We start from the raw sequence: 71,276 nt of genomic DNA, 5'->3' as shown, positions 1-71,276 counted from the left end.
CCTTAACCATTACTCTGATACCACTTCAGACTAGGATGTCACGCCTCGATCCTCGGGCACGCGCCCATCCCTTACTTGGTCGATTTATTTGCGACGTCCCAGGAAGGTCGTCAACCCATTCATACGCATGCGGAAGCTTAATAAAATCCCCAGACAATCAAGCAATGGGATATATAAGTAGGACTAGAAAACTGAACCTGAAAACCAACACTCTTATGTACATCTATAATGACTCAGTCATACATGTACATATACAACCCGTGCTAAAAAGGTTGGTTTATACTCAATTAGATTCTACAACAACAATCATCACGATCCTACTCCGGATCATCCTCGGGGTTCTCCTTCAGATACTCCTCTTCGAGTTCTTTCTCCTCAAGTTCTTCATCAGGGTCCTGAAATGTTTTTCCCCAAACCGGGATGAGACTATGTCTCAGCAAGTTCTACCCCACTAAGACCCAATTAGGAAGCCAATACGCCATAAGGGCTACCTAAGCACAACACAGGTCAAAAGGCTTACCTTGACATCAGTTCCTTCCTGCACATCAGTTCAATTAATAATATTTATAACTACAGCAAACAATCACATTATACCAATCAGATCGACTCAGCGATCAATCGACTTAATTGATTACATGTCCACGACCTATCCCTGGTCAGTACATTCAATACTATCTATAAAGTCCGACCATAGTCTAGGACTGCTCACCCAAAGCTGATAATATATAGCATAGCTCGCCCAAAGCTGATAGATATAGTATATTATGTATATGCTCGTCCAAAGCTGATAGATTAGGGCTCCCAGGCCAATTTAGTATACTATATATGCTCGCCCAAAGCTGATAGATTAGGGCCCCCAGGCCAATTTTGTATACTTTATATGCTTGCCTAAAGCTGATAATAAGATATACTGTTCACCCAAAGCTGACATATCGCTCGTAGGTCAATATAGTATACCGGTATACTGCTCACCCAAAACTGACATATCGCCCGAAGGCCGATATAGTATACCACTCCAACCATATAGTCAATTCATCATTTTTATCATTCACGATAAATAGCCGTGTGTGGGTACACGGTTGGCCTTAGCCAAAATATAATAATTTTACTTAAAAATATCCCACCAATTTCATCAGCCCATTACATTTTTTTTTTGGCGCCGTAAACCGACGCCCGGTTATTTTTCCATTAATAACCAAAATCAGATAATTTAGGAATAAATCCTAAATTCACAATTAATTCAATTCAGCACAAATTAACGCTCAAATAAATAAAAGGACTGCACCACAATAATCAGCATGGAATTTCGGTCGTTGGCCATCTCAATCTTAATTTCCAAAATTTAATTAATTAATTAATTAATTTCGATAATTAATAATTAATTACAATAATTTCAATTTAGCTCAAATTGGAGCTCAATTAAGTAAACGGACTTCACCACGATCATTGGCATAAAATTCCGGTCACTAGCCATCTCAATTAAATTTTCGGAAAATAATTAATTAATTAATTAATTCCAAAAAATTATATTTAAATACCAAAAATTCCACTTAGGCCCGAAAAGCCTAATTGAAGCCCACTAAGGGTCGGGAAAATCCCGATATGCTTTCAATAAATAGTAGACTACGTCTACTTGCTAATTGCATAATCAATTTGTCTAATTTACATCACAATTGACTAATAAACACTAATCCATACTAATCTAACCACCTAAACCTAACTAATTAAAACTAAGCAACCCTTAAACGTGATTAACCTACTAAGCAGGGATTAGTGAGTTAAACTCACCCGATTAACGATCCGAGCGGCTCAAATCGACGAGGACGACGCGAGGATCGATTCACTCCAAGGCGAGCCTAGCTTCCGGGGTCGGGAAGCCGGCCAAAACGAGCCACGAAGCTGCTGCCATACCCATTTTCCGACTGCTGTCCGCTGTTGGTTGAGGCCGAGAAAGGGGTAGATCCGAGTTGGGTTGGGGCATGCAAGGGCCGAGAGGACTAGGCGGAGCTCCGGCGGCTAAGGCGGGGGTGCACGGCTGTTGGAGGGAGCTTCGACGGTGGCTCACGGTGCTGAACAGCAGCTCTAGTTGCTGGCCAAGCCAGGGACAACGTGGCTGGAGGCGGAGACGCGCGGGACAGCACGCGCGAAGAGAGGCGGCACACGGCGGTCCGGCGCGACGGCGAGGGGGGGTCTACTCCGGCTCCTTCCCTGCGGTTTCTGGGTTTGAAAGGCACAACCAGGAGGAAGAAAAGAGCTGGTCGGCCGGCAGCAGGAGGGAAGAGAGGGAGGCGGAGGTGCGGCTAGACGTGCGACGGCCTCCGGTGGGCTTACGGCGGCGTTCCGGCGGCTGCTGGCTCCTGCTTTGCAGCTTCTTCGGCTAGCTGGGTTTTCAAAGAAGAAGAAGATGAAGAAGATGGAGAGGGGCCAAAGGAGTCGCACGGTAGGGAGAGGGAGGAGAGAGAACATGGGGGGGCATTCCTTTTCTTTTTTTCTCTTTATTTAATCCCCCAAAATTGGCCCACCATGACATCACTTGATGTCATGTTCCACTATCTCCAATTTCTCACAATCTTAGTCCAATGGGTCCAATTTCTTTTTCCGTCGTGGCATAAAATCTCGTACACTTAATTCAATCAATTCTCAATCAATTCCATCCAATTGAAGCCCAATTAAATTAACCCATGTGTCCTCAACCTTCTTACGACTTTTCCCCATCAAATGATCCAACTTGCATCTCCAAGATTCAATTAAAAGTGGTCTTCCGACAATCCCGAACATAAACGGCCTTACTTTGCTTTTCCGCCAAAAATCTCGGTTGTAGAAAAATCTTCTGAGGATGAGTCGACATTCTTAAAATGAATTGTGACTTGACAGAACTCTCAATTTCTAAATTCAAGTTCGATTTCATGGTTAATTTCACTCCGACACGTTTTTAGCGTGACCTAGGTTACCAGGTAGTTTTCAGAACTTTTTACGACAAATAACTCGTGGTCGATTTTCTTCGAGCCACAATGAACCCACTCGACACAATGGCGACTCTTGATTGTCGTGAAAATTTCGAGGATTCAAATACGAACATAGGGTACCAAAACGACAGTAAAATCAAACTAGTGCCGGTCGACGAGAGTTTTCCAATTTAGTGGAGTCACCCACGATCGGTCACTCATCTCAGTCAAACCGACCTATCTCTGATCTTAATTCGATTTTATACTGTGTCGCAATGGCCTCTAAAAATAGTCATGGTCAAGAGCTTGGTCATTGGTCGAATTCTCAAGTCTATCTACCTTAAAGTCCTTGATAGCTTATCCGGCTAGTCTAGTTATCTCGTGAGTGGCCAACTGAGAGAAAAACACTATAGTCGCGTCGATGAAATGCCCAATTTATTTAATCGAAATCAAGACCCGAAAATCTGGATGTCACAAGAAGGCTGTACGAAGTTCTCTATGGCCACCACTACTGCTGCAAAGAAGAACCACTACTGCTCTCGTGTTTGATCACTCAAGACTCCTTTCAAACACTTTTTTTTTCTGTTGTGGCTCTGATACCACTGTTGAAATTTACTCAAATAAACTCAGAGAAGAAAACACACAAGAGAGTTGCACACACACAAGAGAGTTGCTGCAATAACTCTCGTCACAATATTCAACAAAACAAAGCCTATAAAATAGGTAGAACATACAAACCACTTTGCAGGAAAATAGCTGTAGAACAACAACAGCAACAAAGACCCACTAACATACCCCACTAACCAGAACATGTGCAGAAACTAACTCCTAAAAACAAGCCACTTCCTATTGACTAGGACTCCACTATTGACACATAAAAAACTGAAAGTTAACTACTTCAACAATCAATCTCCTTGGCCTATAAGGATCACTTCATCCTTCTAATTTACCCAATCATCAGGAGTCATTCTAAGCATCATTTTGTCCAGTGTTTTCTTCCTAATCTCTGTGTTCAACAAACTTTTAGGGGCGATATTATGAAAGTCAATTCCTTTATGTAGAAAGATTCAACTGATCGATGCATCATGCCGTCCAATACATGGAGGGAGAAAACTTCGAATTTGGTGAGAATAGCCCAAATGACTCTAGTCTCATAACAGGATACATCGTTGCTGAAAGAAGATTTCGGATGAAAGCAGAGGGTTAAAATCTTTTGGATGAGTCACTTTGAGAGGTAGCTGGCTCAAAGGGCTCAAAGGAACAATTCTTTAAAATTTCAAGGGAAATTTGGAATTTCTAGAGCGAAGTTGTAACCTTCATCTGGTTTAACAGGGATCTTTTCAAAGACACCGTAATTAGATTTGATAATTTCTGACAGTAAACTTTTTCTTTTCAAAAGCGAAGACGAATGAATCGTGGCTTGGAAAGTGAAGATTTGAATAAAAAATATCACAAAAATCGAGATGAACTTTTTTCAGGGAGTAGAATAATTTTAGCTTGAGATCCTCATAGAGCTTAGAGATGAAGATATCGTGAGCATCGAGGTAGTCAAAATCAACATAGTGATGGGGGATAGGACCACGTTTGTCAAAAGACTGAAAAGCTTGTTCATGATCTTTGCTTAAAAACATTTGAGAATCGAAGAGGGATTAATTTCAAAGCTTTCAGTGGGCTCGAAGTGTTGAAATTCCCGTTCATCGTCATTTCTCTTCGCTTGTCGCCTGATGTTTCCTCAATTTCTGTTTGAGGCTCACTTCGTTCGGTAGTAGTCTCTGGTTGTTCAACAGTTGGAGCAGGGACTTCTTGATGGATGGCATTGTGGGTTGATCCATAGTCGGTTGTTCAATAGACTCACTGTTCCCTTCTATGTCAACAACAGCATCCTTTTCGTCTTTGTCTGTGGAAGATTGTTTAGGAGATGTTTGTTCAACAAGACGGTGCAGTAGGCGGGGTTAGTGGTTGAGTTTCAACAATGCTGGATTCAGGAGCATGGTTGTGAACCATTTCCTGAAGCTCTACTACTTTCTCCGGTGGACGATTCTTCATCTGAATTGGCGTAGGCAGTTGCAGCAGGGGAACAGTAGGTGCGATGGCCATTTCTTGTTGAAGTTGCAGCCAAGACTTAGGCGTTTTGGCAATGGGTGTTACTGCTTCTGTTGAGGATGGCATAGCCATGCTAGCTGTTGCGATGCTCCATGTTCTCCGACCTGTTGAGACGTTTGAACACTTTGGCTTAAAGATACCTCAGTGGATGCAATTTGTTGCTTAGTTAAACCAATCTCTGAAGGTCCTCCTTTTGGTGCTCTTAAGAGAATAGTGGAGAGACGAGATGATATTCTAGAGAGCATCTAAGGAAAACAAGACTTGGGAGCCATCTTAAGAGAGAAATTAAGATATTTGTTTGGAGAGAAGACTGTGCCCCATTTGGTTCAACTTTAAGGAAATAGCTTTGCATTTCCCCAAGTATCTTTAGAGAAATGGGCATTTGATGAAGGCAAATGTTTTTGGATACTCTCATTTTGGTGTATTTTGCAAAGTAACTTTGAGGTGAAAAGAAAAAGGAAAAAAAGAAAAGGAAAAAGGAGGAGGAGATGCTGAAGTAGAGGGGAACGATCGAGAGGCAGCTGGAGCTAGTGGTTGTGGTGGGGGAGGTGGCTAGTGGCAGTGGTGGTGGTGGTGGGGTGGCGGTGGGTCACACAACCTAGGCGACAGTGGTGCCTAAGGTCGATGCCTGAGGTCACCTGACCTCAAGTGACCCTTCTCAGTGACCAAATCTGGCCGGCTGAGCTCCGCTGGCTGAGCTTCACCAGTGGAGTAACAAGTTCAAGAGGAAGGCGATGAACAGTAATTTTTTAGGGTAAAAGAGGAAAACGCAATTATCAATGAGGGTAATATTGGAAGAAAAAAATCATTAAACCTCTTTTTAGCATTCCGAAAATGCTGAAAACCCAAAGCATGTCATTTCAAATGCAAGCATTTGGCCAAGAAGACCTCCAAATGCTGAACCAAACGCCTAAACTTTTTCCCAATGAGCTTTGGGGGCTCAAAGCTCCTTGGGAATGCTGAATCAAATGAGGCCTGAGTGTTGAATGTAGAGAGCGAAGATGGCCGAATATAAGAAGAGAATAGGAGCATTTTAGATGAGTGGTTTCTGTGAGAAATGATGTGCACCATCTCCTTATAATTAGATGAAGTTAAGCCACGTTCAGAATGTTGTCCTTTACTCACAATAAAAGCAACTTTCTTATTCAATTTTTCGTATTTTTCAAGTGATTATCAACAATTGCAGAGAAATTAATCTGGAAAAAAAAAACGATAACAAATCAATTAAGACAATTTTTGTGTCAAAATGGTGATGAAGAGGAGAGAGAAATAGTACTGTAAAATAATAGTGCCTTTCTTATTCAATTTTTCGTATTTTTCAAGTGATTATCAACAATTACAGAGAAATTAATCTGGAAAAAAAAAACAATAGCAAATCAATTAAGACGATTTTTGTGTCAAAATGGTGACAAAGAGGAGAGATAAATATTGTTAGGCTACTATTAAGTATTACTTGGATGGTAGATGAAGCCATCCAAGTGGATTGCATATTCCCAATTCACTTCTAATGAACTCGAATGCTTGCTTGTCGAGTGGCTTAGTGAAAATGTCAGCGAGCTAATGTTTTGAATCAAAAAACTATATGCAAATGTCACTATTGTTCATATGATCTCTAATGAAATGATTTCTTAGTTCAATGTGCTTGGCCCATGAGTGCATTATAGAGTTCTTCGTTAGGTTAATAGCATTTGTATTATCACATAAGATGGGAATATTTGGATTTTCTTTTACAAAATCACTTAGTTGTCGTTTCATCCAAATGAGTTGAGCATAGCAACTTCTCGGAGCAAGTACTCAGCTTCAATGGTTGAAAAAGCAATTGAATTTGTTTCTTTGAGAACCAAGAAATTAGCATACATCTGACAAGTACCAAATGTGCTCTTTCTATTGATCTTGCACACTACGAAATTAGCGTCCGAATATCCTAACAACATAAAATCTAAATTTTTGGGATACTAAATACCTAACTTTGGAAATGATCCAATGTATCTAATTACTTGCTTTATAGCTAATAAATGAGATTCTTTTGGATCAGACTGAAAACATGCATAGAGGCAGGTTCTGAGTAAAATATCAAGTCTAGATATTGTCTAGTATAGCAACAAGCCAATCATGCTTTTATATAACTTGGGATCAACGAACTTACCTTTTTCCATCTTTATCAAACTTCACAGTGGAAGACATTGGTGTTTCCATTTTCTTGCAATCTTCCAATCCAAAATTTCTTCGCTAATTATTTGGCTTATTTTTCTTGATGAATGAATGTGCTAACTTTTGCTTGATTGATTTGCAGTCCAAGAAAGAAATTGAGTTCTCCTATTAAGGTCATTTTTCGAGCTTAGTTTTCATGATATCAGCAAAATCCTTGCACAAATTCTCATTGGTAGATCCAAATATTATATATTCAACATAAACTTAAATATGCAGCTGATCATTACCCTCCTTTTTGATAAAAAGGGTCATATCCACTTTACTCTTCTCAAAATGTGCTCAAGCTCTCACTCCAAGCTCTTGATGCTTGTTTGAGTTCATAGAGTGCCTTCTTTAATCAATATTTATCTTGGGGTCTACTTAGCTCTTCAAAACCTAGAGGTTGTTTCATAAAAACTTTTTCTTTGATATAGTCATTTAAAAATGCACTTTTCACATCCATATAATATAATTTGAAATTATTAAACCAGACATATGCTAATAGAAGTCGTATAGCCTCTAATCTTGCAATAGGAACATGTCTCTCATCATAATCAATACCTTCTATATCTCAAATTGGACAAAACTATGCACTTAATCACACTAAATTGACAAGTCTTAAGGATTTAGTTGTATTATGACTCGATTGCATTTTTGCAACAAATTTTTGGTGCAATTCCAATAACAAGCCATTGTGAACTTTTATCTTCAAAATCCCCAAAGGCCATGAAAAGAACATAAATTACCCACCGGGTTGACTTAGTAAAACTAGGGAAAAGTACCAAAAAAGTCCTACATTTGTACCAATTCAGTCCTAAACTTTTCAATTCGACCAATTCAGTCCTAAACCTTTTTACATCAATACCAATTCAGTTCATCCAGCCAATTTTGGCCTGCCGGCACTGACGTGGATATTGGCCGGTGACCGGATGCTAACGTGGCAATTTTTTTGAATTTTTTTTAATTTGTTCCTTTTTCTTTTCTTTTTTTCTTTTTCTTTTCTTTTTTTTTCTTTTCTTTTTCCTTTTCTTTTCTTCATTCTTCTTGGACTATTCCGACGAGCCTCCAGTGAGGCTCGCCAGCCATCAGGCGAGGTCCTTGAAGCCCTCACCTACCGCCAGCGAGGGTCGCGGCCCTCACTCGGCCTCTGCCAAGGCTGCTGGTGAGGCGGCTCTGCTCGAATCTAGGCGATTCCAACCTCGCCTTGGCCTCACCCAAATCCGGGCGAAGGTGGCCTCGCTCGCGGCCCTAGGCAAGGCCGAGCGAGGGCCGCGAAGCCCTCGTCGGTAGCCGGCCATTAGGCGAGGGCCTCAAAGACCTCATCCTCTCATTGATTCATCTGTTTCCCTTTAGCTCCGCCAGTCAATCTCACTCGCCGCTCGCTGTCCTCTCTCCGCCGCCGCACCCCTCCCTGGATCGATCTCTGCCGCCTCCTCCGTGGCTGAAGCCATCGATCATGAAGTTAGCTTCGTCTCTTGTCTCCCTCTCCTTGGCAGCGATCGTGAATGAGCTCCTCCGAGGTAGCCTTCTGTCCGTAATTCGGCCGAGCGAGGGCCACGACCCTCGCCGGCAGCAGGAGAGGGCTTCGAGGCCCTCACCTAATGGCCAGCAAGCCTCACCAGAGGCTCGCCGGAACAATCCAAGAAAAAGTGTCACGCCCGAACCTCGAGCACGCCAACATCCCGCCATGGTCATGCAAATGTGACATTCCCAAGTAGTGTCGCCGACCCCATTCATTTATTATTGCGCAAGTGGAACGTATTATAAAACCCCTAACAAAAAATCACGGGATAGGAAAGTAGGAAACCAACTCTTTCATAAACTAACATGCTTTCAAAGGTAACCACACTAGGGTTTACACATATACCAAAAAGGGGCAGTCTACAAAAGGGATCAATCCTATGACCACTAGTCGGACTCATTCTTTGATCCCACGTCTGATTGATCAGCCTCTAGTAGTTCCACCATCTACGGTCCTGAAATTTTGGCCCACAGTGAGGTGAGACATTATCTCAGCAAGTTCAACCCCCTAAACCCCTATTAGAAAGAAAATACGCCCAAGGGTGGCCTAGCCACACCACATAGAGAACTTACCTCGCCTCAATTCCTTTCTACAGGTTAGCACAATCCAAATCACTCAATCATAAATAATAATAGGAACTTAAACCACTCGAACGCCAACAATATCATTTCGAACAACCACATGAGTCCAGATTATAAGACCAAATCGTTATAACACGTCCCATACCATGCCACACGATTCCGTCCCATAATCCGACCCGTCAATAACACTCAGCATGCGATCCAATTGTTATTCACTGCCACACAAGGGCATAGCCTACTCGCAGTTCGGCTATCTACTGACATTAACGCCAAGCATCGCCTCCTCCCTTAGAGGACGGCTTTGTCACTATGTCGACGGCATTCCCAAAGGAGCATGGGTCCAGTTAGCCTAGACTCTACTGCGACCCGCATCCATTATAAGGGGCATCCCATATAGGGGCAAGTCCAGCTCAACAGCCCTGGACAACTTCCTCTTAATTATCACACAACAAAATCATACTCGACCTCAGGACACTTTGATTTCACTCAATGCTTTCACTTAAAATAGTGATCCCGACCATTTTTCTTCATATTAAAAACATCTGAGAAAGTAGTTATGTGTGTGGGTACACAATCAAATTCGAATCAGAAAAACTAACACCATTCTTTTTCAAACCCCACTACTTAATATAATACTTAAAATCCATTTTCGTGTCAAACTTGACACTCGCGATTTTTTGAAGAAATTATTTACTTTTCACAATCATCACTCAGTTTCACAATTCAGCAATCGGTTGCAAAAATCATCACTCAATTTGCAATATCTACTCATCAAATTAATAATCTGAATACACAGCAGCAATCAGCACGAAATTCTAAGAAAATAAGGTCCCCACGAAATTTTCGAAATTTAATAAATAATTAAATTTATTTCGAAAATTAATTAAATAATATTATTTTAATAATTTAAATAATATATTTATTATTTAATTTTCAAATAATTTCGAAATATTCTAATTAAATCAAAATTCCGTCATTTAAGTCAACTCACCATTAAACTAATATAAATAACAATTTGGCCTTAATTAAACCTACTTTAACTTAATCATACTCTTAATCTAATTAACATTTAAATAAACTAAACTAACCACCTAATCTTAATTAACTTAAGCTAAGCACACATAAAGCATAATTAACCCTCTAATTGAGGTTTAGTGAATTAAACTCACCCGATTAACTAACCGATTGGACCAAAACAACGGGGAAGCCACGGGGAGCAACTTTCATCAAAGTGGGCCAAGCATCCAAGGTCGGGAAGTCGGTCAAAACGGGCCAAAACTCCACTGCAATACCCATTTTTCTCCTCTCCGCCCGTTGTTGGTTGAGGTCAGAAAAGGGCCGATCCAGGGCTGGTTGGGGTTGGGAATGGGTGGAGGAGCTGAACCGGACCTAGGTGGGGCTTCACGGTGGCCGGAGGTGGGCTGGACGGCTCCGGCAGAGCTCCACCAGATCTGAAATGGCCGTTGGAACAGAGGAGCCAACGAGATGGAGACAAAAACGGAGCAACGGTGAGGTGACGGCATGCAGCGGTAGCGACTCTGGCTGTGGCGTGCGGTGGCGAGGCCTCAATGGCGAGCTGGCTTCGTCAGTCTTCAGCTTGCAGGGGCGTCAAACAGCAAGGGAATGGAGGAGAGAGGGAGGCGGTGGCACTGGTGGTGGCACGAGCAGGTGGCGAGCAGCTTGGCGGTACGAATGGCAGCGACCACCGGCGACGACAACGGCTCCGAAGGCGTGCAGGCATGCGTCGAGCAAAGGGGAGGCTAGTCGGTTGTTGCTGCCGAGCTTCTCTCTCCAAGTCCAAGGAAGAAGATGAAGATTGAAGTGAGAGGTGCTTTTTGGGGACCAATGGGCATCCGACACTTGTCAACACCCCATTTGCTTTGGCCCCAACCATGACATAAGGTGACATCACATTCCACTAACTTCAAATCTCCCACACCAATTCTCCAATGGGTCCAATTTCATTTTTTGCCGTGGCACACGAATTTTTAAACTTTGTACATCATATTCTTCAATTCTCTTCTAATTGAACCAAATTGAAGTCCATAAAATTAATCCAATGCCACCACACTTCAATTCACATAATCACTTAACCAGAGAACCATCTTAACCTCAAAAATACGACCAAAAGCGGGCCTACCAATTTTCCGAACCATATTAGCCATAATTTGATTAACTTGTTGAAAAACTCTGACTACATGAAAAATCTTCTAAAAATGAGTCAATGTTCCTAAAATGATTTGTGACACACCAGGACTTCCAATTTCTGAATTCGATCTCAATTTCACGGTTGATTTTACTTTGGCACGATATTAGCGCGTCCTAATCTACCGGGTAGCTTTTAGAAATTTTCGTGCATTTGACCTGTGGTTGATCAAGCCACAATGTACATCTTTGACATATTGGCAACTCTCGGTTGTTAGGGTAATCTCAAGGTTTCAAATACGAACACAGGGTACCCAATCGACAGAAAAGTCGGCCCAGTGCCGATCGACAAGAATTGTGTGATCTGGTGGAATCACCCACATTTGATCACATGCCTTTGTCGACTCAACCTATCTCTGGTCTCTAATCGATTTTTAATTGTGTTGTAATGACCCTTGCATATTAGCTCGGTCGAAAGGTCACTTCCTAGTCAAATTCTCGAGTCTGATGCATTAGAATCTCTTAACGGCTTTACCTGATAGACTAGTTTTCACATGAGCGGCCGACTCAAGGAAAAGAACTATATGCGTGCCAATGAAATGCCCATCTCAATTTATTGAAAATAGAATTGGAAAATCGGGATGTCACAAGAAGGAAGAAAAGAAAAAGGAAAAAAATTCAAAAAAATTTAAAAAAATTGCCACGTCAGCGTCCGGTCACCGGCCGATGTCCACGTCAACGTCGGCAGGCCAAAATTGAATGGACTGAATTGGTACCAATGTAAAAAGGTTTAGAATTGAATTGGTCCAATTGAAAAGTTTAGGACTGAATTGATACCAATGTAATAGATTTCAGACTTTTTTTATACTTTTCCCATAAAACTAAGAGGTCACCAGATTTTCACAAGATCACAGGTTCGATATATATCGTGACCAAACATAATAGATTAAGATAAAATAGCCAATTGTAAATTGTTGATGAGACAATTTAGTTGAGAGTATATAGTTCTGTTTTGATTGATGAAAACTCAAAATTTGAGGTTGGTACATTTTATCGGTTTTCTTAATTGAACAGGCAAGTTCACGTTATGCATGAGCTAAAAGCTAATCCTTCCTCGGAGCGTTGGAGGCAATTGATAATTTTTTGAAAATTTCAAATAGCCTCTTGAAACAGGAGTGTTTTCTTGAAAAAAATTTCTGTGTTGACGGATTTAGTATCACCCCTAGCTTACCGGCCGATCAATTTTTCATTGGCCGGCGAACACATGTTTATAAATAATTAAAAAAGTGGTTATCTTTACGAAAAACCAGCTAACAGTAGTTTAATCTTTCGTAAAATGATTTGCGTATTTCAGAAACAAAATTTAACTTGATCTCCATCATCCTCTTTACCTTAACTTGATGCACGACCCTACATCGATTTTACCATTTTACATCCTCAAATTTTACAACCCTGCACTTTAATCAATCCTAAAGTAATGAAAAACCTTTGTTCAACGAGAAAAACTCAGGAGAAGGTTAGGAAATTGGCGAGAGCTTTTTCAAAGAGCGGCAATTTTATAGTCCAAATCAGAAGTTTCGCGACAAAAACTAAAATACAAAATGGAAATTTCAAAAGTAAGGAGTACAAAGTGGTATGTATATGGGCACGTTTGGGAGAGTTTTGTGGAGAATGATTGTGCATCTAGATAAAAGGCTTTGACTCCAAGATCTTTCGCTCAATGTGATTGTTGGTTAATATGCTTTATTTTAAGGTGGATTTTAACACAAAGCCCAACCATCATAACCTAGGCTCGTTGGCCGCTGTCGCCCCTGCCACCTCCTTGACCTCTTATCACCCAAGGAGAGACAGATCTCACTTCGAGGAAGCTTGCCAATGTCGACCGACCTCAACGAAGCTTGTCGGAATTGTCTCTAGAGTCTGGCGAGCTAGATTTAGCGCCACAATCGACTCTGTTGGAGAGAGACGTGGAACAATGTAGAAAAACAGCAGGATAAAAACAGGCACATGGAAATATTAGTATGGGCAAAATTGAAAAGAAAAAATTCATTAAATCTTTGAGATAGCATTTTTGGAATGTTGGAAGCCAAAACTATTGTCAAGTTGTGAGTCTCTCCTTCATTGCTAAGGTCGAAAGTTCGGAACCCGCGTTTGCTAATGCATTGTAAGTGGGGGGCCATGGTTTGGGGTCCTGTGCTAGTCTCCCCCGAAGTATTGACGTTGGTCCGAATGCACCACTAGGCGCTACTAGGGCTTTGTGACCCCATAAGGGGCTCGAGACGGATCCTTGGTTACCAAAAAAAAAAGTAATGTCAAGCTGTCATAGCTCAACTTTTGCATTAAAGGTCCTTCGAATTGTATTACCAAATATCAAACCTTTGGCTCGAGGACCTTCAGAAAACTCATCGAAAACGCTTCGCGAAATGCAGCCAAAAGCGGGGAAGTTTCCTGAGCTATAATGAGATAGACCAAATTATCAAGAATGTTGTTGGAGCCCGGCGTGTCCTAAAATAATATAAATGGGATTATTCACATTTTTACATATGTATTGGTTTTTTTGGGGATTGTCTTTAAAAGCAATAGATTGAAATCGAACAGTAACCATATAAAGATTTTACACAATTTGAATTTGGATTCGAATTTTCAAAAGAGTTAATGTGAGATTAAATTTTATTCATTTCGGTGCTTTTCTAGTAATTAGCGATTGTTATTTTTCAATAACTTTCATCTTTGAAATACTCAGAGACCATAGAAAGAATATGAATTTACTGCCAAAGTGGTTAACCTAATTGTGAATGGATTACCCGTATTCTACAAGATCACAAGTTCCCAACATAGAATTGTAATTTGCATGCAATTGACCGTTAGTCAATCTCCCGGTGAATGATCCAAACATAGAATGGTTTGCATTTGGTGGTGTAGGAAATCAAACTCGCGTCATCTTCCTCATCCGCATACGTATAAGGTTCTTCTTCCTTAAACGCTGAACTAATCATTAGGGTTTTGAAGATTGAAGTTCTCCTCAAGCGGTCGGACGAAATATAAGCTCTTCAAAAAGGAGTCGCCGTATAATTAACGACGCCATCGGCCATTCCTCAAGATCACATATATCACGATAAAGCTCCTCTTCAATGAGTAATGGGGTTCTTGTTTAGGTAATTCAACGAGACAAACTACGATACACTTGTACAAGAATCCAAACGAACTTCACGAGTACTGTCCCAAGGAAGCAACGTACTCCCCCAGCTTCACAAAGCGCAAGCCTCAAGCTGCATCTTTTCCCTCTCTTCAGAAGGGTGTAAACACGAAATGAAAAGGCCAAGCTCGCGTACGAGCATATCAGTCCGAGCTTGAAGGCTCTCGGATTGGAAATGAAAGCCAAACCCTTCTCCGAAGCTCCCCTCTTTTGTGTTACGTAGAAGCAACCGGCCCTTTTCCCTCCCTCTTCCAGTTGCTATTAAGTAAACCCCCCAACACCAAGGAAGCTTCGTATCGCACCACAAACGCTTGAATCTTTCAGTCCCTGTTCGCTCCATCGTCGCACGTTCTGCAAGATCATGCTTTTCACAAGCTCTCCGAAACCCAAGAGCGATGCGTCCGAGTTCAAGGGCTTTAGGGACGGCGCGTTTGCTTCTCTAGGGATCCTCATCAAGCTCCACCTGACGGGGACGTTCCAGTTCCTCAATCCCTTGCTAACCAACAATGGCCACTGCGACACCCCCAAGGAGTTCCTCAGCCGCCTCCTCATCGGCGCATACACCTTCTTGTACGCAATCTTGGTCTTCACCGACAGCTACACCGGCTCTGACAGCCTGGTGCCCTACGGCATCGCCATGGCTAAAGGGCTGTGGCCTTCGCCGGCTTCTGAATTGATCAACTTGTCCAAGTACAAGCTCCGGGCCAGCGACTTCAGGCACGCGTTGCTCTCGATGGTGGTCTTCGCAGTGACAGGCCTGCTGGACCCAAACACAGTGGAGTGCCTGTACTCCTCGTCGTAAAATAAGGACCATAAGGTGTTGCTCAAGGCTGTGCTTGCAGCGATCGGCACAATCTCTAGCGCCGTTTTCGTGGCATTCCCTAGCAAGAGGCATGGGATCGGGTATCCTTTTTCTAGTGACGAGTCCGATGATCGAAGTGCTTCCAAGGAGTTGGAATGATTTACAAGGGGAAGCTTCCATATGTGTGTGATTTAGAAAGGGAAGCTTTCTCTCTTTATAAATCCACCATTTCCCAAGGTCCTTCAGCTCCATTCTAGCAATCTCTCTCTAGCGATTATTGTTTTGTGCAGTCGATTTCGTTGGTTAGGTTGGAATCGAGGCCATGGCGACGGAGATCTTGCTGCCTCAGGACTGCTTGGCCAGGCGGACGGGAGCCACCTCCCTGGTGGCTTACCCCCACCGGAGGAGCTGCAGCTACGGGAGCTCCTACGCTAATCTGGCCCGTCGTCCCCGGCCAGTCGGAGCTGGCACGATTTAGTTGACAGGATATCGTTCTCTTTTGATTGAGGGAAAACCCATATTCGGAGGTTCGAAGCTACTCTTCAAAGCACCCTCTCCGATCCAAGCCGAATCGAACCCAACATAAACAATAGTTGCACGTGCTCGCCCTCATTAGGTCAGGCTCGAGCTACATGACTAGATGCGCGCTTGCACAAACTCGTGTCAGCCCTAACGAGCTTATGAGCCGTCTGATCTATGATTAAGTCTAACCTTCATGGTAACTTCCCTAAGATGGAGAAGAAATCGTTGATGGAAGTCGATGATTGGCAACTTCAAAGTGGTGGAACGTTCTCGCTTTACCTTGCATTTGTCTATGTAGGTTTCACACTAGATTGATTACCAATTAGATGAAGGAAAGTGTTTCGTTCCGATGAAATAGATGAATGATTCGGTGAAATCTATGTTGTTGAGATCTTGGGCCATCTGATTCTCATGCAATAATGCTGATTGTCGGATCATTTTTTTTTCGCTAAAAAGTTGACCGGATAAATTGGTAATTATATAATTTTTTTTTTCCAAATTTGACTTATGATAAGGAAAGCTGCTTAACAAATGAAAAAAATCAATATAAATAAGAACACAGGGTTTATCACATACTTATTGATAAATGGGACGTGTGCCAAAAGTTTTAAAACGTTCAACAAGTTTGATCAAGGTAATAAAACCTGTCAAATTGGTGTAATTATGTATTTTCGTTAGCTTCATTTAATTTTCTTTAAAAAAAGGCCAGGAGTACTCTTGAGACTAAACTCACAGGTTTGAAGGACATGGGTAATAATTATATAAAAGCCCAACATATGCCAAGAATGTCATTGGTAATACCATATCGCTTGTGCAAGCCCCAGTCATAGGGTTAGTTTCGTCCTATTTGAACTTCAAAAAATGCTGATATGTCATTTTAATTTTTTTTCGAGGATATGGGGCACGTATTGCAAAAAAAAAAAAAAAATGAAACATTTTTTAAAAGAGAAAAAAGGGCTGAAAAATATTTTTTTTAAAAAACAAAACAAAACTATTGGAGAGAGAGATTAGGGTTGTCGACCCAACAAGAACCCTTTCAAGTTTTACTATTTCACCTCAAGCGCGGAAGGCTATTATACCTGCCTACCTAGTAGTAGCCCTCTCTAAAGAGAAGATAGGGAGTCTACCTTTCCCCTGATGGCCCCCTCTTCTTGGGTGAATATTTTTCTTCTCCACCCAAGTGGAATACCCTCAAATTTTACGTTGCATAATTCAAATGAAGCAATCTAAGGACATACTCAAGTACAAGACTACCCTTGTGACGACCCAAACCCGGGGTAGTACGGAGGGATGGACTGAGATCGCCTTGGCAGTACGCGGGTGAGGCTAAGGGCATGTCTCCCGTCCCACATTACTTAGGGGGGGAGTCCTAGGGTAGTTTATAAAGACTTGGGTCCCTTTAATCTGTATAATGCTTTTTAAAGCCGTGAGGACTCGGTGTCCAAAGCGGACAATATTATACAGTGGGACTCGAGTCATTACAAATGGTATCAGAGCCGACTCCCGACCGAGTGTGGGGACCACAGCGAGGACGCTGTGCCTTAAGGGGGAGAGAATGTGACGACCCAGACCCGGAGCAGTACGGAGGGATGGACTGAGATCACCTTAGCAGTACGCGGGTGAAGCCAAGGACATGTCTCCCGTCCCACATCGCTTGGGGGGGAGTCTGGGCTAGTTTATAAAGGATTGGGTCCCTTTAATCAGTATAACGCGTTTTACATACACTTCCGCTGCGCTGAAAACAAAGCCGTGAGGGAGGAGATTGATGCATGCATGCCTCCAAAGCGGACAATATTATGGCTTGGTAGAGGGCGGGCCAGTGGGCCGCGCCTCTGCCCCTGCATAACGCGTTTTAAAGCCGTGAGGACTCAGTGTCCAAAGCAAACAGTATTATACAGTAGAGCCCGGGTCGTTACAACCCTAGACACTGATCACTCGCTTTGTGTGACGGTCTTTTGCTTTGGATTGTCTGCTTTTTTTTCTTATTTTCTATCGCTCAAATTGAACAAAATCATGCACTCAATTGCACTAAATTGACAAGGTTCAAAATTTAATTGTACTTTAACTCAATTACACCTTGGCAACAAGTTTTCAATATTTTTTTTAATAATAACCTTGGTGAACTTTTTATCTTTGAAATCTCTAGAGACCATTAAAAGAATATAAATTACCCACCAAGTCGACTTAGTAGGGAAAAGGGATCACTCATTTTTCACAAGATCAGAGTTCAAGTCATGTGGTGAGTGAACATAAAGGAAAAGGATAAAAATTAGAGATTATGAATTGTTGACGAGACGATTTAGCTGAGAGTGTATAGTTTGGTTTCGATTGACGGGAACTCAAAATCTGAGGTTTGATAGTGCATTTTATTAGTTTTCTTAGTTGAACAGGCAAGTTCGTATTATGCTTCAATTAAAAGCTAATACTTCATTGGAGGCAATGGACAATCTCTTGAGAATTTCAAGCAGGCTCTTAGAATGGGAGGGTTTTCTTGGAAATTTTTGAAGTAAACTCATTTAGTATCTTACCAAAAAAAAAAAAAAAACTGATTTAGTATCACTCCTAGCTCACCAGCCGATCAATTCTTCACCGGCTGGCAGCATGTGGTTATTAAAAATTTTAAAAGTTGGTTGTCTTCACGATAATCCAAATCAAAAGTTTCGTAACAAACCTAAAATACAAAATGGAAATTTCAAAAGCAAGGAATACAAAGTGGTATGTATACGAGCACGTTTGGAAGAGTTTTGTGGAGAATGATTTTGCATCTGGACAAAGGGCTTTAACTCCAAGATCTTTCACTAAATGTGATTATTGGTTGATACAATTTACTCTAAAGTGGATTTTAACATAGAGCCCCACCATCATAACTTAGGCTTGTCCGCCGCTATTGCCCTTACCACCTCCTCGACCATCTTGTTGCACGACCTTTGGCCCAAGGCAAGAGAGATCTCATTTTGATGAAGCTTGCCGACATTGACTGACCTCAACAAAGCTTGTTGGAGTCGCTTGACCACCCTTGACAAATGTCAACTAGAGGCTAGCGAGATAGATTTAATGCCACGATTGTCCCTGTTTGAGAGAGACGTGGAACATTGTTAAAAAATAGTAGTAGGCCCATCAAGAAAGAAGAAAAATATTGAGAGAAAGCAAAGGAAATATTGATGGGTTTAGTGAAATAGTCTTGTGAATGTTTTTTGGCTTGTCGATGATGGGTTAGTTCAATGGGGTAGTGTTGTGGTTTGGTGGAGTACGTGAAATGATGTTGTGGCTCTTTTTTTGTTGTTGTCACTTATGGGTTTAGCAAAATAGTGTTGTGGATTTTATTTTATTTTTTGATGATGTGTTTGGCTTAGTGAAGTAGTATTATGATATGGTGCAGTATGTGAAGTGGTGTTGTGGTTCTTTTTTTTTTTTTTTTCACTTATGGGTTTAGTGAAATAGTTTTGTGGATGTTTTTTAGTTTGTCAATGATAGTTTGGTTCAATGAAGTAGTGTTATGGTTTAGTGGAGTACAGTGCATGTAAACTTCTTTATTGCAATTTGATTGCTTCTTCATTCTCAGTGAAAAATGCTAGCATTTACTATACCTAGCCTTTTTATCTTGTTTAGCTTTATTGTTTGTTGTAGTTAAAAAAAAAAAATTATTGTTTGTTTCAGAATGTTTCTCATGAATGATACTATAGGTCAGATTTACTTATGTATCTTCTCTAGTTGACTCTACTACTAGGGGTGAGCGGTTCCAGGTTCCGGTTCGGTTCCGTATGGAACCTGGAACCTACCCTCGGGTACAGGTTCCTCATTTTTTGGAACCTGGAACCTACCCGTCAGAACCGAGAACCTGGAACCTACCCTGTCACAGGTTCCAAGGTCGGTCCCAGGTTCCAACGGGTTCTTTTTTTTTTTCTTCTTCTTTTTTTTTTTAATTTTTAGATTTGAACTATAACGTACGCGCATACTCTACGGTCAATTCCCAATAACCTAATTAAGACCCAGCAAATGACAAGAAAGCAGCGGATGGCAACTCCGACTAGCATAATTAAGAACCAGCAACTAACAAGAAAGCAATATCCCATCTAGAAGGAAGCGCCAATATCGTACAATAAATGGCAAAATGAAACCTGACAATGCTCCTCAGACAATACTCGGTTGGAACGACTAATTTGATGCAGATCAGTGTCCATAAGCTCATATGCAATATAAACATCATTGAAAACCTCTCTCTGTGGCGGTGGAATAATATCTCTAATTGCCACAACCTGCATTAACATAATATGACCTCACATAAGCATACAAGAATCATAATAACCGAAAAGCAAGTTCTATTAAAATTGCCATGCAATACCAGTTCTGCATTGATTAAAGAGCTTATTTTGTATCTGGCATAGCCACGCCATAAATAAATGTAGCTTCATTAAGGACCGCATGCATGTGGATTCCCATCAATCATAGTTCAAAACTTGTTCTTTATACCAACAAGAACCACTTTCATACCATTACAAATTGCATCCAGTCAGGATATAACCATCTATTCCATCTCTAAGAATGATGAGTATCAGTGCCCTTCTATATCAGTATAATAGAAATTAAACTTCTGAAAAGTTCAAAGAAGGGACGTTCAACTCTGTAAGTAGCAAAGTGACAATAAGACTTTCTATATCTTGATGAGTGATGACAATACTCTGACTGGTGTTTCTGTATGTTCTCTGTCTCATTAACAATTGATGCAGAGAAATGGTAACACAGAACAACATGGAGACTAGATTATCTTAAGCAATCGATATCCCTTCTAGTGAAATAGAAGATTCAAAGCTCTACTATTTGCTGCACTAACTCTTAATTTGTTGTCCACAGCAGGAAATGCTAATTCACCTGTACTGCACATTCGTTAGACTTAGAACCAAGATGGAGAGCAACGTAAATGCACCATTGCATAATATCGATGGCACTACCAACACCCATAAGCCAACCATAAAAAAAACAACACACTTCAAACAACCCAGAAAGCCATTCTCAATCACGTAATAGAAAAACTGTAACGCAAGGGATTCACTGACGTTTTCATGGTCCATGTGCCGGAGGAGCTTGATCTCATGGAGGGTCCTCTTCGCATCGATCTTGTTATAGAAAGCATTAGCAATCTTCTTTATGGCCACGTGCTCATTCGTCTCCGAATTCAAAGCCAAGCTGAAACCCAAAAAAAGAAGCACAACTCAATCAAAAACGAATAATAAAAAGAAAACTTTACGCATCGCTTCTAATAAGGAGTTAAAACAGAGCAAATCCAAGAATCACCGAATCAATCACTCACTCCCTACGCTGGTATTACCCCGAGATCGTACAAATGAAATTCACAGCATTTGATGGTATTACCTCGAATCGTACCCTTGGAGAGAAGGTCCAGAAATCCAATTTTACCGGGCGAGCGGCGTCCGGCACTGAGCAGCGAGCAGGGACGTCGGTCGCTGGTCTTCGGGGCAACGGCATCAGGCGTCGCGACTGCTGGCGTCGGGTCGTCGGAGCAGAGGCGGAGACAGCAGCAGCGGCGTTGTGGGTCAGAATCGGAGACCTAGTGACCAGAGGCGGTGGGTCGCGAGTGGAGACAGCAGAATCGGCGTCGTCGGGGCTTCTGCTCGTCGGGGCTTCTGGCGCGAGCAAAGGCGGTGGGTCGCGAGCGGAGATGAGCTCGGCTTAGATCTGCCTGCATCGGGTAGTTGGCGACGGGCATCGAGGTAGAGCACGGCAGCGACGGGCGTCGAGCGGCGAGGGTTCGCGCGAGCGACGTCGATGATTGGCGTCTAGCGGTGGTGGCCTTGAGGGCGAGCGGCGTCCGGCGGCGAGACTCAGAGCGGCGTCCGGCGAGACTCTGAAAAATGGAAAGTGAGGGGGTCGGGAGTCTCGGGGGAGTGGGGTTCCTTTTGGAACCCTAACCGGTTCCAAAACCGGTTCCACGACCGGTTCCGGTTCCGGTTCCGGTTCCAATTCCGCTTGGAACCGGAACTCCCGGTTCCCAGAAAAAAGGAACCGGAACCGGAACCGGTCCCCCTTGGAACCGGGAACCGAACCGGACCCTCCTCCGGTTCGGTTCCGGTTCTCGGTTTACCCGGGAACCGTGCTCAGCCCTATCTACTACTAGAGAAAAGGAAGAAGTTGATGGTCTCACCCATCAGATTTCAAACTATTAAAAACTTTCACTTTATTCTCACAAACAAAATGCATATGCATGTACAAAACATGTCAACAAATACAAAACATGTTGAAGATAACACCCTACGGCAAACTTATGACATCCTTCACCTTCAAACTCATGACAATAGTGTTTGTGGGCTAAAGCAAAACAAACTATATTTGTTTTTCACACGGTTGAAGGACATTAATCTTTTGCTTAAGACAATGTAAACTATTTTGATCTTCATTGGATTGCTATGCCACTAGTCTTCATCACTTGTGGTTTTACTATTGCCTTATTCAAATTCTTTGTGAATGGCAAAGTACATCCTATTCTGGACAAAGTAATGACTCTAGAGACCACATGACTTCATATGAAGCTCGGATTTTACATCAACTTGGCATTGACAATGAACTCAAAAAGTTTCTCCCGGATTCCTTGGAGTTTAGTTCGTTCCCTTGAAGACTCAAAAGAGCAAGCCACTCCTATTTCAATGATCAAACCAAATACTCTAAAGTACTAAACAAGCTTTTCTTCTTGCCATCCAAAGCGACGGTTTGTCTTTTCTCCGACTCTTGGTTTTCCTACAGTAGAATAGGATCAATTACCTTTTCCACTTGGTTTGCTAGAGTTGCCTTTGCAAAGCGATGAAGGTTCAGCCCATTTTCAAACATGTCATCAATCGGCCTCTTGCCTGTGAACATCTCTAAAATGAGGACTCCAAAGCTATACACATCTCCTTCTATGGATACAACACTTCCCAAGCCATACTCTACAATAGCCAACAAAGCATAGTCATGTATAGTAAAAAATTGAGATTGAAATATAGTCCATTGATGTTTCATATATTTGCCTTTTTGTTTAAGGATTGGTCTCCAATTACATGTTCGATATGAGGAAATAAATTGAAAGGCCAAACTTTGGTGTCATTACTTGGAGCTACGTAGCTAAAAGATCCTTTTGCTTTGATAGAGCTTGATTGATCGACCAATAACTTATGCGTTGCTTCTAGGAGGAACCTAGTAAGCCTGAAATTACATACATATCCAATCATTTCTTCATCAAGAAAGACACTATTTGACTTTAGATCACAATGAGCCATTGGTGATTCACAGTGATGATGGAGATAATTTACTGCACAAGCAACATCAATGACAAGATTCACTTTCCCAAGTAGACTCAACTTGCTTCTTGTTGCACACTGCAATGTAGTTGGGTGCAACCATTCATCCAAGCTCCCATTGACATGAATTCATAGACCAATGACTTGAAATCATTTCCATTAAAATCAAACCCAGAACATGTGGTGAGTACCTTCACGAGATTACGGTGTCAGATTCTTCTCAAGGCCCCACACTCGGCTATGAAGCTCTTGGAAGCTTCGTGATGTGTAAGGTCAAGAATCTTGATGGCCACGATCAACTGAGTCTGATCAAGAAGCCTTCTTTACACGGACCCAAAACTGCCCATGTTGAGCAAATTGGTGCAAGAGAATCTACTCCTTACTTTCAATATATTGTGATAAGAAACATGCAAAAGCCCATTTTCAAAAGAGCTTGGCGCTCATGCATTCTTATTGTGTCTAAACCAAAAGAAGTATAACAAAGAGAGTACGCAGGCTACTCCTACAAGAGCAAAGACAGTGGATATCGGGATTTTTGCTGTTCTACTTACTCTTCTACGACTGGACTCTTCGTAGTAGGATTTTGGTAGTTGAAAATCTGGCAGACCCCCATAAAGCTTCTTGTTTCCAACAACTGAACTTAAATGACACTTTTGAAACTCCTCTCGTAGGCAATGCACCTCAAAATCGTTGTAAGATAGGCTCAAATTTGTCATATTCAATAACTCTAGAATTTCTGGGATATGGTCAGACAATTGGTTGTTGGAAACATTCAAAACATGAAGGCCTTTCATGGAACTCATAGACAACAGCAGGGGCCCTTCAAAGAAATTGTCCTCTGCATAAAGGCCTTCCATGCTTATACAACTATCAATATTGCTTGGAATCTATCGAGATAATTTGTTCCCATTAAAAACTAATTTGCCTAGATGTTTCAATTTTCCAACCTCTATGGGAAGGGAGCCAGTCAAACTATTTTGAGACAAGTCAAGATGAATTGACAAAGATGAGGGGCCCATAATTTCTAGGGGACTGTTACCGCTGAGGTCATTGCTTGAAAGGTCTAAGATAAGTATGTTCTAGCAGTTTCCTAGAGACGATGGTATCGAGCCCCAAAGATTATTGCTATGCATGCTCAATATGGTTAACATCCTTAAATTCCCAATAGATTCTGGTATTTCCTCGAAAATTTATTTTGATCAAGATCTATTAGCCCCAATTTGTCCAAGCTTCCAATCTTAGAAGGAATGTTTCCTGAGATGTTGTTGCCCCCTATGGCCAGGGTTTCCAAATTGATGAGATTTCCAATTCCAGAAGGTAAGGTTCCAAAAATACGGTTCCTAGCTAACACAAAATGCATAAGGGTGATAGAGAGGTTACTAATATAGTCGAGTATTGGTCCTCCGAAAGCATTTTTCCCCATACCTAATACTTCCAGGTTTGTGGAATTGGTTAAGGAGTAGAGGAAATCCAAATCAACAGATTCCCCACTTCTAAGTTGTTAATGCCAATTTCAAACCAATGGAGTCATCTCATCTTTGAGAAAGAAGGAACTTTCCTAGTATAGTTGTTCGACAGGATCATGAATTCTTCAAGATTAGAGTTGTTGACTATTGACTTAGAAATGGGTTCGGTGAGGTGGTTTTCACTCAAACCGATTTCCTTGAGATTTGGAAGAGTGAAGCCTAAGTCACTAGGTAAGCCCCCTCTAATTGATTTCCATCTACAAGAAGGAATAACATAGTGGATATATTAAAAATTGGGATAGGAATTGTATCGACAAATTTATTGAACTGAAATCAAGGATGCACAGATTTCTCAGCCAGCTGAGAGTCTCTAGGATGGTATTGCTGAGATAATTTTCCTGTATTCCAAAGAGCTGAAGAGAGGATAAGTTTCCAAACAACAGTGGAATGTTTCCTGTCAAGCTGTTGGCTTGGGGTGAAAGTCTATGGAGCATGGGCAAGGACTTGAGTTCTATAGGCAAATTTGCTTTGATCCTATTGACACCTAATTTAAGAACGAGCAAATAAGAGCAATAGGAAAGATTCGAAGGGATTTGTCCACTGAACAAGTTGTTATTAAGGAATAACTCGTGCAACCAAGATAGGCTGCCAAATTGCTGGGGAATTTCGGAGTGTTAATTGTTGTTATGTAGATAGACTTTCCTCAAAAAGCTTAGGTTACCAATATGGGGCAGTATGACCCCGGCTAGGTTCTTGAAGTGGAGGTCTAGTATGGTGACTCTTTGGTGTCTACGACCGCGTGTGATGCCATACCACTCGCAGAAGTGGCTAGAATCATTCCATGAGCTCAAAACCCTACCATGATCAATTATTCGAGCCTTAAATTCCAGCAAAGCGAGCCGATCGGTCTTGTTCCCACTAAGATAGGACACTCCCCAATAAAAGAATGATGGTAATTAAGTATGAGAATGACCTGGATTAAACTCTATCTCTATAGTGAAGGTCCATGAGGATTTATAGCAAAGCGCACTCAGCTCAAGTCTCTTTCAGTTTTCTTGCAATGTTGTTTTGAAACAATTCGCGAATATATAATAGCAGGAAACATGGTCTCTCATACTAAAGCATGCTGAATTCATCCATTCAAGAATAGTCATGACAGATTTTTTCATGGTACTCTCAAGTTAAAAAAATTAGAAGGTCGTGACATGCAACGTAACTATTGATGATCAAGTTAGTCAATGAAAGCTGGAAACACCACGGCCATTTAGTAGGCCGTTTAGTAGGCCGTGACATGCAAGCTAACTTTTTTTCTTTGTCAATTGTGTCTTTCCATTCCCTGAATTTACGGGCCGTTTAATAGGGATGACGACTTGAGCCTTTTCCGCGCATATAAAATCTTAACTTTCCATTACTCAAAAGAAATTAGAAGGCCATGACATGCAAGGCAACTCTTTTTCATTGTCAATTGTGTCTTTTCATTCCCTTAATTTACAGGCCGTTTAGTAGGGGTGACAACTTGAGCCTTTTCCGTGCATATCAAATCTTAACTTTCCATTATTTAAAAGAAAATTAGAAGGCCGTGACATGCAAGCTAACTTTTTTTCTTTGTCAATTGTGTCTTTCCATTCCTTGAATTTACGGGCCGTTTAGTAGGGATGACGACTTGATCCTTTTCTGCGCATATCTTAACTTTCCATTACTCAGAAGAAAATTAGAAGGCTGTGACGTGCAAGGTAACTTTTTTTCTTTGTCAATTGTGTCTTTACACTCCCTGAATTTGCGGGCCGCTTAGTAGGGTGACGACTTGAGCCTTTTCCACACATATAAAATCTTAACTTTCCATTACTCAAAAGAAAATTAGAAGGCCGTGACATGCAAGGTAACTTTTTTTTCATTATCAATTGTGTCTTTCCATTCCCTTAATTTGCGGGCCGTTTAGTAGGGGTGACAACTTGAGCCTTTTCTGCACATATAAAATATTAATTTTCCATTACTCAAAAGAGAATTACAAGGCCGTGACATGCAAGGTAATTTTTTGTCTTTGTCAATTGTGTCTTTCCATTCCCTGAATTTGCGGGCCATTTAGTAGGGGTGACGACTTGAGGTTTTTCTGCGCATTTAAAATCTTAATTTTCCATTACTCAAAAGCATAACAATATTAATTGTACATGTAAGTAGATTTATATCACAATTTAAAATCAACTTTACTGTCATTTTCCAATTATAATATATATCTTTTCTATAAATTATACATTTTGGATTTATTATTAAAATAAAAAGTAGCGCTTATACAGAAAAAAAAGAGCAAAATCTCTACAATGGTGAAGCAGAATTTATTTCAAAATAGTACCGCTGATATTAATGCTGTGCCCGCGTGTAACCTGTCACATTGATATACAAATTGGATTTTGCTTCTTGAGTACTTATAGACGAATTATTAATTGATAGTAACAAAGCGCACCGCTATTATATTATTATCTTTAAATTTTGAATATAGTCATATTGTTATTTAAAAAATTATTGGAATTATAGAAAACTTCGTATGTATTTAATCCCAAAGGCATATAAATAGTCAAAAGAGTAAACAAGTTGTAATTGGCATATGATATTTAATTGAAAAAGTGCAATAGTTCAAGTCAAGTAAACGATCCTTCTTCTTTTGACAAGTTGTAGTCGAGACAGTTCTCAGGGGAAAAGTCGTGGGAACATCAATCTGTTTCGTCCATTCAACCTTTCTTTTGCTTTTAATTCCCTAGAATCAAGGAATTATATACAAAGACCCAATTAGGGAAAGTCATAATACCAGATTTTACCTTATGGATGAAGATGATCCTTTGGTATCAAAAATCCAGAGGAGAGTGTTCGGTTTTATACTTAACAAAACCACGCAGGTGCATCGCCTCAAAGTGCATGGCAAGCCAACTTTGCCTCCCATGTTGACCAAATTTCCTCTGTGCATAGGCTGATTCGATTGCAATTGGATTTACTTCCTTTAATTAACTGCAAATGATCTTTTAATTAGTTGTGACAACTACGAGAAAAAAAAAATGAAAAATAATTTTAGGTTGTCAAATCTTTCTGGTGCGATGTGACTAAAAAGAATTTATGTTTATTTTTTTTAGCAATCACCTAAGACCAATTAGAACTAGAAAAAAAATGAACATTAACCCTCTTAGGAATAATACTGTAATTAGGAAATAATTAAGATTCTTGCCACAAGACATGATCATCATCCAAGGCGAATCAAACAAGAATGACATGAAAAGGCAAGGTGATTAGATGATGTGGGCAACAAAGAGGAACCCGTGGAATTACTTTGTGACCCGCGGAATTACTTTGTGTCCTCTGCACTAACTATGCATTCTTTAAGCAAAGTCTTGGTCAAAAAATTTAAATATTATATTGGATTAGATTCCTGTGACTCTTTATATAGAGTTAGTACACATCACCCCTAGACCATATACTTTGTAAGAAGAGAAATACTAAGTGTAATATGCTAAAATTTTGTTGTTGTGTTCGTAGTAATTAAATAGTATGCCATAAAATTTGAGGATAGAAAGAATAAGAAGGTGATGAAATTAGAATAGTGCAAAATACAAAAGTTCTCGAATAAGGTATGTCAACTCCAATTAATTATATTTGGAGCTAAAGGGATTTAATTAGAAAAGGCTATGCAAATTCAATAATTTGATGAAACAGACTAAATGTTAAGAGGATTTGACCAAACAAAAATGCTCAAATTTAGGGATCAATAGTATAGTTTTGAAATTTTAATGAAGCATACGGGGAATATGAAACAAGTTGACTTACTATTCAAATAAGGACACATCATGCAAAAAATAAAAGTGTGTGTTGGTATGATTACGGGAACAAACTGAGTTAATCAAAGGAAGGATCGCACTACTTTGCCAATAACCTGCCTGAGCATGAACGAGAGAGAGAGAGAGAGAGAGAGAGAGAGAGAGAGAGAGAGAGAGAGAGAGAGTTTATCAACATTCTCTTTTTCTTTGTGCATGTTATATACTAGTTCATGTCTTAGGTTGCCATCTTTGATGCACAAAGAGAGAGTTAATGTTATATACCCTTTAAAGCGCCAAAGAAGAAATATAATTGACCTGGCTTGGGAAGTTGTTATGTGGAGTTAATCGAATAGACTAATGTCAACCACATATCAAAAGATAATGATTCATATTAGATCCAACTGAAAACATGAATTTTTGTGTAATTATTGTATATTATAATTGACTTTGTTCAAGAGGATATTCGGTATTTTTTCCATTGAATCCCAAACCTCCACTATTTCCTACAAATATGAGCAGTTCCTAATGGAGTTTATAAGCCAACCTCCCTTCCTCCCTTCTCTCACAGACAAGCGCACAGAGCCCAAAACATAGATGGAATTCCCCGAGCATTTCAGCCATCCACACAACTTGATCCCTTATCAACCCTTCACCCAAGGGGTCGACCAACGGATTCAGTGCTTCGGATGTGAATGCCTGATCGCAGCGTCCGTGGACGTCTTCGCCTGCATCCAGTGCAGCTACTTCCTCTACCCGCGCTGCTTCCATGTGAAGCGCTTCATCCACCACCCTTCCTATTATAATATAACGCAAAAACACTAATGGATCTTGTAATTAAATCAATGCGAAATCATTAGAGTAATGAACAAGAAGCAATGAATGAGCAACAATAAGGAACACCAAAGATTAACATGGTTTGGTTCAAGTGTCGTTACCTATCTCATGGAAAGAATCAGCAGCAAATAATCTATTAATCAATCGAAGAATTACCCTGACAAAAAAAAAAAACGGAGAATTATAGAGTTACAATTACTCAAACATTTGAACATTTTCCATCCTTAAGGTACATCCAAACCCACAGAATTTACCTTCATGTAATTGCTCGACGCTCGCAGCCACTTCTTGAATTAACAGCCCGCACGCATCAACAATAGAAGACCTACTCACGATGGTTCTCTGTTTTTGACCAATAACACTATATCAGAAATGTGGTTCTCTCTTAATATTATAATGAAGAAAAGTAATCCCCCAAATCAGGCAATTGGCTGAACCGAAAGGAAAGCTTACTTTTGTTGTTTCTCTGCAGATTCGGTTTTGACCGGGTGCATCTTCAGGATACTTATTTCTTATTTTTCACGCACCAAAAGAAATAACGTAAGAACAACCATCCAAAGTCTGGCAATTAACACCGGGTCGGCTAGTTCAAAGTAAAGACATAATTAACAATTCTTTACTTTGGTTCGACATTTAAGCCAAGTTATAGTATTCATCATCCATACTAGCTCTCTCAATGCCCAAATGGATGCCTATCCGTCATAGACGTCTACCAAGTCTAAGCAAAGTTTGAACTTCTCTAGAGGAATGAAGTTTGGCCACATGTTAGATGTCCCATGCCACCATCATTCACCAAGTCATTAGACCACGCCACCTCTTCAGCTCCTATCATGCTCACAATGTCTCTCAACAATATCATCCAAAACATAGCACGACTAACTGAAGCAATGGCATAACTACTCAACAATTAACCATCTTTTATGTTCCATATTGACACGGGGTTCACAAATCTAGTTACTGCCACACTATCTGAATTGCCTTCTCCAAAACATACATCATTGTATGTTGTGCCTAACAAAACCAAGAGGATCCACTTCATAGCATTGCAATGTATACATTCTCCTGATTGCATGTGATAGATCAAGCCTGGCACTATTCACAACATAATTGAAGCAAGCAACAATATTGGCATGTAAAGCATGGGATAATTGCTCCACCCCCCCCAAAATACAAGGTAACAATCTAGACAATTTATGATGTGTAGCAAGTAAGGTACTTACACAATTTTTCAACTACATGTTGAAAGGCCTTGACACTTTTCTGTTGTAACTCCTTTGAGTCACTCACAACATTCCAACCGCCTCTCTCTACATTTCCATACCTGAAGCTATCTCTATTGCACCCAAATTATCTATTTCAATATTTGCATATAATTATCGCTTTATTTCATACACATCTGTTAACCACCCCAAAGTTTCATCAAATGTGACCTTAGAACAACTGTCAACTGCTATGGAATCTAGCGACTCCACAAACCCTGTCATATTGACTTCACTCTGAATATCTCTAGGCTCTTTCTAAAGCTCCACCTATTTCTGAACACCTATTGGGGCTAACAATAGAACCTAGAGGTGGGTGGATAGGTTGTTTTTTTTTTAAAGACTTTGGCAGTTTTGCAGAAATTGGCAACTATTATGTCAAGATCAAGTCAAGTAGATATTTCAAATATCGTGAACAAGTTGAGTGTCGTTTCAAGTAAGAGTGAGAAAAATACAAGCACACAATTATATATAGTGGTTCAGTTTTATCCCTAAGCCTACGTCTACTGTCCACACCGATAGCCATAGGTCAAGCTAGATTGCACTAGTAATATATTAAACAAGTTACAGCCAGCAAACATCAATCCTATCAGATGATAGATCACACTATCAAGAATCAAGTGTTGCTATCACTCGTGTACACTGATCATTCACTCAATTAAAAGCCGATAAGAACACTATAGTGAATATCTGAAGAGACTGAAACATTTTTGTATTTTTTAAGAACACAACTTTCAGCAAATTTCTAGATTTTATTGCGTGTCTAATATTTGGCCTTCAAGATCTTCTCTTATGTAGAAGTGTCTTTAATCTTCTTGTTGGAGATGTCTTAGAAAAGCAAAGAGTCATTAGAGATCCATTAGTGCTGCTGTCTAGATATAAAACTACCCATACGGTCCTTTTTCCTCAACATTTGCAAACTAGCCCAAAATAGCTTATGCTGCTGTATTGTCGCTGACGGCTTTGACAAGTCTAACAAAAAAGTCTATTTCTAGTACTCTGGCGTCTTCTTGTTCTAATGGTGTGCATCTTCAAGTGACAACAACTATACTGGACTTATGTAACAATCATTTAAAATGGTCCTTGCTACAGCATCACCAATGACATGATATCTCCTGCATTGACATGAACATTATAATCAGCTGATCTTTTAGTCTGTTGGTGCTATTTACCAACAGAACATATGTGATCTTTTTTCCTTCTCTAATATCACTTATGTGTTTGATATAATATCACAAACATCTGCAAATATCACAGTAAACATTATACTAAGAAAAGTTTTGGAATCATCAAAATTCTTTGAAATGTTTCTCGAACAATCTTTCCATGCTCTATCCTACAAACTAAGAAGCACCAACATTCTCTGGAAGTCTTCATGTCGTGTCCGACACTCCGACACATGTCCGTCACGCTCCGACACACTCCGACACGTTCCGACACGCATTCAACAAGTGTCGGGAAATCTGACACGTGGTCAACTCTTCCCGACACGCGAGTCCAAAATTCCAACACGCAATTCCGACACGCACAGGGTCAATTTTAAAAAATTTCAATACTTGAGGGGTCAAAATATAAATATATGAAAAAATAATGAAAATAACAAAAATAAAGGAGAAAGAAGAAAATTATCACTCTCAAGTTTCTCACTTATAAGTTTTGACCTTCCCGTGAGTGACGATGGAACACCCATTTTCTTGCCAGGTCGCTCCATCGCCCCCGCAGACTTAAAAGTGGTGATTTTTTTTTTTTTGCTTCTTTCTGCCTTTCACAAGCGTCGCTTGCAAGTTATCTCTTTTGGTCTATGTCATTGGCTTGTGAGTTATCTTTCATATTTTCCATGGCCAATTTAGTTATTTCCTTTTCTTTGAGTTCTTGTCCTAGATTTTCATTTTTCTCAAACCTTGTTTTTCAGAGGAGCTCCAAGCCAGTCTATATCATGAATTCCAAATAATGTCTGGGACTAAGAAATCTCACTAATTTTCGACAAGTGTCAAAAAATAGGACATGTTCCTTCAAATTTACTCTTTTGTGTTTGCAATTTTTTTATTTCTCATTCAATCTCTGTCAAATTAAAACAATGAATGATACTAACAAATGTTAGACTAATATTTTTAGTATAAATTAATTCTATGCTCATTTTATTATTATTTATTTATTTTTGCATTTATATATAAAAATATATATTTCATATATAACGTGTCGGCGTGTCGTGTCATATTGTGTCGCATGTCACATGTCCATGTCGGTGCTACATAGCCTACAGATATGTTTGAATCAAGGTTTGGGTATTCTTCGGCAATGGGTACTCTTTGTCGATTCTATTTCCGTCTATTGGTGAGTCTCATGTGGTGAACTTTTATAATTGAAGAATTTACAGAAAAGATAAAGATCCGCATTAGTGTTGATCTATCAAAGAAGATACACTTTGCAAACATTAGAAACTCCATAAGATTTTCATGGAATGAGAAGACTAAATCTAAAGGGTCTTTGAAGATAAGAATGAATTACTGGGATCCACAATCTTATGATGATTGAGAATGCATAAGATAAGTAAGAAATCATCAAAAGACAGGCATTAAGGGACAACATAATATATTTTAGAAAACATTATCAACGATGCGTATAACTCCCCCCATCTTGATGCTAAAGATTTTTTAGCATATTTTATAAAATCATCAAATTTCACATCAAGAATCTATGTCTCTCCCCTTATTTGTCATCAACAAAAAAAAAGATAATTGTTAAAAAATTGGCAATGTGCAAAAGATAATGTCATTAACTCAAAAGCTTGGGAGTAAATCTAACATCATCAGAAAGAAAAACAAGAGCACAAAAGATAGCAACGTCTAAGAGGTGTGAGTGTGCTTTCTTTACTGGGAGGAGGTAGGTGTCACGCTCCGAACCCTCGAGCGGGAGAAAATCCCACAACAGTCATATAGTTGCGACATCCCACGACGCGTCACTAACCTATTCTTTTTATATTTCAATTAAATGCAAGCGGAAGCATTTAATACATCAACCACCACCTAGTCAAATATAAATATAGCGATAGTAAAGTAGTACAGCAGTAACACTTCCAAAATGCTACTTTGTTTTATGTATTACCAGGAATTTTCATATTTACGAACCATTATAAAAACCAGCAGGAGTCTAGGGTTGTTTGAGTCCATAGAGTGCCTTCTTTAATCAATATACATCTCGGGGTCTACTTAGGTCTTTAAAAGAAGGAGGTTGCAACATAAAAACTTTTTCTTTGATGTAGTCATTTAGAAATGCACTTTTCATATCCATATGATATAATTCAAAATTATGAAAATAGACATGTGGTAATAGAAGTCGTATAGCCTCTAATCTTGCAATAGAAACATATGTCTCATCATAATCAATACCTTCTATAGCTCAAATTGGATGAAACTAGGAACTTTAATCGGACTAAATTGACAAGTTTTAAGGATACAGTTTACCATGACTCTATTGTACTTTTGCGACAAAATTTTGGTGCTTTTCCAATAATAAGCCATTGTGAACTTTTATCTTTGAAATCCCCAAAGACCGTGAAAAGAACATAAATTACCCACCGGGTTGACTTATTAAAAAAGCGTCACCGGACTTTCACGAGACCATAAGTTCAATTTATATTGTGACCAAACATAATATATTACAATAAAATAGCCAATTATAAATTGTTGATGAGACGATTTAGTTGAAAGGAGATGGGTACATTTTTATCGGTTTTCTTAATTGAACAGGCAAGTTCACGTTATGCATGAGTTAAAAGCTAATCCTTCCTTCGAGCTTTGGAGGCAATTGATAATTTTTCGAAAATTTTAAATAGCCTCTTGAAACAGGAGCGTTTTCTTGAAAGAAATTTTCTGTGTACACGGATTTAGTATCACCACTAGCTTAACGGCCGATCAATTCTTCACCGAACGGCTAACAAGTGTTTATAAATAATTAAAAAAGCTGGTTATCTTCACGCAAAACCAGCTAACAGTAGTTTAAACTTCCGTAAAATGATTTGCGTATTTTAGAAACAAAATTTAACTTGGTCTTCATCATCCTCTTTACCTTAACTTGATGCACGACCCTACATCGATTTTATAATTTTACATCCTCAAATTTTACAACCCTGCATTTTAATCAATCCTAAAGTAATGAAAAACCTTTGTTCAACGAGCAAAACTCAGAAGAAGGTTAGGAAATTGGCGAGAGGTTTTTCGAAGAAGAGCGGCAATTTTATATTCCAAATAAGAAGTTTCGCGACAAAACTAAAATATAAAATGGAAATTTAAAAAGCAAGGAATACAATATACAGGCGCATTTGGGAGAGTTTTGTGGGGAATGATTTTGCATCTAGATAAAGGGTTTCGACTCCGAGATCTTTCTCTCAATGTGATTGTTGGTGGATACGCTTTATTTTAAAATGGATTTTAACTCAAAGCCCCTCTATCGTAACTTAGGCTCGCCCGCCACAGTCGCCCCTACCACGTCCTTGACTCTCCCATCACCTGAGGCGAGACACATCTCACTCGGACGAAGCCTGCTGGTGTCGACCGACCTGGACGAAGCTTGTCAGAGTCACATGACCACCCCGGCAAATGTCGACTAGAGGCCAGCAACCTAGATTTAGCGCCACGACCGTCTCCGTTTGAGAGAGAGGTGGAACAATGTAGAAAAATAGCCGGATGAAAACAGGAACATCGAAATAGTAGTACGGGCAAAATTGAAAAGAAAAAAATCATTAAATCTCTGAGGTAGCATTTTTGGAATGTTGGAAGCCGAAAGTAATCTCAAGTTGTCATAGCTCAACTTTTGCATTAAAGGTCCATAGAATTGTATTACCGAATATCAAACCTTTGGCTCGAGGACCTTCGGAAAACTTATCGAAAACGCTTCGCGAAATGCAGCCAAAAGCAGGGAAGTTTCCTGGGCTATAATGAGATAGACCAAATTCACAAGAATGGTGTTGGAGCCTAGTGTGTCCTAAAATAATATAAATGGGATTGCTTACATTTATACATATGTATATTTTTTTTTTTTTTTTTTTTTTGGGAGGGGGGATTGTCTTTAAAAGCAATAGATCGAAATCCAACAGTAACTATATTAAGATTTTATCCAATTTGAATTTGGATTTGATTTTCCAATAGGGTTAACGTGAGATTAAATTCGATCCATTTTGGGGCTTTAATTAGCCATTGTTATTTTTCCAGGAGCTTTCATCTTTGGAATACCCGAGACCGTAGAAAGAATATGAATTAACCGCCAAGGTGGTTGAGCTAATTATGAATGGGTCATCTATATTTCACGAAATCATGAATTCGATTCACGTCGGGAGCGAGCCTGGCATAGAACTGTAATTTGCATGTAGTTGACCATGAGTCAAAATCTAGGTGAATGGTCCAAACATGATATCATAAGCATTTGGTGGTGTTTAAGGTTCTTTTTCCTTAACCGCTAAACCAATCATTACGGTTTTGAAGATTGAAGTTTTCCTTTAGTGGTCGAATGAAAGAAAAGCTCTTCAAAAAGGAGTTGCCGTATAATAACAGCGCCATGACCATTCCTTAATTTCGTGTATATCATGATGAAACTCCACTTCAATGAGGAATGAGATGCTTGTTTAGGTAATTCAACGAGACAAGCTACGATACATTTGTGCAAGAATCCAAACGAAATGCACCAGTACTGTCCCGAGGAAGCAACGTACTCCCCCAGCTTCACAAAGCGCAAGCCTCAAGCTGCCTCTTTACCCCTCCCTTCGAAAGGGTGTAATGTGAAGTGAAAAGGCCAAGCTCACGTACGAGCATATCAGTCCAAGCTTGAAGCCTCTCGGATCAGAGATGAAGGCCAAATTCTCTCTCCAAGAGTGTAATCCAAACCCTTTCTCCGAAGCTCCCCTCTTTCGTGTTACGTAGAAGCAACCCTGTCCTCTTCCCCTCCCTCTTCCAGGTGCTATAAGTAACCCCCCAACACCAAGGAAGCTTCGCATCACACCATAAACACTTAGAATCTTTCAGTCCCTATTCACTCCATCATCGCACCTACTGCAAGACAATGGTTTTCACAAGCTCTCCGAAACCCAAGATTGATGCGTCCAAGCTCAAGGGCTTTAGGGATGCCGCGTTCTCGTCGGTAGGGAACTTCATCAAGCTCCTCCCAACGGGGACGGTCTTCACGTTCCAGTTCCTCAACCCCCTCCTGACCAACAATGGCCACTGCGACGACCCCAACGAGCTCCTCAGCCGCCTCCTTATCATTGCCGGCGCCTTCTCGTGCGCCTTCTCTTGCTTCACTGATAGCTACACTGGCTCCGATGGCAATGTGCACTATGGCTTCGCCACAGGTAAAGGGCTATGGCCCTCACCGGCCTCTGAATTGGTCGACTTGTCCAAGTACAAGCTCAAGGGCAGCGACTTTGTGCATGCGTTGCTCTCGACCATTGTTTTCATGGTCACGGCCCTGCTGGACCCGAACACAGTGGAGTGCTTGTACTCGTCATCGTACAAGAAGGACCATAAGGTCTTGCTCAAGGCTGTGCCTGCGGTGATCGGCGCGATTTCTAGCGCGGTTTTCATGGCATTCCCTAGCAACAGGCATGGGATTGGGTATCCTTTTTCTAGTGACGACTCCGATGATCAAAGTGCTTCCAAGGAGGTGGAATGATTTAAAAGGGAAGCTTTCATATGTGATTTGCTGGTCTGTGTAGTTGTTTATTGGAGGTGCGTGTGCTTGTGTTGTGGTGTCTAGGATTTGTGTTGTATGGTTGTAACTTTCTTGCTCTTACTATATTTTAATAAAGAGTATGTCAGTTATGTGAAGAGTGGCATGACAAGAGTGTCGACTTTATTATTGTTTAGTGTATGCTACACCATATAAGCTTGATAAGCAAACTTGTAACCTTGACGGATTATGTCGAGAAAATTATACAATTAATCCTAAACTTACTGAATGGATGTCAATTTAAACTTTAATTTTTCATTTTTATCAATTTAATCATAAAACATTTACGTAAAATTTCAATATAGTCATTCAGGTCAATCTTTACTAGAAATCGCCGATTCACACGTTAAGGCCCAAGAAGAACAATTATTTGCACGTTTCACTGGAAGGGAGAAAAAAAATGGTCACCCTTCACGGTCATTATTCAAAAAGTAAGAAGGAAATTGCAAATATCAGAAGTTCATAAACCCCAGTTAGCAGGGTCACTGGCTAAGAAGTTTCCTATGATTGTGAGTTGTACTCTTTTAGAGATAAGTTCTGGATTGGGCCAAATTCAGCACAGCACAAATTGTACGTTATACCAATTTGGTGAGACTAAAACTTCCTGCTGACAATTCCATGCATTACTGCTAGATGACAAGATCTCAACCGAAAAATGAGGGCCCCATGGAGAATGTGGTCAGAAATCCATAATAGAGTCCGACCAATCTCAACCGAAAAATGAAACTTAGAACAAACCTTGGGCCTAACTCCACAGTTAAACATGGTCCAACTAATTGGACGCGGGTAGCTACTTAGGGGTTCACCTTATAAAGCCAACGAAATCCTATGTACGCAATCTCTTTTTGACCAACTTGGGGAACTCTCTAGTTATAATGTATGCAATTGTCGACTTTCTTTCTAGTCACCAAATTGGCAAAGTGTAAATATGAGCATCGCCTGCATTTATATTTACTTAAGCTTGTATATGGATAATATTTATAACTTGTAAACCACCTATCAAACAAATGATTTGAGGAGTTATAATTTTTTTCTTTTTACATAGCACGGAATTGGTTTACTCAATCGAGAAATGTTGAATAGCACCCAATGTGCGAGACTTCCTTCAATCGACACAAACAGGTAAATTATGTATGTCAAAGGGATCCTGTGACAAGAAATACGTAATGTGATGGTGTTGTGGTAGTGGTTGAGTGTGATATGACGTTACTTATCTAAATAGTCACGAGGCATCGAAATGAACAGAAAACCTAATATCTAATAAACAAAATGTAAACATCAACAACAAAGGCAATTAGTATAAAGAGGAAGAAGACAATTTTAAGGGCTATATTCTTTTTCATTATTGATCGAATGAAATTTATTCTAATAAATTTATCAATTATCAGGTCACAGACATGGACACGGTTCCAGACATGGACACGGTTCACACTTATTTTAGTTCAAATTGCATGTGGACAATATGTATATTCACAAACCTCCAATCAAGGTCCGATTGAAAGAATTTGGAGGAAATTTTCATTGACCAGTGATGAAGGGAAATACGACTAGCTTTAATAATTTTATTATGACTAAACTCATAGGCTTGAGGTAAGGCAAGGATGTAATGCATTTCCTAGCATATAATTAAGAAAAATTTTGAATATATATACACCAAAATTTGGACAAATTTTGATCAGGCATAACTTTTCCATTTAACCTCTCATCAACTCAATTTTTGCATCTATTGAAAATGTAATAGCCTAAATTTTCAGATTTCGTTTTCAATTAAATAAATCGGAGTCTTTTGTCGACACGCTAATAGTGCTATTCTCTAAACCAATCACTTACGAGATAACTGGACTATCTGTGGAAACAATTAAGGAATTTAAATGCAATAAACTTGAGAATTCGACCATGAATCAACTGCTTGACCGTGTTGGTCTGCAAGGGTCATTACGGCACTATCAAAAATCGATCAGAGACTGGAGATAAGTCGATTCAACTTAAATATGTGATCAGAGTGTGGGTGATTCTACCTGATTGTAAAATATTCGTCGATCGGCACTAGACTGTTTTCTATCATTTTGGTATCCGGTATCCGTATTTGAAATCTCGAGATTTTCACGATAACCGAGAGTCACCAATGTATTGAAAGTTCTGTGGTGTCACGAGCTATTTTAGGAACGTCAACTCATCCTCCAAAAGATTTTCAGAGATTCCGGGATTTTTGCGGAAAACCAATTCGGATGTTGCAGAAAATTAACGGAAATTTGGACTTCCAAGCCAAACCTTTGAGTGTTGGGGACTTACAGAAAATTGTCCGGGATTTTTCCTCATCGAAATCGGACCTCAATTTGGGGAATTGAGTAAGAAATTGAATTTAATTGAGTAAAATTCGGTTTTGGATAAGGGGCTGGAAATTTTGCATCAAAATGTATTTAATAGGTGGAATTTATGTTGGAAAGTATTAGGGGGACAAGTGTTTAATGGAGTGGCTTAGATTGGTGGACTTTTGGACATTTCATCATCATCCATCTTCCCCTTAATCTTTCTTTGCACGCTGTCTTCCACCAATTCCCCTTGCTGCTCGATTTTCTTTCATTTCCTCTTCGAAGAAACCGGACTGCAGTCGAAGACCACAGCTACCGCTCCATCATCATTCTCCTTCGTTCATCTTGCTGCCACGTCCGCCTCTTCCGCCCGCCCACGATCGAGGCCGCACGTCCTTCATCCAGTCAACAAGCCACCGAAACCTCCCCTTGGTTGACCGAGCAGCTCTGCTTCGAGCCACTTGGCCGTTGAGCCAACAAACGGCAACCCCTCCTCCTGCGTCCAGCACCAACGATCGAGGCAGCTGCCTCTTTGTCCGCGTCTTCTCTCCGCCCATCTCTGCCCACGCGTCCAAGTCCGGTGAAGACGTCAGCGGCTTCGGTCTTCACGTCTGCAGCTCATGCGTTCTCCTTCACCCAGCAGCAACGACGTCCGTGTGTCTCTCTCCTTCGGCCCGTGAACTTCAACGCCACCAGCCTGCTTCCGTTTCTCTGTTCGTGGCCCAGCTCGCGTGAAGCCAAGCCCACGCCAGCGAGAGCAACGTGTCTTCGGCCCAGCTTTCAGCAGCAACAACGCCGGCCCAATCCAGCAGTCTCCAAGCCCACGCAAGTCAGCAACTGCAGCCGGTAGCTTCAGCCCATCAACCCAGCAGCTCAGCCCAAGAAGAAAGCCCAGTCCAGCTTCAATCTTCAGCAGTTCAGCCCATCTTGGGCCCGCGAAGCAGGCCCAACCCACAGCCAAGCCCAAGCCCGAAGTCAAGCCCAGCTTTTGCTGTGGGCTTGCAAGGCTTTTGGGCTCAGTCCGTGTGCCCTTCGACGCCTCCGCATTTCGGAATTCGGCCGCCATTGTGTCGTCGTCGCAGTGTTCCGGTCTTCGCTTTCAACAATGAGTTTTGCTCACTAATCCATTATTAGTCGGTTAATGATGCTTAGGAGTTTATTAGATTTAATTAAGTGCAACTAGGTGGATAGATTATATTAGAGTAATTAAATTAGAGACTTATTAATGCATGTTAGGCAAATGGATAGTGTAGTTAGCAAGGAAATAGGTTATGGTATTTATTGAACGAGTCTCAGTAATTTTGCGGGCTCATCTCGGCTTCCAATTAGGCATTACGGGCTAAATTGGATTAATCCATTTATTTAATATTTTTCGTAATTATTTATTTATTTTCCGGAAATTAGGCTAGGATAGTTGACGACTGGAATTTCGTGCTAATTACTATGGTGCTCTATGTTTATTTAATTGAGTATCGGTTTGTGAAAATTGAGTGTGATTGGTGACTATGGGGATTTATCCCAAAATTGGAAAATGTCGATATTTGAAGAGATAATAACAGTGAGAGGTTGTGAGTTGGATTTAAAATTGCCAGGTGGGACCGTGATGCCACCAAGTCTAGAAAATTTGCTAGGTGGGGCCATCATTCCACTAAGTCTAAAATTGCCGAGTGGGCCATGATTTCACTAAGTATAAATTATGCATGTAGGGCCGTGATTCAAAGTCGAGATGGAATAGTTGAAATAACCGAAGAGGGGTCTTGATGACATATAATCGACTGAATCAATTAATCGCTAAATCGATTTGATTGATTAGATGATATGATTGTCAGTATCTGTTATTTGAACTGACTTGCAAGAAGGAAACTGAGGCTAAGGAGCCCTCTGACCCATGGTTGTGCTTAGGCAGCTCCTATGGCATATTTTCTTGTTAATCAGGTCTTAGGAAGTAGAACTCGCTGTGACGGTGTCTCACTAGTTATTGTATAACCATTTTCAGGCTGCTAATTGGCAGTGGTAGGAACCCGGGGCCTAAAGTTCAAAAGGTAAAGCCCGAAGAATTGGCGAGCATGTCCGACTAGTTAGTCTTAGGACATTTCTCTTTTGTTGAAAGCCAATTCCCTTTTGTAGGCTTCTAGAAATAAACCTATGTATTTATAAAAGGTTGGTTTTGGTCTAAAAATTTTATGGCCCTACTTTCCTATCACATTATTTTATTGTCTATGGATTATTTATATGCCTTCACATGCGTATATTAATTGAATGGGTCAACAATATGTCCTGGAACATCGCTATTATATCGACCAAGCAGAGATGGACATGTGCTCGGAGGGTTGGGGTGTGACAAGAAACTCATGATCTAATTGTTTCAAAAATATGGTTCAATTTAAAGAAAAAGTATTAGGATCGAACATATAGTCATGATATTTTTGGGAATTGGACCGAACATATAGTCATGATATTTTCTTTGCTAAAAATCTAATTGCCATAATTAACCCTAAATAATTTAGATAATTAGTCAAGCCACCTCAACTCTATTAGCATATTTCAAGCACCTAGAGATTTTGAACTCGTCAAATTAGTGTAAGGAAGTCCTTAAACTTATATATATACAATCAAATCTTAAAATTTGTCAAATTAGTGTAATCAAGTTATTCTGTTAACTCCATCCAATTTGATTAATAAAAAATGCTAAAGTGACTTTTATTATTATTTTCTCTTCCCTAAATAGCACTGTCATGGCTAAAATATTAAGGACAAGACTATGAAACTTCCTTTTCGTGCTTGCCTTTGCTTTTTGTGTTTTTGTGGGATTTTGGTACTCTTAGAAGGATTTTTGCGCTTGTTTTAGAGATCTAATCTGTACTAGGAATACTAGTTAAGTCCCTTTTTGTATTTTCCCTTTTATTTTGGATAAATTGTTCTTTCCTATTACAAATTACAGTGCTTTACCAATGTGTTTTGTTATGCCACAATATTTTTTCTTTAAGCATTTGCAGCCCATTGTTTTTTGTTTCTACTATGTCTTTTAGAATTTTTCCACAAGGTTCATGCATTCATACTGTAATTACCGCATATTTCGATCCACTTATTGATCATGAATGTGATTTACCTTTGATGATCTGTTCAGTGGACTTTTATCTCAAAAGAATTTGTTTGACGCACTCGATTCCATTTGGTAATTTTTAGTTTTTAAATGTACAAATATAAGAGATCTGCAGGGAACTTGGATGTGATGTGGTACTTGTGATCGCTCATGGAGCGATGCCAGGGTCCAACCAGCCTGTTCATCCACACCTGTTTGATGAAGCATCTAAGGCCGAAGTTTCATCGACAAGCACACGTTGGAGATGATATCCTCACCTGGCTCTATCGGCGTGAAGTTCGTACGATCTCCCATCCCATCTATGTAGGGTAGCTCCCGGACCACGACGACAGCATAGGAGAAGTTGTGGGAATAGATAAAGTAGGCATGAGGGTTCTCACTGAAGCCAACCTTTGTGCCAAGGTCCACGGCCTTACTTATTGCACCTAGAATGGTGATCCCTATAGTCAAGTGCATAAAATCATGAATCAACTTCATTAGAAACTCTCTACTTTGATTAAACATGTAAACGTGAAAAACACCATGCCTTTACTGCAATATTGTATATTCGATATAACTCACAGTGATAATATTTATGTTAATGCAGACATTGCCTTGGCTACGTTTGATCCAATTCCAGAAAATATCATGACACTTCGTTCGGTCTAATTTCCATAACTCTTTTTTTTTTTTTTTTTTTGTAAAATCAAATTGTATTTTTGAAATATTCGGGTCATGAACTTCTTGGTACAAAAATTGAGTTAATAGAAGGTCGAACAGAAAAGTTGTGCCCATCAAAGTTTCCCTGACTTTGGGTGAAAATATATAAACATCATTTAATTTGTTTTTTAAATTATATGCTATGAAATGCTTATCCCTTGATATATTGAAATTACTAATCTATATAAAATGTTGCCAACAACTTAAAAAGCGAATAAGTTTTGATAGGTTGAGGGGCATTTTATAAAATTAAAATTTACTATTCAACAATTAGATTTTACTAAAAGCCACAACAACTTTTCTAATTACTGATATTATTCAATTTACTTACTTTAAATAGAAATTCACTGAAAATAACCCAAAAAAAAAAATCCTTATTTTAAAGTTTAAAGTGGAGAAGTTTTCATCTTCAATCTCTTAGTAGTTGGTTTGGTCCTAAGTAAGACCTTAAAAGGCTTTGACCACCATAAAAGTCTGGATAGAGGCTGAGATCCGAGCCTCGAGAAATATTCCGGCCCCATTGGTCACCCCGTCCAAACCCCTTTAAGGGGTAAGGGGGCCACCTTGGATGGGCGCAATGCCGTGCCCGGGAACCAACCCAGGGAAGTACACCCGATGAAAAGGCCCAGCCGGGGAAACTCGGCCGGGGTGGACGGAATGGAAAAGTACACTTGTCAAGCAATTACATGAAATAACATTCTCACGGAAAACAAATTTTTATATTAAAGAGTGAGCGTGTATACATTAATAACTAATCATGTTTTCGTAATTGTCCACTTATAAGTACTTAGTAGCATCTCCACGTCATTAATAGCTTTTTTATATGAAGAAAAGTAATCATTTAAATAGTTTCTTTATCATAAACTTTACCTTTTAAGTGTAGGAAAAATCAGCATCTCCTTTTATATAGCCAGGAAACCTAGTGTAATTTTCCAAGAGCATGAAAAATCTTCAACCACTCAATAGTTACAAGATTTGTAACTTTCACACGTGTAAAAGTAATTACCAATATAACACGTATTACTTCAAAAAGGCGTTGCTATCTAATCACAAGATTAATAGTCATTCATTGAGATCATATACATCATGACAAAACTCTACTTTAATGGGGAATTTTTATTTAGTTACTTCAATGAAAGAAACTATCATATATGTAGAAGAATCCAAATAAATTCAAGAAAATTGTCTCCAGGAAGCAACGTATCCATCAGCCACATGCGGGCGTAACAGTCCCAAGCTTAAAGCCTCGGAATGGAAATGAAGGCCAAGTCGTTTCCAAGAGTAAAAGCAAAACCTTTCTCTAAAACCCCACCTCTCTCACGTTACGTGGAAGCAACCCGGTCTCTTCCCTCACTCTTCCTAGACTATAAAATACCTCCCAACACAAAAGAGGCATCTCATCACACCCAAACACTTAGAATTTTTTCCAGTCCCAATTCGCTATCGTTTAACGTAGCAAGATCAACTCTCGTTTTTGCAAGATATGGCTCCCACGAGCTCTTCGAAATCCAAGAGCCATGCGTCCAAGCTCCAGGGCATCAGCGACACGACGTTCGCATCTCTAGGGAACCTCATCAAGCTCCTCCCTACAGGGACGGTCTTCATGTTCCAGTTCCTCAACGCTCTCCTGACCAACAATGGCCATTGCCACACCTTCAACAAGTACCTCAGTGGCTTCCTCATGGGCGCGTGCGCCTTCTCGTGCGCCTTCTCTTGCTTCACCGACAGTTTCACCGACTCCGACGGTATGATCCACTACGGCATCGCCACGGCTAAAGGGCTGTGGCCCACATCGGCTGAGAATTCCGGCTCGGTCGACTTGTCCAAGTACAAGCTCCGGGTCGGCGACTTTGTCCATGCGCTGCTCTCAACAATGGTTTTCGCGGTGGTGTCCTTACTGGACCCGAACACCGTGGACTGCTTCTACCCGTCGCTCGAGTTAAAGCGGAAGGTATTGCTCCTGGCTCTGCCTCCCGTGATCGGCGCGGTGTCTAGCGCGGTTTTCATGGTATACCCCAACAAGAGGCATGGGATTGGGTATCCTTCTTCTAGTTACGAGTCCGACGATCAAAGTGCTACCAAGGAGGAGGAATGATTCAAAAGATAAAAGAAAAAAGCTTTTATTTGTCATTTGCTGGTCACTTAGGAAGGCGTTGTACTTCCTTTGAGTTGCGTGCTTGTGGTGTCTAAGTTTGGTGTGGTGTGGCCTTTTCATAATATCATATGGTTAGGTGAAGAGTGGCAAGACGAGGGTCTTGCACTTGTCATTGTTTTTCAGTTTATGTTACACCACAGTAGCTTGATCAGCGAATTTATAACCTTGACGGGTGAATTAAGAAGCATAAGATCTCAAATTCGAAATTATCTCCATGACAACCCTCTGTAAATTACCGACCAAAAAAAAAAAAAAACCCTCTGTAAATTAGATAATAAGCAAAAAATATTTCGTGGGCCTTATGCATTAAGATCCAAAATGGCCTGATCCATATATGGCTTCTGGGTCTCATCCACTTATTTTGACCCAAAACTATCTTTTGGACTCTAAAATTTTGCTTATGCAAATAGATCTTCGCCCCGCTTTCTTGCTTACACCTAATCAGCTGTACGGGCTCGCATAATCGACATGATGAATGGAGTAGTTTGAGATACGACTTTGCCAATTTCATTGGAAGAAGTTAATGATCATCACCCATCATAAACGTTATTCGAAAATTAAGAGTAAAGTAGCCATATCAAGAGTTCATTAACCCCAATTAACATAGTTACTGGCCCAGAATTTTTCCATGACTGGGAGATGTATTTTCCTGGAGATAAGTTTTGGATTGGGATTCATTCAGAACAGCCCACTTTTATTTCAGCCCAATTTGGTAAAGACCATAAACAGCCGGTCTCTTTTTATAATTTGTGAAACTCTCTAGATATAATGCATGGCATTGTTGACTTCTTTTTTTCTGGGGGCAAGATTTTCTCCATCCTTGATTGGATTCCTCCAATGAGTTGCTAGATTGGTGGGTTATAGACATGGACATCTTCTATATTTATATTTAGTTAATTTTGCATATGAATGATGTTCAAAATTTGTAAACCACCAATCAAATTCATGATTGGAGGAATTATAGCTTTTCTCTTTTTCCTTTTCCTTGCATAGCAGGAAATCGTTCTCTTGGATCGAGGAATGTTGACTGACACCTGAGGTGCGAGACTTCCTTTAATTGACACAAATAGGTAAATTACATAAGTTCAAGAGAACTTGTGACGAGAGATACATGACTTTCAATTTTTCTCTATGGTGATGATTCTTGTGATAGTAATTGAGATGTTACTTATCTAAATACTCATGAGAACTTGTGACGAGAGATACGTGACTTTCAATTTTTCTCTATGGTGATGGTTCTTGTGATAGCAGTTGAGATGTTACTTATCTAAATACTCACAAGAGATTGAAGTGAACAAAAAACCTAAAATCTAATAAACAAATTGTAAAGATCAACGGCAGATGCAGTTAGTATAGAGAAAAAGAAGAAATTTACTCTAATCAATCTTCCACTCATCAGGTTACAAATAATGGACAAATATTACATCTATTTTTAGTTAAATTTGCATGTAGATGATATCTACCTTCACAAACCTCCAACCAAGGTTTGATTGAAAGAAATTGGAGGACATTTTGTTTGACCAGGGATGAAGGAAATTGCGAATGGGGTCAAAAAAATTTATTCAATGCGAATTGCGATCGCCAAGTTTGGTGCTACCATGCAAAACATCTCGATAAGCAATTATGCTGGCAATTTGGAAGTAATTGGCATTATTGCCTTTCTGTTTGCACACACAGCACCTTTTCACCTTTCTCCACCACACCATCATTACCATCTAGTATGGGAAAGTTGTCCAAAAAGTCCTAAACCCGGTCTAAGACGATTAATTCAGTCATAAAATTTTCAATTATACTACTTAAATTCTAAAGTTTTTGATGATTTTCAGTGTAATCTCTTCATGCAACTACCATTATTGAACGCCCAATGACCGTGCGAGCTAACGAGGTGCATTTGGCAATCATTCTATTATTGAGAATAATTTTTTATCATAAATGATTTTTCTCATTTTTGTTCCCAAGACGAGTTTCTGGTTATTTAAGAGTATTTGATAAGGCTATGTTTGGTAACCATCCAAACAGGGCCAAATTCTTATTCTTTGTTCCCGGAATCGGTTTCGGCCTAGAATCGCGTTTGGTAAAATTTTTGTTCTTGGGAATAAATTTGTTTCCGGGACAGATTGGGAATAGAATTAAAAATAAAAAAAAGTTGATTCTTGTTCCGGAACGAATTTGAGAATCAAAATCAAGAAATTTTCTTCTTTCCTTTCGCCAATCTCGCGACCGCCGTCCGCCACCGCCCGCCACCGTCCCGTCATCTACCGTCGTCCGCCGCCGTCCGCCGCCGCCAGCCACCGTCCGCCGCCGCCGGCCGCCGGTCCCAGCCGAGCTCGTTGGAGGCTCGCCAGACCAAGGCGAGGTCCGGCGAGGCTCGGCCTCCCGGATCTAGCGAGGCCGAGCCTCGCCGGTGGCTGAGCAAGCCTCGCCGAGGCCGGGCGGGCTGGGCAAGCCTTGCGATGCCTAGCCCCACCGGTGGCCGCGAGCCTCGCCTGGCCACCGGCGAGGCTCGCCTAGCCCCGCCGGTGGCTTTGGCAGCCTCGCCCAACCCCGATGAGGTCTCGCCCAACTGCCGGCAAGGCTCGGCCGACGAGGGCCGTGACGCTCCGGTGAGGTCGCCGACCCTCATCGGCCGATCGCCGGTCCGACGACCGACCGAAGAAGAAGAAGAAGAAGAAGAAGAAGAAGAAGAAGAAGATGATGATGATGAGAAAAGAAAAGAAAAAAGGAAAAAAATTAAAAGAAAAAAATGAAAAAAAGTAAAAAAGTAAAAAAATTATTTAAAAATTAAAAGAAATTGATTTAGAACAGAATTAATGAACACGGTACCAAACGCAATTCTATTCCAGAATCGGAAATTTTGGACAATTACCAAACGATTTAAAATGCTTAGAATCGGTTTTAGGAACAATAAAAAGAATCGGTTCGATTAGAATCTACTCCGTAATGTAATCGTTACCAAACGCACCCTAACTGCGTACAAAATTTATATTCCCGAAATATAAATCCGTTTGATACAACCCTAAAAATTTTAGTCCAAACAGTTTTCTTTTAATTATTTAACACTCTTATTACATTTTTCTCTTTTTCTTTCCTTTTTTTCCTTTTTTTCTTCTTCTTGCTTTAGCCAATCATGGGCCACGGCAATGGCCAGTGATTGGCCAGATGAGGGTCGATGACCTTGTCGACCTTGGGGAAGCCTTGCTAGTCCCTAATGAGGTCAAGCCCCGCCTTGGCTTGGCGAGCCAAGCCAAGCCACGGTGAGGATTAACCTCACCCAACTCTGGCGAGGCTCCGATGAGGTCATCAGACCTCATTTGGCCGATCATCGACCATCACTATAATTGGCGACTAGTTAGAGGAAGAAGAAGAGAAACAGAAACAGAAAGAAAAGAAAGAGAAAAAAAAACGGTTGGCTTGATTCTAGAATTGTTTCCAAGAATAATAAATAACTATTTTTATTTATTAATTTTGTTTCAAATCTATTCCTAAGAACAAAAACGGATTTTTGTTTTTTTTTTTTTTTAGAGAACAAAAGAATAGAATCTGACACTGTTTGGCACGTTACCGAGCAGGCCCTAGGTTTACATCAATGGAATATGCAATGACGATCCAAACCAATACACTCATATATGTGGTGGTGCACCTTCATCAAACATACCCCCGCCTCCACCGTCGGGAAGCCCCATCTCCTCTTGTGACAGCCCATGCCGAACGCTCAATGACCGTGCCAGTAAATTGATATGTATTAATGGGAAATGCAATGACGATCCTGGCTTGGGCACTCGCGTATGCACCGTCCCCTGGCCTGTCCATTGATTGTACCTCCTCCAACCCTCCTCCGTCAAGTGGAGAATGTCGATCACCGTGATGCCGAACATGCTTCTCAACCACCATGTCGAAACAACATAGTCGATGGCTCCGATGCCGCACAGAATGCCTTAGGGCCAGATAGGAATGTGGGTGAAGAAGACGTGACTTGGTCCATGGCATAGAGAGTGATCCGAGTGTTTTCATTTCTAGATGAGAGATGGGGCTTTAAGGACTCTATGAATAAAGTGGTTAATTTTTCATCCCTTTGTGCATCAAGTGCTAGACATCACCAAAACAATCAAGAGAAGAAGGGAAAAGGTGACCTGTACTGACCCTCTATATTTCATTTCCCTTTCCTTAAGTTTTAATACATCTCTTGTAAATAGATTTCAAGAAAATTGTCTTGAGGAAGCAATGTGTCCACCAACTACATAAGGCGCAAGCCTCAAACCATTTACGAGCTTGGCAGTCCAAGCTTAAAGCCTCGGATTAGAGATGCAGACCAACTCCTTTCCAAGAGTAAAAGCAAAACCATTCTCTAACAAGCCACCTCTCTCATGTTTCGTAGAAGCAATCCCCTCTCTTCCCTCCCTATTTCTGTACTATAAAATGCCTCCCAACACAAAAGAAGCATCTCATCACACCCAAACACTTAGAATTTGCAGTCCCGATTCACTATCGTTAACTACAGCAAAATCAGCTCACGTTTTTGCAAGATATGGCTCTCACAAGCTATTTGAAATCCAAGAGTAATGCGTCTAAGCCCCGGGGCATCAGCGGCACGACATTCGCGTCCCTAGGGAACCTCATCAAGCTCCTTCCGACTGGGACGGTCTTCATGTTCCAGTTCCTCAACCCCGTCCTGACCAACAATGGCCAATGCCACACCTTCAACAAATACCTCAGCGGCCTCCTCGTCGGTGCATGCGCCTTCTCGTGCGCCTTCTCTTGCTTCACCGACAGCTTCACCGGCGCTGACGGTATGATCCACTATGGCATTGCCACTGCTAAAGGACTGTGGCCCTCATCAACTGAGTATTCCCGCACGGTTGACTTGTCCAAGTACAAGCTCCGGGTCGGCGACTTTGTGCATGCATTGCTCTCGACGACGGTTTTCGCAGCGGTGACCCTACTGGACCCAAACACTGTGGAGTGCTTCTACCCATCGTTCAAGTCGGAGCAGAAGGTCTTGCTCCAGGCTCTGCCTCCGGTGATCGGCGCCATTTCTAGCGCGGTTTTCATGGTATTCCCTAGCAACAGGCATGGGATTGGGTATCCTTTTTCTAGTGACGAGTCCGATGATCAAAGTGCTTCCGAGGAGGCGGAATGATTCAAAAGGGAAAAGAAGAAAAAAGGATGCTTTCATATGTTATTTGCCTGTTTGTGGAGTTGAACCTTGGAGGTGTGTGCTTGTGGTTTCTTGCTCTTGTGTTGGGCGTTTGTCACTTTCCTGCTCTTTTTCCTTGTTCATATAAACTATTTTGATTATGTAAAGAGTGGCATGACAATAGTCTCAAATTTATCATTGTTTTAGTTCATGTTAATCCATATTAGCTTGATCAGCGAACTTGCAACCCTGGCCGGTTAATTAAAAAGCATAAGATCTCAAGTTTGAAATTATTTCAGGGGTAATTATTAAATCAATTCTAACCCTACTATAAGGATGCTAATTTAGGTCCAAACTTTTTAATTTTACCAATTTAATCTTAAACATGTATGCGAAATTTCAATATTATTATTCTAGTAAATTTTTATGGGAAATTTCTGACTTGCACGCGAAGGCACAAGAAGCCCAATTATCTGCACTTTTCATTAGAACGATAAAAATGATTACCCTTCAAAACATGATCAAAACGTAGGAAGGAAATAGCCATATCAGAAGTTCATCAACCCCAGTTTGCAGGATTACTGGAGAAGCTTCCCATGATTGTGAAACTCTTTACACATAGCATGCAATTTTTGACTTTTTGTTTAGGGGGCATGTTTTCCTTCACACCTGATTGATGAATCACAAGCTTAAAATTCATCTACACAATATTTAGTTAAGTTTGCATATAAATGATGTTCATAACTTGTCATCCACCAACCAGATGTGTGATTGAGGGAAAATGTAGTATTTTTTAACAGCAAATCTCTCGGCTTGTAAAATGTTGACTTGGTAAAGGTTTATATTTTTTACTTCGATTATCATATACCCAATGTGCAAGGCTTTGTCTGACGGGCACAAGTAAACTACGTAAGTCTTAGAGAATTAGTGACGACAAATACATAACTTCACAGTTTTTCTCTATGGCGATGTTGCTTGTGGCAGCAGTAGAGTGCGGTATGATGTTACGTATCTCGATAGTCACGAGATATCGGAATGAAAATAAATAAATAAATCTAATAAAGCAAAGGCAATTAGCATAAAGAGAAAGAAGGCGTTTTAGGGCTATATTCTTTCCACTCCCTATTGAAGGAATTTCCTCTAATCAATCTTCCGATCATCAGTTCACATATATAGACACAGTTCACAGCTATTTCTGGTTAAACTTGCATGAAGACAATATTCACATCTATTGAGCTTGCATTTGAGATGATATTGTGCTCCACAACCATCCTTACCAAATCAATTTCGAATCCCAAATATGATGAGCTTGATACCATTCTCTCCTTTTTTTTTCCTTGTACTATTGAGCCTTTGCTCGTGTCCCATTCACATCCAACGCATTCTCATTGTGCGACGGTCCTTGCCATACTTTCAATGACTGTGCGGGCCAAAATGATTCGCATCAATGGAAAGTGCAAAGACGATCCCGACCTACGCACTCGCGTATGTGGCGGCGTCTCTCCTTCAACCTTACCTCCGCCTCCACCGTCGGGAAGCCCCATCTCCTCTTTGTAACTGCACATGCCAAACGCTCAATGACTGTGCAGGCCAATCGATATGTAGCAATGGTAAATGCAATGACAAACCCGACTTGGGCACTTACATATGGACCGCCCCGTGTCTCCTCCATCGATTGTACCTCCTCCATCAAGCATACGTTCCCCACCTCCTCCGTCAAGCAGAGGATGTCAGTCCTCAGGCCCTTTGGTTTGCAGAGGTGTGTCGTATCCCTAATATAGCCGTTCACCCCCGGTTACCTCTTCGACTCTAGCTATTTTGAGAAATAATGATTTTTGTCAAGGTGGCGACAGGAGGGGTCCGAGTATGACATGTACCATCAGAAAGTCGAAGCCAATCTCGTGTTATCGACAGGGTGTAGCAGTGGATCCCGGTGCAGCAAGATGATCAACATAAAGATTTATCAAAACCGAAGGACTGGGAAGGTTAAAGTAGTCGACGAGTGCACCCTATAAACGGTTGAAATGCCGCACATGCTTATCAACCACCATCTCGGAACGACATAGTCAATGGCTCCAATGCCGTGTGGAGTGCCCTGGGGCTAATAAGAATCAGGTTGAAGAAGACGTTACTTGGTCCCTAGCATCGAGAGTGATCTGAGAGTTTTCATTTCTAGATGAGAAATAAAGCTTTAAGAACTCTGTGAATAAGTGGCTAAATTTTAATCCCTTCGTGCGTCAAGTGGTAGACATCGCCGAAACAATTAAGAGAAGAAGGAAAAGGTGATCCGTACCGCGCTCTGTTTCCATGTTTTTTCATATTTTCTATTGGACAAATGCCAACGTGCCGCATAAGCATGCCCCGGCAGCAATGAATTGGGTATGTAATGGGGGAACTGGATTACTCATAAGAAAAGTTAGAGAACTTGATTGAAAAAGAAAGCATGAGGACTTAATTGCACAAGCCACAAGAAAGCGGGACAAAACACATCTAATCCTTTGGTTCGTGCAGAAACTAACATCCCTATGCATAAAATCAGAAAAGTGAAAACTGCTCAATACTGGAACAGGCTCTTTGCTGGCTCGCTCCAAAGAGACATGGATGCATCAAATTTAGCCGCTCGCTTCTTTAGCAAGTAGACATGGATGCATCATGGGTGGTTGGTCCGCATGCCTCTCTTTTTTTTCTTTTTCTAACCAAAAAAAAAGGACCTGCAGACCAACCACCCACGACTGTTCTATCACTCCCAAAGGCTTGGGTTGTCAGAATGTCTGAAAGAAAGTTCACTCTACTTAAGTCACTGATCATCACTGAACAATCCCTCAAGTAGGTTTGATGACGATTGGGCATTTCCATCGCCATCGAAAAATTCCGAAGCGTTTTGCTTTCTAGATTTTCGCTCCTCAATGATAGCATCCACTGTTTCTGCACAAAAATTACGCTTCACTTGCTTTGCCGGCTTCTCGGCCACAACAAACTTATTTCCATCGCGGATTCGTTCGGAGAAGCCTGCCCAAACTGAAGAGAAACCGTGTCTCAGATTTTAGGCGTGGGTCATAATTTATTTGCGAGTAAAAATAAACGGAACAATACAGATTAAGTTTTCACATGACCAATTCTAAATGTGCAGAAGAACATTCGGACCTCACTAAGTCCTGAGATATTTAAGAGAAGCAATTCACAGAAGAAACAACAAAAACACATCCTTCCACAGGACACCAATGCCTATTTTTCCAAATGTAAAAGCGAAGTTGCTAAATTTTGTGTCCCTCTTGATATCATCAACAATTTAACCACAACTTAAGTGATGACAATCCTCTAGTGCCATTTGAAAAGTTGATCCATTCAAACCATAAAAATCAAGTATAATTGTCATCAGTCCATGCATAAACATTCAGTATTCATCGAAGGGCTTTGAGCTATCCACTAATCCAACCTGCCAATTAACATCTAAACACCTCAATGCTTACACTTTTTACAACCCCAAGTGAGCAAGCTGGGCCAAAAATCAAGTATACTAACTAATGATAATGCATGATGCAACTACAATAGATATCTTCTAATCTCACTGAGATTAATTACTCAAGACAATGAACAAAGGAAAAGTCACATATAGTTGCTTAATGAAAGAAAGGACAAACGAGCTTGTTTATGCAGTAGGAACCCCACACAAGATTATCTCCACCCCTCTATAGCATGACATACAGTTACAAATATAATTGTGGAGATTAGAAACACGGCAAAAAAGACAAATCCACAACAATTCATGACACACGAATTTTGAAGGCCAGTAACCAAACTCGTATGGATGTACATATAACAAACAGACAAAACAGTAGCTTACGCTGAATGCATATATCAATTAAAAATGCAGCTCAGATTTCTAACGCAAGCACATTTACTACCATGTATGCCAAAAGTATAACTTGGTCTTTTACAGATTCTTTAAAGTAATGGGATTCCCGAGAGATTACCTGCAAAATGATGTAGAACTATGGATGCTGCTACAGTGACATTCAATGAAGCAGTGCCACTGCCGTACTGAGGAATATATACAAAGAAGTCGCATATCTCGCATTCTTTGGCAGAAAGGCCCGTTCCCTGTTCTCAGTAAGAATCAATCAGAACCTCCAATCATCCTCTGAGAAGTTTCATTAAAAGAAGATTCATTGTATTGAGACAAGATTTCTCATATATCGTGACATGCTTCATCGGCTTTGATTAACAAATGAAGTAGGCATAACTTAGAGGATTCTTTCGCCAGCTAAATACACACCCTTGCCAGCCCCTAAATTCATTGATCAACCAATGAAAACTTGCCATCAACAGCTGCAAGCTGCGAAGCGATTCATAAACATTCATGGGTCGAGAATCCGCAAACCGCCTTCAATTTGACATAATTTAGCACGACCCATTTAGCAAGACGACTACACTTGACAGAAAATGCAGAGAGAAAAGACAGAAGCGCAGCTTATAGTTATCGGCAATCGAAAAACCGACCGACGGTCACCCTGAATCAATCAAAGTTTGCTCTTTTACGGAGGAAAATGGTCGAATGGGTAGACAAATTTTACCTCGTTGCCGACGAGGAAAGCGGTGCTCCTCTTGAAAGGATGCTGGTTGACGGCTACGGCATCATCTGTGATTTCCACACCACATATATCACAACCCTTCTCCTAAAGATTACCAACCAGGCTCGACGTAAATCAAACGAAACACCTCCGACGTGCGGCGTACGGCAAAAACGAGAGAAAAAAAGGAAAGAAATCGACGATGCCTACGGGAGGGACGGACCTTGAGGAAGGAGCGGGCTTCGAGGAGGGAGTGGAAGTGGCGGAAGGCGAGGTGGGAGGTGGAGCCGTGGCTGCCGAAGGCGTTGAAGTCCCGGCGGCCGACGACGATGAGCTCGGAGACGCCGAAGGCGGTGGCGCTCCGGGCGAGGGTGCCGACGTTGTGGCGCTTCGCGACGTTGTGCACCACCACGTAGCTCTCCATCTCCATCTCTCTCTCTCCTTCGACTCGGATGCAGAGCGAGAGAGAGAGAGAGAGAGAGAGAGAAGGAACCCTCCGGCGGCGGCGTTGGTCGAAGAGGAAGGAGCGGGTTTATGGTCGTTACGATGTCGTTTAGCAGGACAAAATGGTACCTTCGTCGCATATTTTTGGTTCGTGTTCATTTTCGAGATAAAAGTGCGGGGGTGAGCGGTTTCGAGGCGGGCAGTTCTCATTCTAAAACCACCCGCCTCGAAATTGGGAATCACCCGTCAAGGATCGGCTCTAAAAGATTGGAATCGGAAATTGCCCATTGGCCAAATGGATCGGAACCAAATGTCCCCACTTCGGAAGAGGCGTGAGAGCGAGCAACGAGGTCGAAGGTCGAGGCAACCAAGAATGAGCAACGAGACCGAAGGCGATCTAGAGCAAGAGTGAGCAACATGAGTGAGGTGGGAGACAGAGAGACTATGGGTGCGTTTGGGAACTGCTTTCCAATGGGCTTTAGGAGGCCAAAGGCCTTTAGGCCAAATTGAAGGTATTTGGGAACTACTTTTCAAGAGTCATATTGAGGCAAGGTTGGCATTTGCAAGGCTAAAAGCCCAAGGCAGGTCCTAGGCTGCCTTGGATTTTCAGCATTCTCGAAATGCCTCGTGTCACTGTTCATGCTACTATTCATATTCCTTCTCTAGCAGCATGGCTGATCAGAAGCGAGCTCAAGAGGCCGGTGAGGTCACGGCTAAGGTCGGCAAGGTCGCAACAACAGTTACTGACCAGTTGCACGACCCTAGCAAGTCGTGGCGACCGCTCGAGAGTTCTGGCAACCGCCCACAAGTCACATCGCCGCGACCCAGCTCAAGCGCGACCCAAATCTGGATTGCCGGAGGTCGCGCAACCCAAATCTAGGTCGCCGGAGGTCGTGCAACCTCGCAGCGACCGGCACGAACTAGATCTGGTCGCCGCGAGGTCACGCGACCTCACGCGCGACCTCTGGCAACCAAATCTAGGTTGCGCCAGTCGCAGCGAGGTCGCCCAACCCTAGGCGACCCTCGCCGATCATCTCTGGGGGCTACTTGAGGCCGCCGGCAACCGCCTGCCTCGCCAGCAAACTCTTTCATTTTTTTTGATAATTTTTTTTCATTTTTTTTATTAATCACCAAAGTCATTTGTAAATGTAATCTTTCCAAATACTATTTTACTTAAAGGTACATGGACTTTCAAAATACAATTTACCAAATACAATTTGCATTTTGGAAAACCTCTTTAACTCAAAGGCTTTTGCATTTTTTCAAAAGCTTTCCTCAAAAGCCTTCCCAAATGCACCTTATAAATAAAGTAAAATTTGAAAATTAAAATAAATTATTTATATATACTGGTCTAGTTTGGGTGAAGGGTTCCACATCTAGGACTGAGAACTAGACCAATGCTTATGGGAATTGCTAGTTCTGGGCCAAACCAATCCCATTCCAAGCAATTTCTAGATCTTTTAAAATGCATGAAATTCTAAAACTTATAAAAAATAAAAGTGCAATCAAATTCTAATACTTAACAATTAACAAATTTTGCTAACACCATCAATTTAGCTAACGTAAAATATTAATGTGGCAAAGGTCGCCGACCCTAAGCGAGGGTGGCTCGCCCGAGAAAGGCCTTGCGATCCTTACCTAGGGCCAGTGACCTTCACTGCCAAGGCAAGACCTCACCAGCCTCAGGTGATGGCCCACGACGACGCCCAAATAAGTGCCCAAATCAAGTGCCTCATTGGCCCTCATTTGGCCCTCATTTGGGGACAACAAGGCTTCACCTGGGCTGGCAAGCCAGCAACCCTCACCCGGGGCTAATGATCTTCCGTCGGCACTCCGACAATGGGTGGCAGCCGGCACCCCACCATTTCCCCGCTATTCTCTCTATTGTTTTTTTTTTTCAATAAAATTTAGTCTTTTTTTGTATTTTAATCTAATTTAATAAAAAAAGTAAAGGGACCAATAATAATAATAATGCCACATAGTAAGAGAAAGTAATTTTAAAATATCACATTAACATTTTCCATTAGCCATTAGCCATTAATTTCATAAGTTTTAGGACTTCTAATTCACTTATCTTTTATTTTTCTAAGCATCGGATGCTCTTTGATGGATGTTTCCCTATCATCAAATTTTGAAAAAATTTCAAATAAGAGCTTGAAATGCCATCATTTTCTTAAATAAGTGTCTGTAATGGATTTTGTGTCAAATAAGAATTTAAAATAGTCATGTTAGTTTCAAATAGAGGTGTAAAGTGATTATAATAGTTTAGTCCAACCGGTCAATGGCATTTTCGTCAAAAGACAAATTTATTTTTATTTCTTTTTTCTTTTTTTCTCTTTTCCTTTTTTTCTTTCAAGCCCCTCGGTCAGGACTAGCAAGCCATCATCGGTCGTTGGCAAGGGTCACCTCACCCAGGCCCTCGCTGGCCACAAGCAAGGCGATCCTCATGAAGGACGAGGGTTGCCTTGTGGCCTCACCCAAGGTGAGGGTCACCTTGCCCAAGCAAGGTCGTCTCTCACTTGTAACCAATTAGGGTGGCCCTCACCCTACCCTCTCCAAGCATCACCAGTGGTTGGCTATTGTTTGAGACTGACCGTCAATGAAAAAGAAAGGAAAAACCAGAAAAAAAGGAAAATAAAAAGAGATAATGGATGAAAATGTCCTTGACCAACTAAAAAGTCGAGCCCTTCTTTGAAATTAACACACTCACTTCATATTTTCTTATTTGAAATATGGTCTACTTTATATCATTATTTGAGAAAATGATGACACTCCGAGTGCTTAGTTGGAATTTTCTCTCAAATTTTTGTGGACGTGCAATTTTAGCCGTAAAAAGTGAGCATTTTTAATATGTTCAAACGGGCATGAATATGAAATAGTAACCCCGGTAAGTGATAGTATCGTTTACAAAAGACATTGTAGGGCAACCCCATCCCTTTTCTCTCCCCTGCTCATGAGATTGATCATATCAGATCTAGTACATGGTGCCCCTTTATTCATCTCAGAATCATTATTATGGTCGTTTCTTTACATGGACGACGATTATATACAGACGTCGCAAAATCATGAATGTGTGAGAGCAATTGCTATCGTCAATCAGGGGACTTCTCTTCGAACCGCGACTTGAGCCGCCGCGAGCCTAGCGATAGGGACCCTGCAACAATGAGAATGCCACTCTTTAGGAAATCGAGAGGATTAAGTCAGAGAAAGCAATGCGGAGCTCGGCAAATTCAGCAAAGAGTAGAGTCTAGAGAGACCTGAAGGCAGAGCACGAAACGTAATCCAGTCCAGCCTCCGCGAAGAAGGCAACCGAAGATGGATCGCCCCCGTGTTCTCCGCATATACCGACCTGTTTTCAATCCCACGTCACTTGCACATCTCAAGGATAACAAGTAGATAAAGGAAACTATTGCATCCGCCGCTCCATCGCAGGCTATTCATTGAAGTCCAAGCATGGAACCTATTATTTGGCTGATCATTTTTCATAATATGTAACTTACAAGCTAGGCCTCGCTAATCTTTCAATGACAGCAGTTTTTATGCAGTAAGAGATATCTCGCGAATGATGCAGAGGAAAATCAGCCATGAAAGGTGAACTCATCAAAGCCCTGCTGCAGTGTACTGATGAGCAAGACTTCTCATTCAGTGCTGGTTACCTTTAAGTTGGGCCTAGCTGCTCGGCCTCTCTCGGTTGCAATCTTGATAAGTTGGCCTACGCCTCTCTGATCTAGCACCTGCAAGCAAAAGATTTCAGGTTGTTCTGAAATCTAGCGAGGCTCTCCCCCCACTCCTGGAGGTTATTCCCTCGAAGAGTTGCAAGGTATGTGACTGACCTCGAAAGGATCGGCTTGGAGGATGCCTTTGGACAGGTATACAGGAAGGAATTTGCCGACGTCGTCTCTGCTGTACCCGAACGTCATTTGCGTCAGATCGTTGGTCCCGAAGGAGAAGAACTCTGCCTCCTTTGCAATCTATGATTAATTACACCAAAGTATGAGGAAAGTCAGTAGACACAATGATATGCAATATGCTCCAGCATCAACATTTGTGTTCATTGGATCCATCTTTTTTAGAACAGCAAAAAACAACGAAAGTGCAACTACAGAAAAGAGAATGGGGACACCTTGTACTGTCAGTTAGACCCGACATATGAGGAACAAATGGTGTACGCACCTCATCTGCCACAAGAGCGGCCCTAGGAATCTCAATCATTGTCCCGATCTTATAGCTTATTGATGAACCCACCTCAGAGAATACTTTCTTGGCAATGCTCCGTATCAAACTCACCTGATGTCCTAGTTCCTGGCAATCAAAATCATCAAATTTTCCATGAGGACTGTTTCAGTACTTAGAGGTAAAATCAAAATGTCCGAAAAGTTCATTAAACTGCAGTTCATGCACAAGTGGAGGCACTTCCAGTGGGACTATTCACTATGAAAGTGAAACCCAGATCAGTTTGAACTCATATTCAACGTGAGCGGTTATTTTTGGGGAGATATTAGCTACGGGAGTTCTGTCAATGAAAGTTTTGGGAACTCACTCTTAACTGTAAAAGATTTGGACTGGGCATAATGGAACGAATAATTTGGAAGAGGAAAGGAAAGGAAGTCATGCCTGAGGCGTTCCCACTAGTGGAACCATTATCTCTGGAAGAACTGTGAAGCCCTGGCGGCTCATTGTCATTGCGGCCTGGAAAATTGCACGAGCTTGCATTTCAGACAGCTCGGGGTATGATATGCCTAGCCTGTTCACATGCCAAGAAAAGAAAAGGAAATTCATATTGATGCAGTCCAACCAGTTGCCTATAATACTGTTGCACAGAAAAGGTTAGTATTGATCCGATAGGGATGCATTCGGCGTTTTTCATAAATTTCATGCGTCACTACTAATACATGAAACTTGAGGAGCATGAGAGTTTACATAAATTCCGGAGTAGTCAGCTAAAGTAAGCATTCCGACAGAGGAAAAAAAAAAGCTAAAACAAAAACTAGAGTCAGTAGGCAAATCCATTGTTCTTGAACATTAGCATTTAAGAGCTTGCAAATAATCAGAAGAATCAAAAACCTGCAGCCTCGGAATCCAAGCATGGGATTTACTTCAGATAATTTCTCGATCCTAGAGAAAACTTCATCTTCAGTCATGCCGGTGTCTGTGGTTAGTTCGCTAACAATCTGTTCTAGGTCTCCTTCCGGAAGAAACTCGTGAAGTGGCGGATCTAACAGTCGGATGGTCACGGGAAGGCCTGGGATTTCAACAAGCCATTTCATGTAATTACCAAGCACACAAATGGATGCAAAAAAGAACGATGTAAATAATATACAAAGGAAATATAGTCACCATCCATAGCTCGAAATATCCCCTCGAAATCAGATTGTTGATAAGGCAGCAACTGATCCAATGCTTCCTTTCTCTGTTCTGTGGTGACTGCCATTATCATCTTCCTCACTGCTTTTATCCTTTCATCCGAAGCAAAGAACTGAACATGACAAAAAAATACAGATGATAAAAATGGAGTTCAGAGCACCGCATGACACATGACTGCAAGTCACACAAGGAAATTCATGCAGGATGCAAGAAAATAATCCATCCACAACAACTTCACATGCTGTTGGTACAAATGAGACAGCATGCTAATAGAATTGGGTTCTTCATCAATAACTCAACATGCTACCATTTTGACACCATTAGGAGGCTTTATGATTATGCAATTTCAAGTATATGAGAGATTCCTCTCAACCCTTTGAACAAGGCAAGCATATAAGACTGGAAGAATCTACATTCTATTGCTTCCATGAAAAGAATGACTGATCAAAGAGGGAAAATGATCTTCACCATGTGTTCTGTCCTGCAAAGTCCAATCCCTTGGGCACCATTGTTTCTGGCTGTAAGGGCATCTTCAGGAGTGTCGGCATTTGCCATAACCTATCAAAGAAGGGGATGATATCACCCAATCACTAAGAGAATAACAAAGAACATACATGTTAAACTGCAAGAACTTTTACCAGACGAAGAAAAGACCGGAGAAAAGGAGTTGTACCTTGAGGGATCTTATTTCATCAGCCCAGGACATGAAGGTCTCCATGTCATCGCTCAATGCTGGAGGTGAAAGTGGTTGTTTACCCAAAATCACTTCCCCAGTCGATCCGTTGAGGGAGATCCATTCGCCTTCCTTAATTACCTTGCCTCCAATAGTGACCACCTGCACTATTGGAAAAGAACCCAACTGACGTGATCACCTTGTGTCTGAAAATTCAGTGGGTTCATCACAGTCTAAATTTTTTTATAATGGTGATCTAGACAGTAGTTTCGCAATAAGACACAAACTCACAATTGTGGAGTTCAAGATGAAATGTGTCTCCATAACCACACCGAAACTTATGTCCTATCTGTCTAGGAATGGGTATGTCAACTCAACAGAAGAGCCAGAGTAACATAGCTGAGAGAGGATTTGCAGGCAAAATTACCTTCTCAGCATCATTCACAAGGATATCGGCGCAGCCAGAGACACAACACTTCCCCCATCCACGTGCCACGACCGCGGCATGAGATGTCATGCCACCTCTAGCTGTTAAAATGCCGGCAGCAGCATGCATTCCACCAACATCCTCTGGACTTGTCTCAGTCCTAACCTTTACACACACAGAAAAAGTGTTAATTTGCACACCTTAGAGCTTGGATCCCAAAAGAGATCCTCGCAATTCCAAGAAAAAGGCTGGTTTTTCCATTGCCAGTTTGTCAACTCATGATCAAATTTGTTTGAACCACTTTTCTTCACTCAAAACATATCGATCATAGGATATGTCATCAGTTTAGAAGGTTGAAATTCCAGATAGCACACTAAAGAACTCCCTCTCCAGTTACCACGCATATCAAGCATGAGAATTAATGCCTGAACAGCCATACCAGAATGACACTTTTCCCTTGAGCATGCCATACTTCGGCATCATCGGCACTGAACACAACTTGGCCCACGGCAGCTCCTGGTGAAGCAGGCAACCCTGTAGCAACAACTTTATCTTTGTATGCAGCTGCGTTTTCAAACTGAAAACAGAAGCCGAAAACTTCAGCAAGATTTTGGGTAGAAGTAAGTATGAGCATAAATCCATTCGGGATTGCAAATTTTCCATCTCAACCATATTATACAATGAATTTAAGAAAGATAGAGACCCCAGAAAGACGCAATGCGGATGCACATTCTATTATACAGGTGGATGCAGGTTGTGTTTGGGCCTTCTATGATGTCAAATAACTTTTATGGACTTATGAAATTATCCCTTCGGTGAGATTAAATACTTTGAAAATGTTGGTAGTGTCACATATATATGCTAATGAAGAAACACAAAGGCATTAGGTTGGATATAGGACTAAGTGAAATTGTTTACTTCTTCCAAGGAGAGATAGCTGCTCCCAGATTAAATGGATTAGGATGAAGACACACTTCCTCCTACAGTCTTTCATCGTTATCTGATCACAAAGAGACCCAAGTGCCTGGCAGAATTTTAGCATGTGTACCTGTGGATGAAGAAGTTGATCGAGATGCTGAGGCTCCACCATCTTCACAGAAGAATGAATGTCAACAAGCCCTTCATTAACCATGTCTACCGCAATCTTTATCGCGCCCTTGCCAGTACGCTTTCCAGACCGGCATTGCAACATCCACAGCCTATTTTCTTGAACTGTAAACTCAATATCCTGTATGCATCAAAGTAAAACATGCGATGACTTTAGTCTCAAATTCTGAGGCCTGCATCTGATAAAGAGGATCCGGTTTATCTCATCAAATTCAGAGCAGGGAACCAACATAGAAAATCAGTCATACGTCGTGCTAAGGTTGAAAGGAAAGAGATATTGCTCCAGAAAAGTGGTGGAATGATCTATCCAACAATAGAAAGAGATTCCATACCATCATGTCTTTGTAATGCTTCTCTAAAATGTTGCAGTTCTCCACAAGTTCTTTGTAAGCTTCCGGCATACAATTCTTCATCGTGTCCAAATCTTCCGGAGTTCTAATTCCAGCTACCACATCCTCCCCCTGTCATGATATTTAGCAAAAAAAAACTAGCTTGTCAATAAATATACCGGCTTGTTTGTGACATTAATGAGTCATCAGAAGCAGCTACACATCAAAGAAGAAAAGACCAGATATATAACCTGAGCATTGACCAAAAACTCGCCGTAGAGCTTCTTCTCGCCTGTGCTCGGGTTTCTGGTGAACAGCACTCCCGTCCCTGAAGTATTTCCCATGTTTCCAAACACCATGCACTGAATATTCACAGCAGTACCCTTCAATCCCATTATTTGATTGATGCTTCGGTACTTAATAGCCCTGGGACTGTTCCATGAATCAAAAACGGCTTTGACAGCTAACTCTAACTGCTTTCTTGGATCTGCAAAACGGATGCAATTCAAAAGAAATGAATTTGATTCTTATACTTGTTAGAAGAAGCAGCGTTATCATCTTGTCTCCTTTATTGTTATGTTGTGATATGTAAACAGATTGGTACTTGGTACCTGAAGGGAATTCTTCTCCCTTGGTTTCAAGATAAACATTCTTGTATTGTGCCACAAGCTCTTTAAGATCCGAAGCTGTTAGGTCAGTGTCCAGTTTAACACCTTTTGAGTGTTTCAACTGCTCTAGCTTATCCTCAAATGATGAATGTGGAATGTCCATGACCTGAATTTCCGCAGAAAAGAAAGCCCTTTGTAATTATTGGTACGAATGAAAGAGGTGCGAGAAGGAAGTTGAACACTATACTCTAAATAATGCAAGTACCGTTCAGGCTCACTTGCTAGGACCATGATTAGGGCAACTGAGCATTAAGCAAAGAGCTGAAAAGAACAGAGCGTTATCTACTTACAACATTCCCAAACATGTCTAGAAATCGTCTATAAGAGTCATAGGCAAAGCGCTCCCCACTTTTCGCAGCCAGACCAGCGACAACATCATCATTGAGCCCAAGGTTAAGGACAGTGTCCATCATGCCAGGCATGGATATCTGCAAACATAGGAGAATCATAATGCACTGATAGTCTGACAAATTTAGCTTTGGAGTAGTTAAGGAAGTCCTACCGCTGCACCAGATCGAACAGATAAAAGGAGGGGCTTTGAAGGGTCACCAAGGACCGCCCCCATGTCCTTCTCTACGCTCTCCAAACCTTCCAAAATCTCCTCCCACAGACCATGCGGAAGCTTATTCCCATTCTGCTGGTACTCTTGGCATGCTTCTGTTGATATGGTGAGCCCAGGAGGCACAGATAATCCAATGCTAGCCATCTCTGCTAGGTTTGCTCCTTTTCCTCCCAACTACAAAATTTAATATATGCATAATCTCAAAGGCATGCATCACCTATCATAGGTTTCAAAGTTCATAATTTCAAAAGTGAATGTTTAATTTGACAATGTCATATTGGAAAGCGTATACTTAGTCCCATGATTAAAGTGACATAGGTTTCACTTTCAGTTCTTTTAACACATATTGAATGCTACCTCAATATAAGTAAAACATAAAAAAGGAAAATTTCACATTCCATTGGCTGCATTCTTAGGAAAAAAGCCACTTACCAAGGACTTCATGCCCTTATTTCCCTCGCTCTTCCCTTTTCCGAATGTAAAAACTCTCTGCAGAACACACAGATCAGTATAAGACCTCTCTTTGCAATACGAACAAACAGAAGAAATTACTACTTGATATGATGTTATTGTTGACATGGATTGCTAGCTTGGTAACTACCTGCGAGTATAGGTAACCAAAGCTAAACTGTACTGTCTAGTTTCCTTGATTGATTGATCATTTGGTAAAGGAATTGTCTAATGCAGCCGCATTAGGGGATCGAACATTATTCAAATTTGGTAATAAACTTGCTATGGTGATGCATTTCCTGGTTTGCTAGTGTGTCCGAAGCTGAAACAACCTGATTCACCTTTTTTGCCGTAAAGGTTGGGTCTGTGACTGGTGTAAGTATTGCTTGTGTCTTCGTAAGGGATGCCTTGTTGCTCTTGTGATTCGGATTCACAAACCCAGTTCCATCCGATTCTTGACAGCGGATACCACAAAGCCTACGGCCCTGGCTCGCCTGAAGCAAAGAGCGGTTGTTCCTGACTAGGACATCCACTTGCTCCAAATGATGCCCCTTGAACAGACCATGCTTGAAAGCTTCCGCAGTGGTCCTCATGAGCACGCCTTCCATTATCGAAGGCAATTATCTCCTTACCGATACAACCTGTAATTACAAACTGTAAAAGAAGGATGACAAACAATTCCAATCAAACATAAGATCTCCAAATCACATGCCACAAAAATACTTATGTTCTGTCTGAGACGGATTTCACTCTTGTCATCACAATACCGGATTACTGAAAAATTCAATGACATGGTGCAGCTGTAACAATCAACAAGCTTTTAAAAGATATGATTAAGCTCATAAAGACCTCGCCATATTCCGTCTCTTCAATACACTATACCCGAATATCTAATGCAGCTCTTTTGCATCAGCCAAGAAAGTTCACAATATTTGTATCATGAGCCCAGGAACTGAACAAGAAGTTGGACCAAAATTTCACAAGCTAGGTTTGCCCATGAAATGATCCATAGTTAACATGCAGAAAAGGGTTGAAGTTTACCATTTCTGAAGCTGTAACCGTACCTGATTCACCAAGAAACTAAAAGGGATCACTGAAGTTCTTCTTGATGCTTGAGGTTCAGACTCTCGGAGAGCTTCTTGAAAAGAGAAATGGCGGTTGAATTGTTTGTTTCCCTTTTCTCTTTGTTTTTCTAATCTTTTATTTTTTTTCTTTGGTGGTTAATGAACAAGAGAAAAGAGTGACAAGTGACACGAGTGGATGAGGTCTTAAGTCACGCTGGTTACTCAAGCTTTTGTTTTTTGGTTGTCTCCAACTCCATAGGAGTCTGTAATCCTTGAGTTATGTGAAATAACAATAAAACCCTTTGAGATCGAAGTAGATAACAAGTAAAATCTGTACTTAATAATGATTTTGAGTATATAATTCTTATACTTTTCCTTCTTTAAAATTCTAGTCAATTTATTAAAGTTATTCACTTCTTAAGCATGACCAACAGGAAAAGATAAACGGGTCATGATCTACTTGAGCTATCCATGGCACACATTTCAATGGCCACATCGTTATGTCAACACTGTTTTACAATGCTCTGATATACAAAGTGGTGAGCACAAGATTTAGATCGAAGGGATGGGATGATGGAGTGATGTAAAATAACTTTAACGCAATGTCAATCTTCACACGTTTTACACCAGAATCAAGAATTGATCAAAGGGAGTAGTGCCATTGCTCTAGTTTTTAACTGGCATTTATCTAGGGAGACAAATGGATAAGCTTTAAAGAAAGGTTCGAGCATATGTATGGAACAATATAGTCTGCTCAACTTGTTGTAGTCTTCTGTTATTGTACCTTAGGAAATTTGTTTCGTCACTAATTCAGCAAAACATCATGGAAACAAGATGTTCGAATATAGGGTTAATTACAATGGATATCTAGGCACCCAGAGAAGAAGAAGGGCTTCTATACATGTTGTTTTGCTCATTCAAATTTGGATCCAAATCACTGCACAGGTACATTTTCTTGAGGTCATCATCATGAGCACATATGTGTTTCCTCAACAATTAATGTGCCGGGAGAGGATAATGTCACACCTAGTGAGGGATTACTTGATTGCCAGCTCACGTTAGACACCTCAAATGATATAAAAAACACATCAAATTTTCTTATCAACACAAATTCCGTTCTTTGCTAAATTTGCTAAATATCAAGACTGAGTTAACCATCATAATTGCTTAGGTACAAGTGAGGATTCCATGTGATTTTCTATGAAGATGCAAAAAATCTTTCCATCAAAATTCATGAGGAGGACATTTGTGGGAGTTTCAAGTAATTATTATGGTCAACATCTCAAAGATGATAGAATGGACAAGTCCTCCATGGCCAACGAGCCTGGGAACCCACCAGAAAGGAATATACTTTGCATCCAAAGGGCTTCTGCCACGTGGCTTGCTGTAGGACAGAAATGAACATGTGATCCTCCTCTCTCCTTATCCTGCAACAATTCTGATAAATCGCATTAGATGAACCAAGTATATGTTCACATGTGATGTTTCATCGTTTCTCACCAAGAAAAACATACTAATTTGCCTATTTCTAGCCAAATAATTTCCCACACCTAACTATGTTAAAGCGTGAGTCATTATCTCCAATCCTTTTCATCATATCTCATGCTATAAAGATGCCTACTAGGATTTTGTTTTTTTTTGTAGAAAATTATTTACATAAACAACTAATCAATTAGGGAAGAATCGGATCTATATATGATTATAAAATACCTAGATCAATAAACACAGCGAAATTAAAGCATACCTGTTTGAGCCATGCTTCATTTGATGAAAAATAGATCAATCTGAGAATGCTAGATCTTCCTCTTTATGACATATTTAAGTATATTTCAATGGAATTGAAACAACTTATAGATATAACCTACTATTTTATAGGTTAGAAATGAGACCCAACAAACCCTAATCAATAGGGTATTAATTAGGCCATTTTTCCATTATGGGCTTCAGTTAAATACAATTGCCTACACTTTACTGCTCAACTTAGGCCAGTTATCAATAAATGCCAATACCCAATTTAATTAGATCGGGTTCAATAAATATTGAAATATCCATTAATCCGATTATTTAAAATTAAAAATCAATTAATTAATGTAAATCTATATTATAAAAAATTTCCAACATTCTCCCACTTTGACTACATTAATTAACATTTTTTAGATTTTTTTATATTGAAAATGACAGTATCGGGTTAATAACTAAAAATTTTGTTTTATGTGACCACAACTTTAAAAAATAATATTCCAATAACGGCATCTCAAAACCAATCCAATCCTATATAACCTCAATATAGGACTACGGAGATCAATGTGCTAAGAAAATACCACAAATCACATATAATAAGTATTATATTCTCATGGATCATGGGCCTAGAAATGTAGTAAAAAATAATGCCAACATGTAATCAAAATATACACTATTTCTTATCGGTCCTCAATACAATTTCTTAACGACATGAAACTGTATTAACGCAATTTCTAAACAACATGAAATTGCACAACTATGTCACAATCCAACATGAGATCTCATAATCAGTGACATCCAATCATCTTTAAACTAAAATTTGTTTAAAAATACTGTTTTATATTTTCATTTCTCAGTTAACAGGAGAAAGGATAACAATATAATTAATAATAACAATTATTGAAAATAAATGCTTTAATAGACATCATAAAAAAATTATCACCGCATATAACTATAATATCCAGAAATACAAATTATATAACTCTCACTAACAAAATAAATCAAAAGATTCTAAAACACCCATATTCTTTACATATTCTTTAAACAAAATAGGCCATAAGCCTTTTGTTAGAAGATTAGCCAACATGGACTTAGTTCTGATATTCTCAATCACAATGTCTCCCTTTTTGACCAAATATTTAACAATACAATATTTTATCCAATTAATATTTTAACCGTGGCATTATTGTTATTTACAGCAAAAGTAAATGTTTGTCAATGCAATAAGATCAATTATGAGAAATAAATATTTCAACAAAAAATAATTAGTACATTATAAACTCCCCTTTGGGTAGAGTATATAATGCACCATTATTTTTCACAACATAAAGTTTATAAAGTAACAATAACAAGGAGAATTACATATAATTGTCAAGGATCAATCCCTTTGGGCAGACAAATCCTTTAAATTATACATCTCCATAATATCAATATATAATGGAATTACATATAATTTTCAAAACATTTATCCCCTTTGGGCAAATAAATATTTTTCAATTATACATCCCCATCTTTCAAATATGGGAATTAATTTTCATGCTATTTTCCAAATTAATATACACAATAACCCTTTTGGGCGAGTAATTGTATATACTAATCTTTATTAATATGGAACTCCAAAAATTTATGCCAAAAATCATCAAATAATATGAAGCACTTTACAACATATGCTTCCCAAGATCATATTGCATTTATCAAACAACAATTTTTGCCACAAATTTTATTTTATTTTATTTAATTTTCTAGCTTCCTCGTGAGAAACCCAATGTCCTATAATATAGTGAAGCCCCTAAACGTTCAAAGCTTAAGCATAAGCATAGAGACCTTTGCTCCTTGTTAGCTACATTAAAAAAAAAAAAAAAAAAAAAAAACATGTTGAAGACACGTGATAATTAAAAGAGGAAAGCTGATGACAGGAGCTAGGCTTTCTTAAAATTTAACATCGCATGCAGTGAGGTCCTGCAATCCACACATAAGCAGTTGAGTCCAAGTTGAATATGGCATTTCAGTTCATCACTCGAATTCAAACTACATCCAAATTAGCATACTATGCCTGTGTGTGCCTATGCAGTCCAAAGTAGAGCTAAAGGCGTTCTGCAGTTAAAAACATTAATCAAATAGAATATACTGTCTGGTTATTCTCTACCACTGTCTTCCAAATTAATCATGACACTTCACCAGTCTAGATACTGTATTAATCTTATCCTCAAGTGCCATCAATAAAATAAACACCGATACAGGAGCAAGCTCCCAATGCCAGTGAAGTTTGAACCCATGCCACAAAGGCTGCAACTTCTCCACCAAATGAAGAAGGGTAGGATAGGGCTGCTGGCACAGCAACCCTTAGTAAGCACGACTGTAACAGTGAAGAACGATTGAGTCGAGAACTAATCCAACTCCAAATCGATTAGAATCCGTAACTTTTTTTTTTTTTTTAATACCCAGCCACGAGTACTAGTATCAACTCGTACTTCTTAAACGATTAACTAATAACCAAACCAACACCACCAGTTAGCCAGAAACACTTGCTCTTGAGCAGAATTTTTCAGATTTAAGCATCAAGGCTGCTACTTCATCCTTGTGACCCATTCTATTCTCTAAGCATTAAATTTGCCTAGCAAGCGCTATCATACTACAATATCTCTTAAGACTCAAAGTCAAGACCCTTTGCAATTTTCTAATTTAGGGTGCTTAAGCTGTGAGCTTTGATAGGCAAGAAGGTATCTTATTTGGAAGATTCCTTCCAATAAACATCTAAAATTTGGGGTTCTAACCATCATTCATGTGCGGCCTTAAATCAGCAAAAGGGATTGTGAGCGACAGTGCTCATCCACGAGAAGGTCAAAATATTGCTGCTATCGAGGGTCCAAGGAACCAAAATCAAGAGTCAAAATCAGGACATGAGGATTGATGCTTCTTTGCCCGAAACATGCTTGATATATGTCATAAAGTTTTAAAGTTTTAGGGCTTGACAACTCAACAGAGGACACTCCGATAAAAGACAAGACAATTGGAGCGAACAAATCACGGCCCTACTCTGCCGCATCACAAGCAGAGCGGATCATCACCAAGGATCTAAAATTACATCTCAAAATAGCTC

General features: G+C 40.4%; 6 protein-coding genes and 1 long non-coding RNA gene across 8 annotated transcripts; 4 read left to right on the top strand and 3 right to left on the bottom strand.

The window, feature by feature from the left end:
* Positions 1–15,043: 15,043 nt before the first annotated feature.
* Positions 15,044–15,484, top strand: LOC120287333 (protein DMP2-like). Its single transcript, XM_039300102.1, has one exon. The coding sequence runs from the start codon at positions 15,044–15,046 to the stop codon at positions 15,482–15,484; it is 441 nt and encodes a 146-aa protein (XP_039156036.1).
* Positions 15,485–20,003: 4,519 nt separating this feature from the next.
* LOC104437091 lies at positions 20,004–21,977 on the bottom strand. Its single transcript, XR_724281.3, has 3 exons — positions 21,389–21,977; positions 21,061–21,190; positions 20,004–20,262 (listed from the first exon to the last, which is right to left on the bottom strand). It is a non-coding gene; the product is annotated as an uncharacterized LOC104437091 (long non-coding RNA).
* A 14,649-nt stretch (positions 21,978–36,626) lies between these two features.
* On the top strand, positions 36,627–37,472 carry LOC104414942 (protein DMP2). Its single transcript, XM_010026161.3, has one exon. It carries the CDS (start codon positions 36,709–36,711, stop codon positions 37,315–37,317), a length of 609 nt encoding a protein of 202 aa, XP_010024463.2. The 5' UTR covers positions 36,627–36,708; the 3' UTR covers positions 37,318–37,472.
* Positions 37,473–44,893: 7,421 nt separating this feature from the next.
* On the top strand, positions 44,894–45,858 carry LOC104414941 (protein DMP2). Its single transcript, XM_010026159.3, has one exon. It carries the CDS (start codon positions 44,972–44,974, stop codon positions 45,581–45,583), a length of 612 nt encoding a protein of 203 aa, XP_010024461.2. The 5' UTR covers positions 44,894–44,971; the 3' UTR covers positions 45,584–45,858.
* A 4,214-nt stretch (positions 45,859–50,072) lies between these two features.
* On the top strand, positions 50,073–50,988 carry LOC104414940 (protein DMP2). Its single transcript, XM_010026158.3, has one exon. The coding sequence runs from the start codon at positions 50,169–50,171 to the stop codon at positions 50,778–50,780; it is 612 nt and encodes a 203-aa protein (XP_010024460.1). The 5' UTR covers positions 50,073–50,168; the 3' UTR covers positions 50,781–50,988.
* A 2,189-nt stretch (positions 50,989–53,177) lies between these two features.
* LOC104414939 (putative TrmH family tRNA/rRNA methyltransferase) lies at positions 53,178–55,906 on the bottom strand. Its single transcript, XM_010026157.3, has 4 exons — positions 55,572–55,906; positions 55,352–55,453; positions 54,752–54,878; positions 53,178–53,795 (listed from the first exon to the last, which is right to left on the bottom strand). Exons 1-4 carry the CDS (start codon positions 55,776–55,778, stop codon positions 53,575–53,577), a joined length of 657 nt encoding a protein of 218 aa, XP_010024459.1. The 5' UTR covers positions 55,779–55,906; the 3' UTR covers positions 53,178–53,574.
* A 2,751-nt stretch (positions 55,907–58,657) lies between these two features.
* On the bottom strand, positions 58,658–66,595 carry LOC104414937 (pyruvate, phosphate dikinase, chloroplastic). Of its 2 annotated transcripts, none has more exons than XM_010026155.3 (21): positions 66,437–66,595; positions 65,714–66,026; positions 65,355–65,411; positions 64,863–65,096; positions 64,651–64,788; positions 64,304–64,466; positions 63,944–64,179; positions 63,696–63,824; positions 63,305–63,484; positions 62,696–62,833; positions 62,257–62,421; positions 61,830–61,991; positions 61,625–61,714; positions 61,130–61,268; positions 60,857–61,034; positions 60,407–60,536; positions 59,966–60,094; positions 59,626–59,763; positions 59,449–59,526; positions 59,050–59,141; positions 58,658–58,946 (listed from the first exon to the last, which is right to left on the bottom strand). In XM_010026155.3, exons 2-21 carry the CDS (start codon positions 65,978–65,980, stop codon positions 58,889–58,891), a joined length of 2,901 nt encoding a protein of 966 aa, XP_010024457.2. In that variant the 5' UTR covers positions 65,981–66,026; positions 66,437–66,595; the 3' UTR covers positions 58,658–58,888. The 2 variants fall into 2 exon arrangements, with proteins under 2 accessions (XP_010024457.2, XP_039154800.1); XM_039298866.1 differs by having other exon boundaries at positions 65,714–66,013; positions 66,437–66,591.
* Between the last annotated feature and the right edge of the window lie 4,681 nt (positions 66,596–71,276).

Source organism: Eucalyptus grandis, chromosome 8 (assembly GCF_016545825.1).
Source record: "Eucalyptus grandis isolate ANBG69807.140 chromosome 8, ASM1654582v1, whole genome shotgun sequence".
NCBI lineage: Eukaryota > Viridiplantae > Streptophyta > Magnoliopsida > Myrtales > Myrtaceae > Eucalyptus > Eucalyptus grandis.
Note: the sequence above shows the minus strand (reverse complement) of the source record. Positions and strands in the feature narration are given on the sequence as shown.

Bases quoted from the DNA above. Each gene is read 5' to 3' on its own strand.
- LOC104414941 (XM_010026159.3), top strand. From the start codon at position 44,972: ATGGCTCCCACGAGCTCTTCGAAATCCAAGAGCCATGCGTCCAAGCTC.
- LOC104414940 (XM_010026158.3), top strand. From the start codon at position 50,169: ATGGCTCTCACAAGCTATTTGAAATCCAAGAGTAATGCGTCTAAGCCC.
- LOC104414939 (XM_010026157.3), bottom strand. From the start codon at position 55,778: ATGGAGATGGAGAGCTACGTGGTGGTGCACAACGTCGCGAAGCGCCAC. The intron at 55,454-55,571 runs GTCCGTCCCTCC...GGTAATCTTTAG, and splicing joins AAGCCCGCTCCTTCCTCAAG to GAGAAGGGTTGTGATATATG. The intron at 53,796-54,751 runs GTAATCTCTCGG...GTTTCTCTTCAG, and splicing joins AGTTCTACATCATTTTGCAG to TTTGGGCAGGCTTCTCCGAA.
- LOC104414937 (XM_010026155.3), bottom strand. From the start codon at position 65,980: ATGGAAGGCGTGCTCATGAGGACCACTGCGGAAGCTTTCAAGCATGGT. The intron at 62,834-63,304 runs GTACACATGCTA...TTCTGTTTTCAG, and splicing joins ATCAACTTCTTCATCCACAG to TTTGAAAACGCAGCTGCATA. The intron at 59,527-59,625 runs GTCAGTCACATA...TTTTGCTTGCAG, and splicing joins TCCAAGCCGATCCTTTCGAG to GTGCTAGATCAGAGAGGCGT.
- LOC120287333 (XM_039300102.1), top strand. From the start codon at position 15,044: ATGCTTTTCACAAGCTCTCCGAAACCCAAGAGCGATGCGTCCGAGTTC.
- LOC104414942 (XM_010026161.3), top strand. From the start codon at position 36,709: ATGGTTTTCACAAGCTCTCCGAAACCCAAGATTGATGCGTCCAAGCTC.